At 37.5% G+C, this 72,089-nt stretch overlaps 1 protein-coding gene, 1 long non-coding RNA gene and 3 other non-coding genes across 5 annotated transcripts; 4 read left to right on the top strand and 1 right to left on the bottom strand.

Annotated features, from left to right (window-relative positions):
• Positions 1-34,378: 34,378 nt before the first annotated feature.
• Positions 34,379-40,229, top strand: LOC110916345 (TATA-box-binding protein). The gene is made up of 10 exons (XM_022161090.2): positions 34,379-34,644; positions 35,599-35,687; positions 36,608-36,695; positions 36,808-36,879; positions 37,708-37,758; positions 38,057-38,101; positions 38,558-38,650; positions 39,096-39,197; positions 39,288-39,361; positions 39,963-40,229. Coding segments are annotated over exons 2-10 (603 nt in total). The 5' UTR covers positions 34,379-34,644; positions 35,599-35,610; the 3' UTR covers positions 39,964-40,229.
• A 3,664-nt stretch (positions 40,230-43,893) lies between these two features.
• LOC118488618 lies at positions 43,894-44,014 on the top strand. Its single transcript, XR_004885162.1, has one exon. It is a non-coding gene; the product is annotated as a U5 spliceosomal RNA (small nuclear RNA).
• A 508-nt stretch (positions 44,015-44,522) lies between these two features.
• On the bottom strand, positions 44,523-44,625 carry LOC118488629. The gene has a single exon (XR_004885173.1). It is a non-coding gene; the product is annotated as a U6 spliceosomal RNA (small nuclear RNA).
• Positions 44,626-50,438: 5,813 nt separating this feature from the next.
• TRNAE-UUC lies at positions 50,439-50,510 on the top strand. Its single transcript has one exon. It is a non-coding gene; the product is annotated as a tRNA-Glu (tRNA).
• A 3,230-nt stretch (positions 50,511-53,740) lies between these two features.
• On the top strand, positions 53,741-54,678 carry LOC110916567. The gene is made up of 3 exons (XR_002579848.2): positions 53,741-53,898; positions 54,024-54,079; positions 54,183-54,678. It is a non-coding gene; the product is annotated as an uncharacterized LOC110916567 (long non-coding RNA).
• Positions 54,679-72,089: the final 17,411 nt, after the last annotated feature.

Genomic DNA, 72,089 nt, shown 5'->3' with positions numbered 1-72,089 from the left:
TTAAAGCTAAACATTTACATTATTTACGTTGAACAAAACTAGTGAACTCGCCAACTTTATATTGACACTCTTCTGCATGCTTTGCAGGTCGTTAGGTACATCAGTGCATAGGAACTTGCAGTCTGAGGAGCTTGAAGTGTCATGCGGCGTGGTGTTTGATGAGAACAATTAATATTATGTATTTTTAAACACTATGGTTTTGCTTGTTCTGAAACAGTTACTTTTGCTTTCGCTGAATACATACTTTTGTTTGAAACGTTTATTTTGGAATACACTATTCATGTTGGACATGATGATTTTGTTTAATATCGTTTACTATTAGTTCGACATGATTAGTGGCTAGATCCTGGTACGTCACACACCTCGCGATAAAACCCGCATGTGGTAATTTGGGGGTGTGACATACAGTGTGAGCAAGTGTTGATAAAGTGACCATAATGCCCATGGAAAGAACAAATATGACACTGAGAGTTTACTGGGTGATGTTTTTGACATGTGGGATACTGTGGAAAATGTCCACGGTAAGAGTTTTGAATGGTTAAGGATTAAGGGGCGACTTAGTTTAGTGGGATAGCCGGTATGGCATAGTTTTCATCGACTTCACAGCTTTCGTGGTTGTCCTTGTGGGAAGATGATTCAGCTTCGGCCTCTTCAAACCGATTTGTGGAGACGTTGGTGTTGAGCGTCGGTTGAACTTGAATGACTATATTAGGAATGATCGCGACCATTTGTTCAGCTATTAAGGCTACCATTCGGCAACCAGAGATTCTTGAGTAACGGCGACGACGACGATAAGGAGGCATCTGCGAAAGACAAATGTAAATGAGTTGTACGGCTCATAACGAGAATAGATGGACAGATGAATGAAGTTCATGGATTTGTAAAATCATGGAACTTAGGGAATTCTCATAATCCAAGAATACAAATCACATGTAGAATATTATAAAACATCAAAGGGTAGCAGGAATCTAACTCGTTGACAAAATACAAGAAGATATGGTGATTTATATAAAAATCATTAGAACCTCGTGGAAAATTTAAAGATTTATTTCATTGGTAAAAACACGAAACGATATCGTAACCACATGGAATATGATTAATAAAACTTATGGTAAAATAATATTTCATCATAAAATATTGAAAATCATAGGTTTGGCACATCATAGGGTTTAGTAAGACTTCCATGCATCACTTTCGGAATTACGTGTGCACCCATAATTACCGAGCTTTCGCGTAGACCTCATATGGGTTTGCCCATTGACATACATCTTAACCTGAAGAAAATCATGAATTAATAAATGACTCGAGTTTTGAGGTATTGTAAAATGATGTTTGGGATAGTATCCCTTAATTAACATGGACACCTTTGACGTATCAAAGTGTTGTTAGTTCACGTGACATTTGGTGTGACATGCTTTGGCCTAATAGGTTAGTGTACCCTCATCGTTTGTCCCCCAGGTATGCAAACTGATCCATTAGTTAGATTTATATGAATGCCAGCCTAGACAAGACATCCCGACTACCGGTACGTAACCCTTCCAGTTACTACATGCCGTCACAGGAACTCACTTTGACGAGAATGAAATATTCATTGAAATTCGAAACCCAAAAACAAATCAAATCCAATAATAATTGAAATGCATTAAAAGAAAATAACTTGATTCAAGGCTTTAGATACATAGGAATAGGAATTAGAATATTGAATATTCGTATATAATATAAGGTGTGTGCATACGTGACAAAGAAAAAGAAATAATAAATTATGGTTTATTAATAAAGCATATAATACTTAGCATATAACAATTAAAAGTGCTCACATGCGTATGTGTGTGACATTAGAAAAATTTAAATCCTGTGTACTTAAAAAAATTAAGCTGAGACAATTAAACAATTAAGCACATAAGGTACCTAAGATACCTAGTCAACTATAATCTAAGTCAAAGGGTCTAATAACCTAAACCTGGTTCCCTATAGTCATTGGCCCTGATACAAATTTGTCACACCCCGACCCGCAACGGATATAGTACGGGGCATGATGATTGTCCATAGATCATGACACTGATAATCGTTTCATTATTTAAGACACAACCATTTTAAAATGTCAACATATCATAAAAGTATTCAAACAGTTCATACATGATTGAAAATACAAAACACAGGACAAAGTTTCTGTTTATTTTTCTAAGGCCCATTCTAAGTTTTATATTTACTTTAGGAAAAAATCTTTTAACATGTTTGTCATGGTTAGTATAAAAATTATCACATAGCAACAACACAACCAACAAAGCCGTATATACCAAACGAGAACACACAAACAAGTAACTAAAAGAAACAAACCAAATATAAGACTCAAAGACTGTAGCGTGCATTAGTCTAAAGCCCCGGAGAGCGAGTCTAATATGGTGGTGATACTAGGCTACAACACATGGCCGTGGGGAATCTAGTCAGCTGTAGATCCACATGATAAGATAGCATGTAATAGACTGACATGACATAGCAATTAAAGACACATATAAACATCCATCTATTAACACGTTGAAACATAGCGTGCTAATGATAAAATAAATGAAGTGTTTGCATAACATGATGCCCCCCAAAATCTATAAAAATGAGAAGAGGAAAAACAAAAGAAATCACTCACTGGTTACGAAGAATTGTTCCACGAGATTTACCGCACGAAAAGGAATGGATCAATCTAAAACAATAATGACAATAATAACCCTAAAATATAATAAATGAAATCCTAAACGAGCGGGTAATGTATTAATTTTAGGAAATTGGGTTCTCCTATTTGGGAACTTAAATTATATAAAGTAATTATTCAACTAAATAACCAAAATCAATATATATATATATATATATAGAAAGAGAGAGAGAGAGAGAGTGAGAGAGATAGAGAAAGTGTATTGTACAATCTGGGTTTACGTACGCTGCATACGCTGGGAAAATATAATGTGCATGATTAGTTGTATAACATGCGTGATTAGGGTTAAGTTCAATTAGCCTGGGATTGATAAATTGTTTGATCAATTTCGTCCAATTCGTTTCAATTTTCTTTTCGTTTCAGTTCAACTTGGTCATTGTTCGGTCAATTTCATTGAATTGTGTTCAAATTCATCTTTGATTTTGAAAATTTTCATCAAAATGATGACTCGAGATCAGACCATAGAACAGAGGATGCAGGAACATGACAGAGGATGCAGGAACATGACCAACATGCATGATTATAGGTTCAACAAGCGTGATTATGGTTTTCAACATGCGTGATTAGGGTTTTTGAGTTTTATAACGCGCGTGATTTCTCAACGTACACATTGTACGTTAACCAAACCCTATGTTTCTAGAATTATTAAAGAGGATTAATTCTTATAAATACCAATGGGTTATAACATCTTGTAAATACCAAAAGTTAGTCAAATTCATTAAATTCATCTACTAACTTTATAAATTCATCTACACATCCAATTTACTTTGTTGAAGTGATGTAGTGAATGCAGGTAGGGCAATGGACACCACAACCCCGCCCCCAACCACACCAGCAACCTTACCACCATTGAACCAATAGGTAGATGAAGACACCCCAAGTAACCCAATAAAACAGTATAAAAATTCACCACAAAACCCATTAAATACCTTATTCACTTAGCCACTTACAGGAGAAGGCACTAACATGACAACCGCATCCCAAACCACACTGACAACTTCAACCACAACGAAACGCCAATTATAGTTTGATGGCCCATGTAATAATATAAAACTTAAAAAGCATCATAAAACATATACGCAACTATACTAACATCAATGCTTTCCAAAACATAAATCAACAAAGACAAGCGAAGCTACACCAAGGACTAGATGATTGAAACCAAAATCTTTTGCTACTACAATGGATAGACAAGGATGCAATGAAACTTTTTGAACATAAAACGATGCATCCGACAACCATGACTCAATACATGTGTCGAAATCTTTTGTTATGTATGTAGTAGGTAAATAAAATAGATCATGTAACTATGTAACTATCCATGAATTGTGTTAATGTTAGCTACGTTGCAAGTCATGCAACCATGTTTATGTTAACTATCAACAAATGCGAAACTACAACCCTACTTCCCCGCATGAAGTGCGGGGTCAAACACTAGTTATATTTAAAAAAACAAATGAAATTAGATAATAATACTATAAAAACAATTAGGGCTGTAAACGAACCGAACGTTCAGCGAACAGTTCGTGAACCGTTCGGCGGGAAGTTCGTTTATGTTCGTTCGTTTAATAAACGAACGAACATGAACAAGAAATTCCGTTCGATTTTATTAAATGAACGAACATGAACAGAGGTCGCGTCCGTTCGATTGTGTTCGTGAACGTTCAGTAAGGTGTTCGTGAACATTCGTTGATTTGCGTTCGTTTATGTTCGTATGTTTGTGTTTTAATTGAAGATCTTTGTACTTTCTTATATTTTATTTGTACTTTTTATATTATTAATTTTTTTTTATTTTATTACCCTAACAATTAAACTAGGAAACCCACTTTCACCTTGTTTATGCATCATTTCCCTTTCATTTCTCATTATTTACATTGGCGAATACGATCGACCTCCGTTCCACAATAAGGGATTCAAGTTCGAGTGCTACTCTCTAGGCCATCTATCTTTATCCTTCATCACGTTCGCCAAATTTATTTGTGTTCGTTTGTGTTCGTGAACCATTTGCGAACACGCTTATTTCCTTAATGAATGAACACAGACATAAAATCTCGTTCGGTAAGTGTTCATGAACCGTTCGTGAACACATTTATTTCTTTAACAAACGAACACGAACAAGGCCTTGTTCGTGTTCATTCGGTTCGTTTACAGCCCTAAAAACAATAGTTAAAGTTTAAGATTAAGAAAATAATGACAAGATATAAATAATACAATTAAACGTAAAAAAAAGCACTAAAGTTTAAGATTAAGAAAATAATGACAAGTTATAAATAATATAATTAAAAGCATAAAAAGAAAACAAAACAGTAATAAAATATTTAGTGTACTTTAAAACTCGGATGCTTACCACAAACAAATATAAAACATATTGGTTAAATGTAAAAAAGAAAAAGAAATTAAAAGAAGTTATCGCTGCCATGTTGACCAATAAAAGAGAAGAACTGTAGACGACTAGACGCTATTTGTAATTGTAGAGATGAGTTATTGATACGGATTCGTATTAGTAGAAGCTAGAAACCCTAGCTTAGATAATCCTCCTTCGGTCGACCGAATGGAGTAGTCGAACAAAACTTGTTCAAAGCGTATATTTTTTATTAAAAATTCTCTGCCCTCTAACCTTTGATTATAATACTTAAATAGGAAAAGTAAAGAGATAAACATAGGGTATAATCCCGACAACTAAGGAAAAGATAAACGTTCAGAAATAAAAAAAAACAATACTTAAAATAAAAAGATTGTTGGATGGGTTCTTGACAGCTAGCCAGCGGCCCAATACTAGCCACGAGTTCTTGATGGGCCGGTGCTACTGTGAACGAGCCCAGGTGGTTCTTCTAACGTACTAGGATCCGTATCATCCTCCCCCTTTAAAAATGGACTCGTCCGCGAGTCATCTTCCTCGTCCACCACATAAGAAGAAATATTAGCAACGTTAAAAGTGGTAGATACCTTGTAATGCCCGGGAAAATCAATCTTGTAAGCATTGTCATTGATGCGCTTAAGAACGCGAAAACGACCGGTAGCTCGCGGATGTAACTTGCCAAACCATCCTTGGGGAAACCTTTCACGGCGCAAATATACCCAAACTAAATCAGCTTCGTGGAAACCCACCTTCTTGCGATGCTGATTAACACGTGACTGGTATTGTAAGTTATGCTTCACAATCTGTTCCTGAACCTGTTCATGTAGTAACTTGATCTGATTTGCCTGCTCATCGTCCTCGGCACTAAAATACTCGAGCTCTGGAAATGGTGCTAAGTCAAGCGGGGTAAAAGGGTTTCGCCCGTAAACAAAAAAAACGGGTTGCGACCAGTGGAACTATGATTGGATCGATTATAAGCAAACTTAGCCCGGGGTAACACAAGATCCCACTGTTTCAGATTATCACCGACAAGGCTTCGAAGTAAATTACCCAAGCTGCGATTAGTTACCTAGGTTTGACCATCAGTTTGAGGATGGTGTGAACTACTGAACTGTAACTTGGCGCCCAAACGCTTCCACAAAGTGCGCCAAAAATGGCTAACAAATTTCACGCCCGGTCAGAAGTAATGGTTTTTGGGACCCCATGCAAATGAACAATCTCCGAAAAATAAAGTCGGGCTACTTGCGAGGCACCATACGCCTTAACGCACGGAATAAAAAGTGCCATCTTTGAAAATCGATCCACCACAACCATAATGGAATCCATTTTGCGTTGAGTTAACGGAAGACCCAACACAAAATCAAGACTCACATCCTCCAACGGATGAACGGGCGTGGGTAGGGGAGTGTACAACCCGTGGTTAGTATGACGAGTTTTCGCAATATGACACACACGACAACGCCTCAAAACTTTCGAAACTTCCCTCGAGAACTTCGGCCAATAAAACCGGTTTTGGACAAGCGCAACAGTTTTCTCATGACCAAATGTCCGGCCAAGGCTCCTTGGTGACATTCCAACATAATAGCCGTTGGAAAAGACAAAAAGGAACACACAACCGATTCCCTATGTATAACAATCCATCTTTCTGAACAAAGCATTTATAAGGGGCATCTTTCGTTTTTTTCCATACCTCCTGAAATTCAGGATCATCTTGATAAAGGTTAGAAAAGGAGCTAAAACCTACCACTTCAAAAGCTACGGCCGTAGCTAGAGCCGGGCGGCGGCTCAAGGCGTCGACCACGGAGTTGGCGGAACCTGCCTTGTAGCGAATGACGAACGTAAAATCCTGCAAAGTCTCGACCCACTTAGCATGTCTTGGGTTTAATTTTGATTGACCTTGAATAAATTTGAGCGCCTGATGATCCGAATAAAGAATAAATGAAGTAAATAATCTTGCCAATATTCAAGGCTCCGAACTATGGCATAAAATTCTTTGTCATATGTACTATACCGTCACCTTGTGTCACTTAGTTTTCACTAAAAATAGCAATTGGGCGATGTTCTTGACTCAAAACACGTCCAATTCCCAAACCGGATGCATCAGATTCAACTTGAAAAACACATGGTTAAAATTGGGTAGGGTGAGGATGGGGGCCTGAGTAACCGCTGATTTCAAGGCTTCAAAAGAGGACTGAGCTTGAGGCGACCAGTTGAACTTACTACTTTTCAAACATTCCGTAATTGCTGCGACGATAGTACTAAATTTTTTTATGAACCGACGGTAGAAGGACGCGAGTCCATGAAAACTTCGAATATCATGTAGTGACTTTGGTGCGGGCCAAGTGGTTATGGCGGAAACTTTGGACTCGTCCATCCGGATACCATGACCCAAAACAAGATAACCCAAAAATATGACCTTCGATGTCAAAATATAACACCTCTAGCCATTTGCATAAAGCTTTTGATCTCGTAGAACCGTGAAAATATCCCGAAGATTTATTAAATGTTGCGCCACATCAGAGCTATAAACCAAAATGTCGTCGAAATAAACGACGACACAACATCCAATAAAAGGTTTGAATATATGATTCATCAACTGCATAAATGTGCTCAAGGCGTTTGATAAGCCAAATGGCATGACCATCCACTCGTATAGACCATCCCGAGTTTTAAAAGCCGTCTTCCACTCATCACCGGGACGCATTCGTATCTGGTGATAACCACTACGCAAATCAATCTTAAAAAATATTTTTGCGCCATGTAAATGATCTAATAAATCATCAAACCTGGGAATAGGAAACCTGTATTTGATTGTGATTTTGTTAACCGCCTGACTATCGACACACATATGAAAAGTGTCGTTCGGTTTGGGCACCAAAAGTGCGGGAACCGCGCATGGACTCATGCTTTCCCGAATAAGACCTTTTTCTAGAAGTTCGGTAACTTGTCGTTGTAACTCGCCAAACTCCTTCGGGTTCATTTGATAGGCCGGTTTGTTAGGTATGCTCGCACCCTGCAGGAAATCGATGCAATGTTGAATATCCCGAACAAGAGGGAGGCCTGTAGGAATATCATCAAGAAAGACATCATGGAATTCAAACAACAGTGGTTGTACCTCCGGAGGCACATTCGGGACTTTGGGATTCTCTTCGGCAATTAATAAACCGAATATAATTTGCGTCAGTTGGGATTTGGTAAGTCCCGAGAATTCTGACTTGGTGACGAGCATGGATTTTGGATCCTCCTGCCTAGGATCGCATGGTGCTTGTGTAATATTGACTCCATCTTTTTTGAATGTATACGTGTTCCAAAAGCCAACATGTTTTGCATGCCGATCATATTGCCACGGGCAACCCAACAAAATGTGACAAACATCCATAGGGAGGACCTCACACCAAATCTCATCTGAATATTTGTTCTCAATTGAGAATTGCACTAAACAACGGTGAGTAACTTTAATTATATTCCCTTTTTTTAACTAAGTGAGTTGGTATGGTTCGGGGTAATCGTGGATTGGCAACTTAAGCTTCTTAACCATGGAGTTAGAAACGATAGTCTCGCAACTTCCTCCGTCGATGATAACCGTATGAACTCTTCCTTTTGACGTACACTTTGTGCAAAAAATGTTTTTATGAAGCCATGCAGTGTCATCACGCGTATCCACCACAGTGGTGTTTAAAATTCGTCGAATAACAAAAGCCTCGTTGTGATCCGAATAAAGAATTTCTGAAGGTGCGTCCTTGTTATCTTCGGCCCCGGTATCATAGGTTGGCACCGTATCTTCTACTAGAGCAACTACCTGTTTATTTTGGCAGTCTCGCTTTAAGTGTCTGAGGCCTTGACATTTGAAGCAACGAAGAGCATTACCCCTGGAGCCGGACGGAATAACTGGCGGTGTATGTTGGTCGGTTTTGAGGGGGTCAACCCGAGACTGAGAACTCGTTGTTGCTGGTGCACGGTAGGAACTAACCCGAGGGGGCGGTTTCGTTTTTGCCGCTAGTTGTTTCTCTACCCGTTGAGCCAACCTGTAAACGTCAGAAAAAGACCAATACTGGAGCAACATAACGACATCTGCGATGTCCGATCTGAGTGCCCCCAAAAAACGGGCGATAATCTGTTCACATAAAGTTTAAACACCACGCGCTCAAATGAAATTAGAAATTCCTCCACCGAAAGTGAAGCTTGTTTGAAATTATGGTACTCCAAAAATGAATCTTGCTTATGAGTTACCGGTAAAAATTTTGAACGCGTCAAGCGTTTCATCTTGTCCCACGTTTCAACTTTATGTTTACCCTCCCAATGTCGTTAATTCTGAACATGTTCTCACCATAAGACGCATATTTACGTAAACGAATAGCAACGAGTTTTACCTATAGGTTTTCTGGAACTTGGCGGAGATCAAATATTCGTTCGACTGTTTGAAGCCAGTTGACAAAATCGTCTGGTTGCATGCGACCTTCAAACTTAGGAATTTCGGTGAAAATACCCAAGGCTCTGATTGGATCAACATGAGGTGGTGTTGGTGGTTCTTGGTGACGAACTCGACGAGCAAAAACATTCTTGAATTTGTCGTGGCTGATGGGTCGTCCCTTTCATGCGGATCATACCTGTCATACCCATGATACTGATTGAATTTGAGCTCACGAATTCGTTGTTGTAGACGTTCAATCTCGGCGTCACGAGGATTACGCAGTTCAGTACCACTGCCTCTGGCGGCATATCTGCGGTGTTGCTGATGACAATCTCTCCTATATTCGGACATCCTGACGAACCTGAAGCTGCTGATACCAATTGATATGGATTTGTATTAGTAGAAGCTAGAACCCTAACTTAGATAATCCTCCTTCGATCGACCGAATGGAGTAGTTGAACAAAACATGTTCGAAGAAAGCAATATGTATATTTTTTATTCAAAATTCTCTGCCCTCCAACCTTTGATTACAATACTTAAATAGTAAAAGTAAAGAGATAAACATAGGGTATAATCTTGACAATTAAGGAAAAGATAAACGTTCAGAAATAAAAAACAATACTTAAAATAAAAAGATGGTTGGATGGGTTCTTGACAGCTAGCCGGCAGCACAATACTAGCCACGGGTTCTTGATGGGCCGGTGCTACTATGAACGAGCCCGGGTGGTTCTTCTAACGTACTAGGATCCGTATCAGTTATATTTACGTATAGACCGATATGGAAACAAACTAAATCCATTTTTGTAATTGTAGAGATGAGTTATATTTGTTGGAAATTTAATGAAAATAACATTTTTCATGTGGGGGATTGTTGGAAAAATTGGTGAAAATAGCATTTTTCACAAATATAGGAAAATGATTTTTTCCTATTTTGGACTAGAAATAAATATAAGAAAATGAGCGGGTTTTATATACTTATTTATGGGTTGGTGTTCTATGTCGGAAGAGCTTCGCAACGAACTAAACCACATCCAAAACGGAGCTAAGATGAATGTGATATCGATGCTCAAAGTTGGGGGTTTGAACATTGAATGCTGAAACAAAAGGGAAAGTAGCACCTTGTCCCACATCGGAGGAAAGATGGAACTTAAATGGGTATTTAAGTGGGAACTCTCCATCCTTATTGTTTCATGGAAGCACACACTAAGTGTCCTCGCGAAGGGTCCGCACCCTAACTCGCACTCGCACACGCGCGCGTGGCTTGGGTGATGAGGCGCAATGTGGCGCTTTGATGGCGCACTTTGCACTTCGCATCGCCGAGAGCCGCTTGAGAGCCTCCTTTGTATTTTTGACCACGTGCGCGTGGTGGATCACAGAGGCTGCAAGTACCAAGTGGTGAAGTGGCGTGCAGGTTCGACGCGCGTGACGTGGCGCACGCGCGCATGAGCGTGCTGACCTACGCGCGCAAGGACGCGCGCGCACCAGTGTGTCTTGCGAGCGCACGCGCAGAAGCTTCCAGCATTTAATGACGAAACAGTTTCACTTCTGTATTCGAAACTGACGAGTCAGATGGTTTTAACAGCGAATTAAATGACGTATTAAATTGCATTGAAGACGTTAAATGCAATTTAAACCTCTCCTTAATTCCTTTTGACTGTTTTGACTTAGGAGCTGTATAAATACAGCTCCATACCCAGCTGCAAAAGACACCAGCTACACAACAGCATCACATACTTTCTCTCCACAGCTTTCAGATCTTCTACTTGCTCTCTCTTCAAGGTAGCCTTCGGGTTGTAGGCCAGCACCGGCAGTACGCTGCTTCGGCTGTTGTACCCTGGGAAACAAAACGAGTACTCCTGGGAGACTCGGAATTTGTTTTAAGGGAAGCGTGTGTACACGTGACTCAGCCTTTCTATTTCTACTCTTTCTTGTATTTTGGTTTATTTCAGTTGTAATTGTAATTGTCATTAGTTTTCTTTATTTCTGAATTGTAATCGTATAATAAAATTTGTTTATTTTATTTATTTACGCGAACGGTTCCTACAATCTTAAAACAAATTTTTAAAACACCGTTCGTGTAATCAAAACCTTTCTGTTTGTGATTCAAACCAGTTTTGTTTCACTCAGTTTGTGTTTTAAAAACAGATTTTTTGTGTTTTCCTCTTCAAAGGAACGACTTTGGTTGAAAACATTTTTGGTTACCTTCAAAACTGTCCTAAAAATTGTTAAAACTTTCTACCTTGGTCATCAAAGTTGGACTTAGAAGCCAAACAGTAAGTTCTAAAAATTATAAAATTTCTGTTTTTGGTATTCAAAGTTGGACTTAGAAGCCGAAACAGTAATTTTGTGGTAAAATTAAAATTTACTAGTTTACTTCTGGTTTTTGCGTAAATCAGACCTTTTGACTAAAACTTTAAATTTTAATTTTTCAGAATGTCGACCGATAATGTCAATGTTATCAACAATACGAATGTTGTGACGGGAACCCCCTTGAACGCCACCACTGTGGGAGCGTCCACAGTGGCTAATCACGCTGAACGACCCGAGAAGTTCTCGGGTCTACACTTCAAGAGGTGGCAGCAGAAGATATTCTTCTACCTGACCACCATGAACCTTGCGAGGTTCTTAACTGAAACCGCTCCCCAACCTGCGAAAGGGGAGACCAACGCTCAGGCACTGAGGGCGGTAGAGGCTTAGAAGCACTCGGATTTCATTTGTCGAGGCTATGTGTTAAACGAGCTTTCGGATGTATTGTATAATGTGTACTATAATATCAAGACTTCCAAAGATTTATGGGATGCCTTGGACAAGAAGTACACAACGGAGGATGCTGGCACAAAGAAATTTATGGTAGCTCGTTTCTTGGATTTCAAAATGGTTGATTCTAAAACTGTTATGAATCAAGTCCAAGAAATGCAAATTATACTACATGACATCCTTGTGGAAGGCATGACACTTAGCGAGACATTCCAAGTGGCAGCGATGATTGAGAAGTTACCTCTTGGTTGGGTGGATTTTAAGAATTATCTTAAACACAAACGAAAGGAGATGACTATGGAGGATCTTATTGTTCGTCTTCGAATTGAAGAGGACAATAGAATTGCCCTAAAAGGCAGCCATGCGCAAATTTCTGCTAGCGCAAATTTGGTTGAGCATGGGCAATCCTCTAAGGGCAATAAGGGCAAGGGGAAAAAGGACAAAGAGAAAGCAAAGGCTAGCAAACTTGGACCGAAGAAAAGGGTTGTGAAAAAGAAACCTCAAACGTTCCAAGGGACTTGTTACAACTGTGACGAGCTGGGGCATCGGGCTAACCAATGCAAGAAACCAAAGCGTGAGCGTGCGCACATGGTGGATGAAGATGGAATGCCTTTGGTGGCAACGATTTCTGACAAAACCGCGATGTTGGATGAGGACAATGTTGTGACCAACACTCCAAAAGGATGGTGGGTTGATACGGGAGCGACCCGTCATGTGTGCTCAGACAGGAGCCTCTTTACCACCTTCAAGGAGCTTGCGGGAGATGAGAAGTTGTACATGGGAAATGCAGCCACCGCGGACATCAAGGGTGAAGGAACGGTGATTTTGAAGTGGGCTTCAGGGAAGGAGCTCACTTTAAGCAACGTATTATATGTCCCAGACTTGCGCAAGAGCCTAGTCTCGGGATGGTTGCTTAATAAGTTTGGATTTCGTTTAGTTTTTGAGAGCGATCAATTTGTACTTACTAAACGAGGAATGTATGTTGGCAAGGGCTATGCCCAAAATGGTATGTTCAAATTGAATGTAATGGCTATCAAAAAGAACATGAATAAAATTGCTACTACTTCTACTTATATGCTTGAGTTTTCTGATTCGAATAAATGGCATGGTAGATTAGGTAACGTAAATTTTAATTCAATACGCCGTTTAATCAATTTAAATTGTATACCAACATTCCATATTGATTCACATTATAAATGTGAAACTTGCGTAGAATCCAAACTTACAAGATCATCATCGAAATCGGTTGAACGAATAACCGAACCCCTTAATTTAATTCACACCAATATTTGTGACTTAAAAGCGGTACCCACAAGAGGTGGAAATAAGTACTTCATCACATTTACTGATGATAGTACTAAATATTGCTATGTATATTTACTAAAAAGTAAAGATGAAGCAATAAGTAAATTTATCTTGTATAAAAATGAAGTTGAGAATCAACTTCAAAAGAAGATAAAAGCTTTGAGAAGCGATCGAGGAGGCGAATATGTTGCACCTTTTGCCGATTTATGCGCAAAAAGTGGCATTGTACATGAGTGTACACCTCCTAATTCTCCACAATCAAATGGCGTGGCGGAACGAAAGAACCGCACATTGAAAGAAATTATGAACGCCATGTTAATAAGTTCTAGGGTGAGCCAGGAAATGTGGGGGGAAGCCATTCTCTCGGCTAATTATCTTTTGAACAAGATACCACTCAAAAAAAGAGATGAAACTCCATATGAGTTATGGAAAAGGAAGAAGCCTTCATACAAATACTTGAAAGTGTGGAGGTGCCTAGCAAAGGTGATTGTACCACCTCCTAAGGCTCTTAGGATAGGACCCAAAACTGTTGATTGCATATTTATTGGGTATGCGCATCAAAGTAGTGCACATCGATTTCTTGTACATGAGTCCAAGAATCCTGATGTACACGTCAAAACTATCATGGAGGTGAATCCTAACATTGTGTCTTACTTTGAAAATATGTTTCCTTTGAGAAGACAAACACATGCAACGTCATCAACACCTTATTTTGAAGTAGGTGAAAGCTCATCTACACCAGTTGATGAGGTAGTTCATGATAAGACACATGAACGACCTGAGGTTGAAGAAAGTGATCGTAGGCGAAGTAAAAGGCCAAGGGTTGAAAAATCCTTCGGTCCAGACTTCGTTAGCTATATAGTTGAGGGCGAGCCCAATACATATCGCGAAGCGGTTTCCTCTTCAGAAGGACCTCAATGGAAAGAAGCAATAAGGAATGAAATTGATTCTATATTGCAAAATAATACTTGGGAGTTAGTAGATCTTCCACCTGGTTGCAAACCACTTGGATATCGTTGGATATTCAAAAGGAAGATGAAAACTGATGGAAGTATTGATAAATACAAGGCTAGGTTGGTGATTAAAGGATTTAGACAAAAGGAAGGTCTAGATTACTTTGATACCTACTCGCCTGTGACGCGCATAACCTCGATTAGATTGGTTCTTGCTATAGCGGCTTTAAGAAATTTGGAAGTTCACCAAATGGACGTTAAAACCGCATTTTTAAATGGCGATTTAGAAGAAGAGATTTACATGGAGCAACCTGAAGGTTTCTCCGCCCCAGGTCAAGAGGGTAAAGTATGTAAACTCATCAAGTCTTTGTATGGCTTAAAGTAAGCACCAAAACAATGGCACCAAAAGTTTGATCATGTCATGATTGGAAATGGTTTCAAAATAAATGAGTGCGACAAATGTGTTTATTTCAAAGACACAAATGAAGGTTATGTGATCTTATGCCTTTATGTAGACGATATGCTTATCATTGGGAGTAATGATAAAATTATCAAAGCTACTAAAAGCATGTTGAATGCGAGATTTGACATGAAAGACATGGGTTTAGCAGATGTGATTCTTGGAGTAAAGATCATAAGAACCCAAGATGGTCGTGTGTTAAGTCAATCTCACTATATGGATAAAATTCTTGAAAGATTCAACTCGGGAGATACGAGTGTAGCTCGAACTCCAGTTGATACCTCCCAACATCTCAAGAAAAATAAAGGAGATGGAGTTGCTCAGTTAGAGTATTCAAGAATTATTGGCAGTCTAATGTATCTAATAACATGTACTAGACCCGACTTGGCTTACGCGGTGAGTAGGCTAAGTAGATACACCAGTAATCCGTGCGCGGATCATTGGAAAGCTATCACGAGGGTGCTTAGATACATAAGATACACAAGAGATCATGGACTGCATTATACCCGACAACTAGCAGTGATCGAAGGATACACTGATGCAAACTGGATATCAGATAATAAAGATTCCAAATCAACAAGTGGTTATGTGTTTACACTTGGAGGAGCTGCTATTGCTTGGAAGTCTTCTAAGTAAACGGTCATAGCAAGATCCACAATGGAATCCGAATTTATCGCCTTGGATAAGTCAGGCGAGGAGGCGGAATGGCTACGTCAATTCATGGAATGTATTCCAAGATGGCCAAAGCCTTTGCCAGCCATATGTGTACATTGTGATAGCCAATCAGCGATTGGTAGAGCTCAAAGCTTGATGTACAATGGCAGATCAAGGCATATGCGACATAGACATAACACGGTACGACAGCTACTCTCAACGGGTGTTATCACAATTGATTATGTGAGATCAAAGGATAACATTGCAGACCCGTTTACAAAAGGCTTAAGCAGAGAGTTAGTAGAAACGTCGTCAAGAGGAATGGGACTAAAGCCCATGGAAAAGGGACATGAGGGAAACCTAACCTAGTTGACTGGAGATCCCAAGATCTAGGTTCAATAGGACAACTTAATCATGAACCAAAGGGTAGTCACTATGGGGGCATAGCTAATATATATGTTTATATATAAGCTAGTGTATATGTTTATATATCCCCCTAAAACTATAAAAGGGTGTTTAAATACGTCCTAGTCCATTCCTATAATATTCAGTGACATTGTTGTGAGGCTAAGCATAATATATGGCTAATTGATTTGTGAAAATCATAGTAAGCCATAATGCTTTTAATGATTCAAAGGAATCACCTATGTGAGAGAGAAGTAGGGTCGCTTCGAATGGATTTGTGGGGTGCGCAAATCCTAGAGCTCTCACAGAACTAGGCTAATGTTCCAGGACCATAATAGGACACGACAATGAGGGGTTGGCCAGACCAGGGAGAGTATTGTGTGAAGTGTATTGTCATTTACACAAATGAGGGTATGTTCAAGGACATCGCGTCTAAAACCTCTAGTAAGCTAAGTATGCTTCACAAAAGAAGGTTCAAAGGCAACAACCTACTTATCTTGCAATACTCAACTGTCGAAGTTTATCGTTGAAAAGTGTAAGGAAAAGATCGATTTCCATACATGTGGGGGATTGTTGGAAATTTGATGAAAATAGCATTTTTCATGTGGGGGATTGTTGGAAAAATTGGTGAAAATAACATTTTTCACAAATATAGGAAATTGATTTTTCCCTCTTTTGGACTAGAAATAAATATAAGAAAATGAGCGGGTTTTATATATTAATTTATGGGTTGGTGTTCTATGTCGGAAGAGCTTCGCAACAAACTAAACCACGTCCAAAACGGAGCTAAGATGAATGAGATATCGATGCTCAAAGTTGGGTGTTTGAAACATTGAATGCTGAAACAAAAGGGAAAGTAGCACCTTTTCCCACATCGGAGGAGAGATGGAACTTAAATGGGTATTTAAGTGGGAACTCTCCATCCTTATTGTTTCATGGAAGCACACACTAAGTGTCCTCGCGAAGGGTGGTCCCTAACTCGCACTCGCACGCGCGCGCGCCCGTGGCGTGGGCGATGAGGCGCAATGTGGCGCTTTGATGGCGCACTTTGCACTTTGCGTGGTTGCGCATGGTGCATGGGGCCTGATGTGACGTGCGCGGCGCACCAGAGTGAGCCAATACGGCGCGTCTGTGTGGCGTGCTCGTATAGGTCCACAGGTGACGTGGCGCACGCGCGCATGGTCCTGAGTCAGTGTGGCGCACGCGCGCATGGCGGTGAGCCAAAAGGACGCAGCGCGCATGAGCGTGCTGACCTGCACGCGCAAGGACGCGCACGCACCAGTGTGTCTTGCGAGCGCGCGCGCAAAAGCTTCCAGCATTTAATGACGAAGCAGTTTCAGTTCTGCATTCGAAACTGACGAGTCAAACGGTTTTAATAGCGAATTAAATGACGTATTAAATTGCATTGAAGACGTTTAATGCAATTTAAACCTCTCCTTAATTCCTTTTGACTGTTTCGACTTAGAAGTTGTATAAATACAGCTCCATACCCAGTTGCAAAGGACTCCAGCTACACAACAGCATCACATACTTTCTCTCCACAACTTTCAGATCTTCTACTTGTTCTCTCTTCAAGGTAGCCTTCGGGTAGTAGGGCAGCACCGGCAGTACGCTGCTTCGGCTATTGTATACTGGGAAACAAAACGAGTACTCCTGGGAGACTCAGAATTTGTTTTAAGGGAAGCATGTGTACACGTGACTCAGCCTTTCTGGATCTACTCCTTCTTGTATTTTGGTTTATTTCAGTTTTAATTGTAATTGTCATTAGTTTTCTTTATTTCTGAATTGTAATCGTATAATAAAATTTGTTTATTTTATTTATTTACGCGAACGGTTCCTACAATATTTATGTATAGACAGAAACAAACTAAATCTATTTATTATATTCATAATTAATTAAAGATGATATGAAATGATTACTCGCATAGAATACGACTCTACCTTCACAAAAGTAGCAAATAACATGTCGTATCCACTATCCACATATCCTTTCCTACCTTTTGGGCGGTTAGTCAAACTAAAAGTTTATCCTGCATGTGCGAAGGTACTTATGTTACGACGTTACGTGCCATTATCTCTTGGTGACCCATGTAGTTCATCTTTTGGTTCCCACCCACGTAGCTATTTCCATGCATGCATTATGTCTTTAATTCTTTTATTTCTTTTCTTCCATAGGTTAATGATTAGTGTTTTAGTGATAGTTGTTTATTTCAAGTAGTTCTCTTTTGTTTTGCTACTTATGAAGTCGAAAGTGTCTAGTAGAAGATATGGATGAAAACGAATTGAGTCTATTATCCACCGATAGAAGCAATTCTAGCTTATTTATTTTCATTTTTATTAACACGATTATAAGAGAATGCTCAACCAGACAAAATATTTGTAGTTATTTCTATTTAAAACATAGATGATATGATACTTGCTATTTACAAGATTTTAAATGTATGGCAATATTAAATTTGTCGGCTTGATGTATTTAAATTGTCGATTATTAGAAAAAAAATTATATCTATGAATTTAAACCTTTGAAAAATATATAAATAGTAAATTTAAATCTTTCATGAATAGTAGTAAACTTATTTTTAAAAGTTAAATGTTACTTTAGTCCATGTGGTTTGGTCTATTTTGTTTCAAAGGTTTTATTTTTTGTCTATGAGTCTGATGACGGGGGTAGCCCAAGATTAAATAAAGTGACTAGATATGCAAATGCTTAAAAGGTTAAATGGTTCACCGGTTGAAAAGCTGTAAAGTGGGAAAAGCGAGGAGTCAACAGTAATCAATCACATCTGAAAGCTCGCTTCACCAACCCACGCCCGCAAAAGCAGAGCAGGTCTGCACAATACATGCTATTACCCAGGGGTCCAAAGCCTTCAACCCCAAAAGGGGAAACCCTCCATTGCAAACAGGTTCCACTAGTCTTGTACATACCATTTGAGGAGATGTCTTCCCCTATAAGAAGACAACTCATTCACTCCAAAAAGACATTCCGAGGTGGAGAGATTCATTCATCTCTGGTCATTCATAGAGTACTTGCTCATTTCCAAGTTACTCCTCGTCACATACACCACACACATTCTGTTTGCTCTCATTTCTGGATTCGAGCTCATCTCGGAGAAAGAACTTTAAAGCAAACAACAAGTACATACTAGTGAACCTCCTTCCACGTTTTGCAAACGTGGGGGGACCCCGCGACCTGCGTTAGGCAAGGCTGAACCCTTCAGCCTTTTTGCCTAACCAACTCAGCTACCATCCTTGGTCTCGTGTTTGTTGCATCAACAAGTTGGCGCCCACCGTGGGGCCACGCCGCTATTTCTCCTCAAAAAGACCTAGTAGTGTAGCTCTCTTCACTCAAAGTCACCATGTCAGAAAGTGGATCTCCGGGAGAAGTGAACTAGATCCCTAACACTTCTACCCCGGGTGGTGGCCAAGCTCATACGACTATAACAACACCGTTTTCGACTCCGGGGAGTACACCCGAGTTCCTTACCTTCAACACACCGACCCATCCAGATCCGGGGCTCCATCTCCCAATGTCGGTGTATCTGACGCCCCGACGCGTATTGAACTTACCCCTGAGGGGGTCGCTAATAATTTCCTCGAATTAAGGTAACTTCTTAACCAACATGTGAGTAAAGAAAGGGAAAAGGGTATAAGGATTCGTTTAGACTATGATGAACCTGAGCTAACGCTGTCTCCCGGACCACCCCTACCACCTTTTGCCACAAGAGGTGAGGCTGGTCCCAGCAACCCTTCAAACCCTCATCCTTATCTATCCACTATGACAAATCCAACGGTACATCCTATCCTCTCTTCCCAACCGATTACTAGTGGTGCTCCTCTGGGACATGAGCTAACACTTGACCAGCTCCTACAGTCCCCAGTAACAAGCTATCCAGCTTCTTTAACAACCACGTGGGAGCAGGCTCTGTCTGTGCTTCCTTTAGCACGAAGTGCTGTTACTAGCACCCCTCTTGCAATAAACTGCTCGGTTGGTCCAGGAAGCCTTCAAGGCTTCCAACTCATGCCCAATATGATGACCCAGATGATGGCCAACTTCCCATGGCAACACTTCATTAATCAAGTGTTAGCCACTCAGGGGAATCATGGCAATAGTCACAATGTGGATACAAGGCCTGAAGAAGACCTGGCTAAACCCTATAAGCCAAGCAACCTTTCATGCTTCTCAAGGCAGATAGCCGATTATGATTTTCAATCAAAAATCAAGATGCCAACCCACATCAGAACGTATGATGGGACTGAAGATCCCGAGAACCACCTCCAGATCTTCACTGGTGCCACTCGAATAGAAAAATGGTCAAATGCTGAATGTTGCCTAATGTTCATGCAGACTCTTGTTGGATCCGCCAGAATCTGGTTCAACAACCTACCTGCTCAAAGCATTCGAAGCTTTGACGATCTCAGCAGGGGTTTTCTGGCAAACTTCTCCCAACAAAGGCGGTACGTCAAGGACGCAACAGTAATCTTCCAGATAAAACAACGTGATGATGAAAGTCTTCGAGCATTCATTGAAAGATACAAGAAAGAAGGACTAACCTATGTAGGGGCTGACGAGAAAATGAGAGTGGCCGGCTTTTTGAATGCCATAACCTCTAAATACCTCACACGAGATTTCAACAAATCTCTGCCCAAAACCTTGGAAGAAGCCCTTGAAAGGGCCGAAGCTCACATTCGGGGAGAGGAAGCTGTAGATATCAAGGAACAAAGGAAAAGAGGGTCTGGCTGGCGAAGCAGTAGTCCAGCCAGAAAAAGAGAAAACTTCAACTCCTACGACAGGCGCCCAAAGGGTTCAGACTCTCGAAGGGCTGAAGGTCGGAACCCTTCAAGCAGAGACAAAGGCATGAGTTTCACTCCCCTCACCAAAACTCCACAAGAAATCCTGGCAACAGAAGAAGTCAAACAAAACTTTAGACCTCCCAGGCCTCTCCCCAAAAGCAGAAAAAATGAGAACTCCACGCAATTCTGTGAGTTTCATGAAGAAAAGGGACATCACACCAACGATTGCTTCCAACTAAAAAATAGAATTGAAGAGGCTGTTAAGTCAGGAGAACTCGCCCATTTGGTAAAAGGAGTTCGAGACAAGATGGCTGAAAGCAAGGGGAAGGAAGTCAATATGGTGTATTCTGATAAAGAGGTTCCTCACAAGAAGCAGCGGTTGGAAGCCTGGGAGCTTCAGTGTGTCTGCTTTCCCCCAACGAGGAAGGACCCACTTCCCAGTCCCCTGGTGGTAGAAGCCACCGTGGGAACACTACAAACATGTAAAGCATACATAGACACGGGAGCAGCCACTGAAATCAAGTTCGAGAAATTCTTCAACCGTTTAAGCAATGAAGAACTTCAAGGCTTCAACCTTCCGGAACCTCCATAAAAGGTATCGCCGATATAACCCTGAAGCCTATGGGGCAGCTAACCCTTGATGTTCGTTTCAGCGAGGGATCGAAAGAAAGAACCCGATCTTTAACCTTTGTGGTTATCAACATCCCTTCAAGTTATGACGTAATCATAGGAAGGCCCGGACAATGTGCATTTTACATGGCAGTGTCTGTCGGCCATGGCACAGTCAAATTCCCTACTGAAAGAGGGATAGCAACCCTTCAACCCTCTCAGGAAGCTTACATGATTGAGGGTGAAAGTTCAAACAGTGAAAAAGACAGGCAAGGGTTGGTCATAAACCCTAAATACCCTGAGCAACGAATAAGGGTCAACCCCAACCTTTCCCAGGAGACTCTTTCATACCTTGAAAAGATGCTGAAACATCACAGTGAAGTGTTCGCTTGGTGTCCTGAAGATATGACTAGGATCCCCCGAAACATTGCCGAGCACGAGTTAAGAATACCACCAGGTGTCAAACCGGTGGTCCAAAAGAAAAGAAGCCTGGCACCAGAGAGAAGCCTGGCAGCTTGCCAAGAGGTTGAAAAGCTTGTGTCGGCCGGCATTCTCCGAGAAGTCAAGTACCAATCATGGGTTGCAAACCCTGTTATGGTCAAGAAACCCGACAACTCTTGGAGAATGTGCACTGATTTTAAAGATCTTAACAAGGCTTGTCCCAAAGATTGTTACCCACTGCCGGAAATTGATCTCAAGGACGATTCCCTCACGGGATATTCGTTTAAATGCTTTCTTGATGCATACAAAGGTTATCACCAAATCCTCATGAAGAAGGAGGATGAAGAAAAGACAGCTTTTCACACGGACAAAGGTATCTTTTGTTATCAAAAGATGCCTTTTGGCCTCAAAAATGCAGGTGCCACCTATCAGCGACTCGTCGATAAGGCCTTCGAGAACCAAATTGGCAAAAACATGGAGGCATACGTTGATGACTTAGTGATTAAGAGCAAGACGGAACACCAAATGCTTGATGATATCCAAGAAACTTTCAAGAACCTCAGAAAGGTCAACATGAAACTCAATCCGGAGAAATGCTCGTTCGGATTCGAGGAAGGAAAATTCTTGGGTCACATCGTCGGAAAGCAAAGTATCAAGGCCAACCCTAACAAAGTAAAAGCTGTCCTCGAAGCTAAACCACCAAGAACCAAGAAGGAGGTTGAAAGCTTAAACGGGAAGCTTGCAGCCTTGAAGCGTTTTACCTCAAAATTGGCCGAAAGGTCTCTACCCTTCTACAAAACGCTTAAGAACTGCTCAGACAAAAAGGATTTCAAATGGACTGATGAAGCTGAAGAAGCTTTCAATCAAATGAAGCAGCACTTAGCTTCCCTACCAGATATTGCAGCACCAGAAACTGGGGAGGTAATATCGGTGTACCTTTCAATTGCCGACGAAGCCATCAGTGCAGTTCTCACCATTGAAAGAGACAAGGCTCAGGTACCCGTTTACTTTTTCAGCAAAACTCTAAAACTAGCTGAAACCAAATACCCTCCCCTCGAAAAACTTGCCCTAGCCCTGGTTCAAACAGCCAGAAGGCTTAGGAGATACTTCCAAGCACACCCTATACAGGTGGTCACTGATCAACCTGTCAAGAATGTGCTTGAAAAACCTGAGAACTCGGGGAGGCTAGCGAAATGGGCAGTGGAACTAGGTGAACATAACATCACCTATGTTCCACGAAAAGCCATTAAAGCTCAGGTCCTGGCCGACTTCCTGGTTGAAGTCCCAAACCAAACAATTGACGAAGTAAACACCACAACCGCTGAACCTTCCAACCCTGAAGCCTGGAAATTATTCACTGATGGGGCTTCAAGCGTTGAAGGGTCAGGAGCTGGTTTAGTTCTAATCAACCCTGAAGGGCTAGAATTCACATATGCTCTCCGTTTAAATTTTCAGACCACCAATAACGAGGCTGAATACGAAGCATTGATCGCTGGTCTAAGACTGGCCAAAGAAATGAAAGTCCAGAAGCTTGAAGTGTTCACAGATTCATTACTGGTATCAAGCCAAGTTAATGACAGCTATGTCGCCAAAGAGCCCAACATGAGAAGGTACAAAGAGAAGTCCAAGGAGTTAATGAACACCTTCCAAACATGCAGCATTAAACAAATTCCAAGGTCTCAAAACAAAAAGGCCGATGCCTTGAGCAAATTGGCATCCCTCACATTCGCCCACCTCACAAAAAAGGTGTTGGTTGAAGTGTTGAAGGCCCCGTCGATTGATGAACTGGAAGTACAAGATGTAGTCACCGAGGAAGATCCAAATTGGATGACTCCCATTAAAAAATTCCTCCAAGATAATGAACTACCCAATGATCAAATAGAAGCCGAAAGGGTTAAAATCAAAGCAAGACAATATGTGTTGCAAGGAGAAACCCTCTACAAAAAAGGTTACCTTGCACCCTTGCTAAGGTGTGTGGGTCCTGAACAAAGCAAGTATTTGATTAAGGAAGTGTATGAAGGAATATGTGGAGCTCATTTTGGAGCTAGGTCGGTGGTTGCAAAGCTCATGAACCTTGGATACTTCTGGCCGTCGATGCATCGTGACACCGTCGAACAATTGAAGAAATGTGATGCCTGTCAAATTCATGCCCCAATTCCAAGAAGCCCCAAACATGACCTGGTTCCAATAACCTCGGCATGGCCATTCCATAAATGGGGAATGGACATTGTTGGGCCATTCCCTCCAAGCAAAGGGGGAGTGAAGTTCTTATTGATAGCAATCGACTACTTCAGCAAGTGGCCGGAGGTTAAACCCCTTGCCAAGATCACAGGAAAACAAGTCATAGACTTCGTTTGGGAAAATATCATCTGCTGCTATGGGTTGCCGGGGGTAATTGTCACCGATAATGGAAAACAATTTGCCGAGAAACCTTTCAGCCTTTGGTGCAAGGAATACAGGATCAACCAGATCTTTAGCTCAGTGGCTTACCCGCAGTCAAACGGCCAGGTCGAAAGAACCAACAGAAGCATTGTGGAAGGCATCAAAACAAGATTGGGAAGGTATAAAAGCAATTGGCTTGAAGAATTGCCTAGCGTTTTATGGGCAATTAGAACAACAGAAAAAGCAAGTCACAAGAAAACACCTTACAGCTTGGTATTTGGATCCGAAGCCGTAATCCCTGCTGAAATAGGAGTTGTAACCCAACGAATTGTCAACATGGATCCCGAAGTAAATCAACAAGAGACCATGTTGAATTTACAACTCCTAGAGGAAGCCCGAGTTCAAGCGGCAATACAAGAAGCCAAATATAAACAAAAGATGGAAGCCTACTACAACAAGAAGGTTAAGAATGATTGATTCAAGCCAGGGGATCTAGTCCTCAGAAACAACGAAGCTAGCAAAAAAGAAAATCAAGGGAAGCTGGGCCCAAAATGGGAAGGTCCATATACCATCCTCGAAGCACACAAGGGCGGATCCTACAAGCTAGCAGACTCAGAAGGCAAAAGGCTTCCAAGACATTGGAACGGAAAAACCTTGAGAAAATTCTATGTTTAGACAAAAAGTTTGGTTTGTATCAAAACGAAAATCTTTTGTAAAAAAGCAGGTACTGCTTGAATGAATGAAGTTGACTTATCAAACTTGTCTTTCTATCCTAATATCAGGTTGAGAACCTAGCAAAAAACTCCATGGCAAGGGCCATGTAAGGGGATGAGCTCCCAGGCCATATCGCTCAATAGGTTCAAGGGTTGAATGAACCTATATAAGGGGTGAGTTCCTAAATCAATACAACTCCATGAGACCTATTAAGCAAAAGCAATAATGTCTCATAGACAGGTTTTGAACAGCCTACACTAATCGTTCCTTAAGCCTTAGAAATATAACCAACAAACAGGCTTACGAAATCAAGTAAATTACAAAGAAATAATGAAAAGGATAGATACTACGTCTTATTGTTAATAAACACTAAGGCAAAGTGTTTGCAGCACTGAACCCTTTAAAGTGTAAAAAACATAAAGACAAAGTAAACCCAACAAAGACAAGGCTAAAGAAGAATGACAATTGATAAAGGAAAAATAAGCAAACCCATCAATAAAACATGCAAACCAAACTAAAAACTATCAAGGTTTCAAGCCAACAAAAAACAAGCTCGAAAGGTTGACGGCTTCAACCCAAAAAGAGTTAACCAACAGGCTTGAAGGGTTGAGAGCCCACCAAACAAACCAAGCAAAACAAGTAAACAAACATAACACAAGTAACAACCATCATATCATAACTAGGAAGGCCATAAAAGACCTTCAGGCAAGAGTTAAAGCAAGTTCTAGTAACTTGCAAGAGAAACTGTTGTTCAAATGGCCATATAGGCCTAACAAACCACCAACAGGAACCTTAAGGGTTCCTGGAAACCTAATATTGTTTAAAATATTACAGACATAAAGTGTTTGCTAAGAAAGCTACGAATAAACATCAGGTGGCAGAAGGCTTGGAACCTTCAGTTTTGGACTTCTTGGCTTTCTTAGACTTCTTGGCCTTAGCACCATCATCACCACCAACCGCGGAGGCCTCCAAACCAACATCTTTTGAAGCATCAGGCAGACTCGAGAGGGTATCATCACTATCCCCAGAGTAAGATCTCTTCTTTGAAAGGGAGCCCAAAACCTCAGCACACACCTTTTCATTCAGTCCCTCAGGTTTCAAATCCTGTAAAACAGATAAAGGCTTACCAAAGCAAGAAGAAACCTCCTGAACATAAGGATAGGTTAGCCTCTCCATCTGCTCAACGGAGCCTTTGAAAATATCAGAAGCCTCGGGACGAAACAAAGGTGATTTCTCCAAGGGATGTCCAGATTCATGAAGCTTATAACCAGCGATAAGACCTTGATGTTTCCCCAGGTTAAGAAGCTTAGTATAAACATCACCAAGGGCAGAATTGAACTCCTTGGAATGCAAAAGATAAGTCACAACCTGCTGAATACCATGCTCAATTAACCACTGATTGTCAGCAGTAACACAGCCAACCGAAGCTTTCAACCCTTCTTTCTCCTCACGAAAGGCTTGTTGCTGAACAGCCAAGGCCTCCCGGTCAGCTTTTAACTTCAGCAAGTTAGCTTCAAAACTCTTCTTCAAATCACCCATCTCAATATCATGCATTTTCTTCAAATCACTAACCTCCTTCCGCCACGCTGCTTCCTTCTCAGCAAAACCAGCTATCTCCTTTTTCATCGATGCTAGGGAGGATTTCATCTTATCCTTCTTCCTGGAGAAATCCTCATATTCTTGCATCCTTTGACGAAAACGAGTAATACCTTGAGGAAGCATAGCAGCAAGGTTGCAAGTGCTTAAAACCATCCGAGACAACATTAAGTCATCATCCATCTCAGCAATGGTCTTGTGCACAGAAGGAGGAGCGAGATGACTAAGAGCATTCTCACAAACAGCAGCATCCTTGAAGGTGTCGTCATTTTTTACTAACCAAGCAGGCACATAAGTGCCTTCAGGATTCAACCCTTCAACGTCCCTGCTTGAAGACTCCTGAACAAGGGTAGAAACAACCTTCTTGCTTTGAACCTTTTTACCACGAACAACCAACTCCTTGTCCTTCTCAACACCTGCTTCAACTTGATCTTCCGAAACTTCAATGTCATCACTCAAATCCACTGGTTCAGTAGAAGTGGATTGAGGACCAGCTTTCAACAAACGACGAGAAGATCGTCGAGTTGAAGACTTGGGAGCATTGGACTTAGAAAATCCCTTGACATTGGAAACACTAGCATAACCCGTGCCCTCAAACCTTTGCTCGGCAGTCCGAACCACAACATTCTCACCCGGAACAGACGGGGCATCCTCAAACACAACATCAGAAGTGTCGTCACTCTTGATAAAATCCAAAGCAGACATGACTGACAAAAACAAAACAAAACAAAAACAAATAAGTCATAAGCAAAACGAAATGAGTAAAAGGCAAAAGGGGAAAATGCATACCAATGCTCATTAGCACCGGATCCCGATCGGCTTTCCCCCAAATATTACTAACCCCTAAAAGCACTAACAAATGTTCGGGGAAAGGACGAACCCTCGAAGGGCACCCCCGAATGGCTGTAAGAAAGGCATCATTCAACTCAGATTCAGAAGGCTCCGGATCATTAAGAACAGCATCCGGATGCCTCCATACCATTTTAAAAGGAACAATAGACTCGGAAACGCAGAAAAAGCGATCCTTCCAGGACCCAAGTGTTGTAACCATGGATGAAATAAGGCAAGTATCAACCTTTGATGTCTCAAAAGTGAACCAGTCACCATTCTTAGCCAAACGAAAAAATCGCCGGAAAAGCAACAAAGAAGGGTCATATCCAAGAGCACGGCATAAAACCTCGAAATGCAAAACCCTAGCCATCCCCTTCGGATGAACTTGCCCAAAAGAAACCCGATAATACTCCAGCAAGTTCAAAACGAAAAAAGAAAAGGGATAACGAAGATTTGACCATTAAAAATGACGACAGTACAAAGCAATTGAACCAGGGATTGGTTTATCAACAGAAACATCGCAAGCAGGGGCAGTTGGGTTAAATTTTTTATCAATGCCATATTCCAAACAAAATAAATCTACCTCCTCTTGTGTTACGCGAGAAAATGACTTTGCTAAGTCCTTAAGAGCACCCATTTTTGAAGAAACAAAAAACGAAGAATGAAAGATATAGAGAAAACTAACCTTAGAGAAGGAAGAAACTTGGAGAAATGATGAGTAAAATGGAAAGGATTCACAAAGTATAAAATAAATATGAACCTATGATAGGGGTAATAAAGGCAAATAATAACTTCTGCAAAACCGCCACCCTATCAACTGACACACACCAATCAAATCAACTGTCAATCATTTAAAATTCAAATTCAAATATTAACTGCCTTCAGCTTCTCAAACCTTCAAGCAACGAACCCTTGAAACATTCAAGCAATAAAACACATGCATAAAAGTCAGAAGTCTTTGAGCATACTACCCAAAAAACCTCTGACTTGGGGGGGCTGATGACGGGGGTAGCCCAAGATTAAATAAAGTGACTAGATATGCAAATGCTTAAAAGGTTAAATGGTTCACCGGTTGAAAAGCTGTAAAGTGGGAAAAGCGAGGAGTCAACAGTAATCAGTCACATCTGAAAGCTCGCTTCACCAACCCACGCCCGCAAAAGCAGAGCAGGTCTGCACAATACATGCTATTACCCAGGGGTCCAAAGCCTTCAACCCCAAAAGGGGAAACCCTCCATTGCAAACAGGTTCCACTAGTCTTGTACATACCATTTGAGGAGATGTCTTCCCCTATAAGAAGACAGCTCATTCACTCCAAAAAGACATTCCGAGGTGGAGAGATTCCTTCATCTCTGGTCATTCATAGAGTACTTGCTCATTTCCAAGTTACTCCTCGTCACATACACCACACACATTCTGTTTGCTCTCATTTCTGGATTCGAGCTCATCTCGGAGAAAGAACTTTAAAGCAAACAACAAGTACATACTAGTGAACCTCCTTCCACGTTTTGCAAACGTGGGGGGACCCCGCGACCTGCGTTAGGCAAGGCTGAACCCTTCAGCCTTTTTGCCTAACCAACTCAGCTACCATCCTTGGTCTCGTGTTTGTTGCATCAACAGAGTCCAAAAAGGTTTCACAGTTGCCATTTTAGTCCACTGAATTAACTTCATTCATTTTTTATGTTAATGAGAAGAGCAATTCAGTCATTTTATATGGTCGAATTGCCTTTATAGTTAACCGAATTATATATAAAATGAAATCACCTCCGGGCATTTAACTCTTATATTTATTATAATCTTCTTATTATTCTTATATTCTAAAGTTAACATATAACGAAAACAACTACAAATACCATTACAATATATATGTATTGATTAAAAATCCACCATAATTTTATAAACTATAGTCTATATATCACCAAAAACATAATCTCTATGATTGAAAGACAAATCTACCGTACTCAATCAACAATATACAACTTGTTTGTTGGTGGGAAAGTTGGGTGGTGGGTGTCCTTTATTTTTTTTCCTCTTGACATTATGCTTTCGACATGATTAAACATTGAACTATATGACAAGATAATGAGTCGCCAATTGTCTGAGAAGAAATGTAAACACTTATATATAGATATTTGTATCAATTTACTTAACGTGCTAAATGAGGGAAATAGTTACAATTAAATGAGTGAAATACTTATATTTAGTTCCAAAGCAGAAAATATTTAAATCGCATTTATTTAAAGATTAAGATTATCATTGATTAGATACGAGAATTATCACTTATTTACTCATGAATGAATCAAATTAAATGGTATGTTTATCTTAAAGGCTAACAAATTAGATATAGAGGAATAATGGGTTCAATGCGGTCTATGGGTTCAATATTTGGTTCATTACTATTTTTTTTTTGAAAGGTGAGAGTCTACTAATAGGTTGTGAGAGCAGCTCCCACACCCCCCAAGTCAGGGGGCCCTAGCCAAGTCTGCCCAGACTACGTTGTCTTAACCGGGTCCGCACTGGTTATCAGACTTGGTTCCGGCTTTCCCCCGGAAACCGTTCTGCCTCCACACGAGAAGCCTCGCTGGAGTAACAGTCGGATGAAAACCGGGGACGGGCTCAGGCTCAGGCTCGCGGTCCTTTGTGTCCACGGGACTCCTTGCCCTCATTGCCCTTACCCCCAAATGTAGCAGGTGGGGATCGAACCCGGGTCTCCAAGGAAACCCAAGGTTCTTTCCACCACTCCACTACAAGTGGGGGATTTTGGTTCATTACTATGATAACAACCTTTTGTAATTACAAATAATGTATTAATTACTTTATATTACTACTATGATAATAACCTTTTGTAATTACAAATAATGTATTAATTACTTTAAAATAGAATATCAGACCAAAAAGGTGTTCGAGGCTTAGAACCGCCCGACCAAGCAAACTTCTACCCGAATGCCATTTTTGAACCCAAGCTTGTTTTAATTCGTTAAACTGTGAAGCGTGTATTTCTTTTGCATTCTAACTATTTTCCCAAAGTTAAGAGAATCAAGACGATTTTCCCTTTCTCTTGCCCTAATTCCCAGTCATACGTGTGGAGCCTTTTCGTAGCTAGTAGGCCTCTTCTTTTTCGATAACTTGGGAGGGAAATTATTTCTCATAGTTAGGAGTCAAGTGGATGACATCCCATTCTACAAGTTTACTTACGGCTGGAGTAGACAAACAGTCAAAAAAGTCAAGGGAAGCTTTTCAAGTAGGATTCGAACCTACGCCCAACTAGTCGGTTACCAACCGACTGTTCAACCACTGAGCTTGAAATAAAAAAAAAGGTTTTTTTTCCGGTGAATAAAGTAAGATATTGGATAAAAAGTAGGTATAAAGATATGCATATTTGAAAAAAAAAATGTAACTAAGCCATTATATATAAAACAACTATTCCAAAGAATTGGTTTTAATAATTTGAATAAAGTCATTATTTGTCCATAGATATGAAAGCCCCAATACAAGTTACTCGATCATGATTAAACACATAAACTTTCCAACAAGACTTAGTCCATTCAATAACTCCTCCCATTTGGGTACATGAAATTCCTTATAAAAGATATAATGTAAATATTTTTAATGAAAAATAACAAAATAATTAGATGTGTTTAATTTATTGTTTTCTTAAAAGCATAGATAGATCATGGATAAATCAAGAATGTGGCACAGGATAAAATTAGAGAAAATAAACCGATAATTTTAATGTAGGGATGTGTCACATGATAAAATTAGAGAAAAATTAGCGAATTTTGCATTTAAATAATCAAAGAGTATTTACTAGAGAAAGTCATGATATCAATCAGATTTCTTCTATTGGTGATATGCATGTTAAGTTAACTTATAATTATGTGATTATGTGTAACACGTTGAAAAGTTCACATATTTATATCACTTATCTCGTTAGTGATGTCTTGAAACTTACAAATCTGACCCACTTTAGGTTGGAAGAAGTGGGTTTGGGGAAGCCTTCGGTGAGTGGCTTTTACCGCGCGGCAGGGGATACCACCCCTTCTTCGGTGAGCGGTGAGAGGAAAAAACGGTGAATAGTCACCGATGCGAGAAGAGAGGAGAGAGAGGAGACAGAGGGTGTTAATGGTGGGTATCAACCCCTTTCAATCAATCACACATTTCTTTTTTTATTTAAAAAAATTTATTTACAACTCTCCATGTGTTTGAGCACCCCTAGTGATTTAGTGTAAAATAGGGAGTGAAGTGAAGAGTTGACATGGTATGAAATTATTGGCTAAAGAAAAAGTTTACCACTCCCCATTTAAGAAGTACTCCTTCCACCCTTATATAAAAATAAAAGCCGATAAAATATAGATATTTTAAAAACAGTTAAAATATAAATAAATATTATAAAAACTTAATCAATCTAATCTAATCTAACTACTATAATACAAGAAACCAACTTTTAGACACATGTCATTCATTGAAGGTATCTTCAAAACTATATTTATCTTATATTAACTAAATAAATAATAAATTAATATTAAATCTTATCATACTTTAATAAAATATTATCCTCAAATCTAAATTGTTAATTTAATATATTTTTAAAACAAATACCTCTTTTATCTACTTATCTTATATTAAATATATATAAATAATAAATTAATATTAAATGTTATCCTAATTTATTAAAAATATAGCTTTTTTATTATTTGGTATACAAAATTATATTTATTCAACTCGTGTAAAACGCGGGGTTCTTAAGGATATATATATTTTTTTGTTATTTGTTAGATTTTTCAACCCGACTATACACGGGTTTTTTTTTTAAAGATACGACGTTTTTAGTATTTAATATACAAAACTACATTTATTTAGGATATAATTTGGTAGATTTTTCAACCCGACTATACACGGTTTTTTTTAAAGATACGACGTTTTTAATATTTAATATACAAAATTACATTTATTTAATCTGTGTAATACACATGGTTTTTAAAGATATAACTCTTTTTTAGATCTATTCAACACGTGTAATATACGAGGTTTTTAAGGATGCAATTTTTTATTATTTGGTAGATTTATTCAACCCGATTATACACGGGTTTTTTAAAGATACGACGTTTTTAGTATTTAGTATACAAAATTACATTTATTTAATCTATGTAATACACGTGGTTTTTAAAGATATAACGTTTTTATTATTTGATATATAAAATTACATTTATTTAACTCATACAATATACAGGGTTCATAAAGATATAACTTTTTATTATTTAATATATAAAATTATATTTATTCAACCCGTGTAATACACGGGGTTCTAACCTAGTTATATATATATTCTAAAGCATTTACGATAATAGAAAATTATTTAACTTCACCTATTTTAACCCCTATAAATATCCAACAAAAATATAGTATTTTGGTGGTTTTCTTCCTATGTAATTGGAAAAAGGTGACAAAGTTGATGAAATCACTTGTCATGCTTTTTTCTTGTTTTTTTATTGATTGTGGGAACATCATGTGGCCAGCTATGCTAGTTTGGAACTATGAATGGTTCACATGAAGTCCTGGTGAAGGTGTCTTTTTCATGGTTTTGTTTAGTGGGTGGGTGCTTGCTTATCAATTGTGTTTAAATTGTAATATTAGGTAATTAAAGTTGTCCTAATTAAAGTGATTACCTAAATAGTTAACTGTCAACGTCATGGCATGACAAGATATTCGAAAGTAACAATCTTTATTTCTATTTCCATGTCACACAACTTTATAAATATTCACATAATTTACATGGCAACTAGCTCTTGTATTCACTTATATATACTCTCATCATATCCTTTAATATGATAAGACAATTAAGTGTTTATAGATATGTCCTTACTAGGATTCAAACTATTGTTTTAAAACAAAGAGGTACGATGTGTGGCCAAACGATTAGAGTAGATTTGCACATATAATGTACATGAGAAGGAATTTTTCCTTGGGGTTACTCTTTTTTAAGTCTGTATCAAACTATTTTGGTGATGAATGAGATTATCTTTTACCATTAAAAAAGACTCTTTTTTGAGAGTAAATAACTAAGTATATATGGAGGTGAAAAGTATGACAATATATAGAATAGAGTTGAAGGTAAGATATAATAACATTGTTCTATAAAGAAGATTGGTATTTATAATCGTCCAAGGTTTGGACCGTTGTGCCATGTTGCACGCTCACCCGTTTATGCGGAACAAACGGTTTGCCGTAACCTACTGTTGCCTCCTAGCCCACGGTCATAGATCGGGTGGGGCACACCAGTTTAAGTGGGTTACCAGATGTCGTGGTATAGGCTGTCAACACTAGGGTACTATGTGCTCGCAACACTACATGTTTGCATTTTAGTCGTGGTTATACAACTATGGAGCTTGTGCTCAAGAGGAGAGCCTGAATTAATAAATAACTATTTGATGGAAGTAATTATGCTTAAGTATCATAAAATAAGGTTTCCCCTTGAATGTATATAAAGAGTATTAGAGAGAGATAAGACACCAATAACCCACAATTCTCTATATAATTCGTCCACCTCTCTCTCTAAATTCATGAGTCCCAACTCACATTAGCCATCGCAACCATACACCCTAAACAGAAACTTAATCATCCACAAGAACATGTTGTCTTCCCTCACCGCGATTTCTGGATTATCAAATACCATTCACCTTCTTGGGCTTAGCCTCCATCCCTGGGGTTGCAATCTGCATCCACCTACAAACAAAATCCAACTCCAAAGTGAAGACTAAAGAGCATGAACCGGCCCAATTCAATCTTATTTACAAAAGCCCAAGTTCTATAAGCCCAATACGTTACACATACAAGCCCAAATCCAACTCAAATACCAAACATGCTCTGTATAAGCCCAAAACAACACCACTATTTAGGTCATCAAATTACATTTATACCCTCACCCCAACACGGACCAACAAATCCCCAAAAGGGCATTTTGGAGAGTCTATAAATAATCAGAAACCTCAAATACCAACAACATAATCCACCCACAAAAGTCTTCTTTCACCGCCTCAAGATCTCTCCTCTTTCTTTGTTCTCCAATCTCTCTCTCTCTCTCTCTCTCTCTCTACAAAAACCTATAAATCATCATCTCTTCATATAAAAAGATCACCCTTTTCAAATCTTTACCGCTTTTTCTTCAACCCCTTTTCATATTGCACCGATTTTGATCCTATTTCAGTCTCAAAACCCTAAAAGACCACCTTTTTGTTGCTAATTTGGAGCAAACCCTAGACCCCGAAACCCTAAAAGGTCGATCATACGGCTGTTGTTTAGATTTTTGGCTTTATTTTGTGGGTTAATTGTAGTGATTTGTGTTGACATGAGTGATCAGTTGGTGTTAATCTTTTTTGAAAAAGATTAAAACTTTATGTAAAAAAAAGTGGAAAAGAATGCAAAGAATCTTTTATTTTGGAAAACCCTGATGTTTAAAATAAGTTTTATGAATCTTTTGTTAGAAAGTTTGTGAATTTATGTAAAAAAGATTTAAAAGAATGTAGAGAAATGGTTTACTTTGGAAAACCCTGATTTTTAAAGTCAGTTTTAAGAATCTTTTGTAAGAAAGTTTGTAAATTTATGCTAAGCAGTCAATAGCGGTGCTATAGCGGTTAGCGGACCTCAGGGTGTGTAGCGGTCCAAATAACGGTGGCCTATAGCGGTTCCGCTATTAGCGGCGCTAAATACCGCTATAGCGGTACTATAGCGGTGTACTATAGCGGTGGCCTATAGCGGTTATAGCAGTAACGGTGTTTGATTGTGTTAATTCTTAAATTAAATACTTCAAAGTTGCTATTAGTATTTGATTTGCAACACGTTTTTTTTATAATGGAATGATATTACTATGAATTTTGATATTACTTTTAATATTTTTCGAAGATATATTTTTATATATATAAAAATACATAAATTATGCATGGTATAAAAATTACCGCTATACCACAGCTATATCATATAGCGGACCTTGACCGCTATTCGATTTTGGACTGCTATAACTGCATAGAATTTATGTAAAAAAAGGTGGAAAAAATGTAGGAGAATGGTTGATTTTGGAAAACACTAATTGTTAAAAATCAGTTTTATGAATCTTTTGTAAGAAAGTTTGTGAATTTATGTAAGAAAGGTGGAAAAGAATGTGGAAGAATAAACTGGTTGATTATTGATGTGTTGGTAAATTTGATTTATTGAAGTTTAGTTTTTGTAAAACAGTAAAAGGGATTTATGGCAAATCAAGTGTTGGAGGGTAGCCAACCAGTTGATCTCCAAAAGCACCCATCTGGAATCGTTCCCACTCTTCAGTAAGTGGCTTTGTCGTACATTTTGATACCATCGTTATAGAAGAACCTATTTTTCTAAGCAGTTTCATATATGTTTATATTGTTGGTTTAGGATGTTTGGGTATAGAATTGTAAATTGGTCGTTTTTGCGGGTGAATAGGTTCTGATATGTTCTATATATGCGATGGTTGTTGAATCGGAGTTTTTGGGTTATGTGATTCATCTGAATGTACAGAAGTTTATACGGTGAATTTGTTACTTTTTGTTATTTTCGGGCAAGGTTTAAAAGAGCGGAAACGAGTTTCGAGGCGTTTTCCCTTCGCCTCACGAGGCGTAAGCATCGAGGCGAAATGAGGCGTAAGGCCGAGGCGGTATTAATAAATAAATATAAAAGTTATATATATTATAAAAATAATAATACTAACTAATTTCATCATCAGATTCATCAAAATCATCAAAAACACACTTAAAAAAGACATGAAATGCTTGAACATGACCCAAAAAGTCAAAAACATCAAAAACAACTATCAAAATCCCCTGAGGCGCAGCTTTCTTAGCGCCTCATCCCCTCTGAGGCGCATATACATTAAAAACACCATGAGGCGCGCCTCAGACTCGTTTTTTGGCCATTTCGCCTCGAGGCGCACGCCTCAAACGGTTTTTTAAAACCATGTTTTCGGGGATTTATTTGTAGAAGTTATCAACGAAATATGTCATGTAGCTACAGTGGATGGTCAACGGGGGCATGGGAATGTGATTTTGATTAATATTTTCATACGGATTTGTTACAATATTGAAGTTATACTATTCGATCAATTTGCCGCACGCAGCTCAATTTGTAAAATTTCTGTACAGATTCTTGTTTAGCTTCATTAGTTGATAGCTATCCTTGAACTTTGATTCTCTTATATTGATATATTTTGTTTTGTTAATATTTTTAGGAATATTGTATCTACCGTGAATCTTGATTGTAAGCTAGACCTTAAGGCGATTGCCCTACAAGCTCGTAATGCGGAATATAACCCCAAGGTATAAATTTCGCAGCGATACGCAAAACAGTCTTCCTTTATAAATTGTTAACGTTGTTTCTCGATCATGGAAATCTTGGTTGTTGATGATACATTTATTTATTGTTATACAGCGTTTTGCTGCCGTAATCATGAGGATAAGAGAACCAAAAACAACTGCCTTGATTTTCGCCTCTGGGAAAATGGCAAGTCCAGCTTTCACCCTTTAGTTTGTATGAATATTATTATTTTTCTTTTTTTCCATCTTGTACGCAAAAGAACGGTTTCTTTACGTTCTATGTGAAATAGGGATGAGCTTGTTGTACTGAACCAAAAGTACTGATCCCGAAGAAAAGTGGGTACTAGTACCGGTACAAAAAGTGGCCAGGGTACCGAACCGAAAGTACTGATCCTGAAAAACACAAAAAGTGGGATAGTGGCCGGTACGGTACCGCTATTCGAAGTACCGATCTCGAAAAACACAAAAAGTGGGTAATGAATTGGTACCGAAAATGGCTCGGTAGGTACGGTACCGGTACTCGGTACCAAATGCTCATCCCTAAATTGTGAAATCAATCTAGTTAAATTGGTCGTAGTCTTTTTTACCAAGTAACTATGCCGTTTTTTTTTCGTAATCATAATTTTTTTTTTTTAATAATTTTAATTTGAGTCAAATCATCTTTCAATATGTAAAGTTGATTTGATAGTTCAAAGACTTGAGAAATTTCACTATTTGTAGTTGTATGTTCGGTCGTATAAGTTTACAAGATCAGCTATAAACGAATTTGTAAAATTAAATTTTCGAGCCAAATGAAATAAATGCTTATAAGCCTTTTAATTACTTCATAAATAAAAGTAGATTAACATATTCATAGTAACCTTTTTTTGTCATGTTTAATGCACTAATAGCTAGTGATAAAATCGAAAGAAAAAAGGGAATACATTTTTTGCTGGGTCAACCACGCAACCGACCTGACCCGACCCGTTACCTAACACACCTATTTCCACTTCTAATTTTTACATTGCTTCTACAGGTATGTACAGGAGCCAAGAGTGAACAGCAATCCAAACTGGCAGCACGCAAGGTCTTTCAAGAGCATAAATTTTTATGACATACTAAAATTTCGTCGTATATTATTTTTACTTAAATAAACTTGAACGTTACGTAATTTCATGAAATTGTTCACCCGGTTATTCTCTTGGTCAAATGCACTTGTTCACCAAATCAGCATCATTTCTTTTGTACAAATAAGAATGGGCATATTGGTCAGTCTAGCTCTAAATTTTTTATTTCATCAATTTAACATATATTTTTTATACGACATCGTCAATTTCTTTTTGAATTTTGCGCTTACCGTCTTCTGCATAATGTTGGGTCTTCAGTATGCCAGAATTATTCAGAAACTTGGATTCCCTGCTAGATTTAAGGTATATATCTTATCTCTCGTTAGTTTTATATAAACTACACGGATGGTCCCTGTAGTTTACTAAAATTTTGGATTTGGTCCCTTGCATTCCAAAAATACATGGATGGTCCCTGTGATTTGCACTTTGTAACGCACTTAGTCCCCAACTTTTGCCATAAGTACATACATGGTCCCTGTGGTTTGCACTTTGTAACGCATTTAGTCCCTAACTTGGACCTCCTGAAACCTATAGACTTGTTAGCTGGGGGCTAAATACGTTGCAAAGTGCAAACCACAGGGACCATCTGTGTACTTTTGAAAAGCTAGGGACCAAATCTAAAATTTAAGTTAACCACAAGGACCATCCGTGTACCTTACTTTATATTTTATATTTGGTAAGTTTTATCATCTTTTTTGATATATATTACAATTTTTCGGCCGTTTTAACATCAACAATCTTTTCTATGGTGCTTTGTAGGATTTCAAGATTCAGAATATCGTTGGATCGTGTGATGTAAAATTTCCCATTCGACTTGAAGGCCTTGCGTATTCTCATGGTGCCTTTTCAAGTGTGAGTTTAAGGTTTTCTGTCGCGGGGGGTTAGGTTTTTGGGTGGTGGTGGGTGTCTAGGTTTTTTTTTTTTTTTTTTTTTTTTTTTTTTGTGTGTAGTGGGTTTTTTTAGAAGCCTTTGTACCCTTCTTACAATAAGGAGCCTTTGTATTTGATCCTAATCCCTAGAAGGATATATGTGGAATTAACCCAAAGAACAACATCAATATATTTATATCTGAATCTTATGATAAAACAATTTAGGATGTTTTATACTATGATAATAGATGCTGGTTGACTTTCAACCTGTTTGACCCGTTCCTCTTTTTGTACTATTTTGATTTGACTATTTTGAGATAAAACACCGCCTGAATCGACCCATTCCCAAGTAAACGGGTCGAAATGCCATCTATATCCTCTTATAATTTTGATTTATTATTCACACTTATTTCTGTTTTTCCATGCAGTATGAACCAGAACTATTTCCGGGACTTATATATCGAATGAAACAACCAAAAATCGTTCTCCTAATATTTGTTTCCGGGAAGATCGTTCTTACAGGAGCCAAGGTGTGTGGACCTTTTCACCTCTTATAATTCCAAATTTTAATTTTAGTTTTAAAATTTTGACTTTAACCCTCATCTATTTTGACTTTTCAGGTCCGAGATGAGACGTATACCGCCTTTGAGAACATATATCCAGTCCTTACTGAATTCAGAAAGAATCAACAGTGGTATGTCTCCAATCATGCGGGTCGGGTCGGTTGGGTAACGGGTGGATCATATCGCGTAAATTTTTTTGTGCTATGTCTAATCGGGTTTGGTAGGTGGATTTGACCCACCATCATTGTTTAGTGTTGGGTTGGGTTAAATAATATTTGGGCTAAAGTTGTAACTTGTAACTAGGGATGAGCTTGGTACCGAAAGTACTGATCCAGAAAATCGCCAAAAATGGATACTGGTATCGAAAGTGCTCGGTACGGTCCTCGTAGGTAAAAGTTGGGTAAAATACGTACCGTATCAAATGGGTATCGAACCGAAAGTACCGATCCTTAAAACCCCCAAAAATGGGTGCCGAATTGTTACTGAAATTCGATTGGCACGCTACGGTTCGGTACTGGTATTTTTTGGTACCCAATACCGATTTTTCATCGCTACTTGTAACTAGATTGAACCGAAAACCCAATTTGGTTTCTACTGAACCAAACCGAATTTGTAATCTACTTTGGTTTTTTATGGTTTTCATTTGGTTTGGTTTTCGGTTTAACCGGATAATGACAACCCCTAAACAAGAGTGGTATGAATCTCTAAATAATTGACATATCTTTGATGCAGATTCTTTAAGATGGATGAATTTGGTGTTTCATGGTGGTGAAAGTTGACTTTAGGGTCTGACTTGGTTGTGGAGGGCAAAAGTGTAAATATGGTGATGGGCATGGAAGTGAAGGCTAATGGGCCCACTTTACCTTTTTTTTGTAATCCAGTTTTTAATCACATAAACAGAAACCATATTTTTTTTTTAATGGCGTACGATTAGGATGTCGTTAACTGGGATAAACAGAAACCATTTCTGCTTGCCACTGGAAGGCCTTTTTAAACACATAAGCATCTTTTTTTTACTAAAATTACTTTTTGCTTCCTTAGACTGCGGGGTATGGTGGGGCTTGGGTTGGGGCGGGTGATGACACGTGGAATGGGAGCCCCCCCCCCCTGCCTGGTACGTGTCCGCGGGGTATGGTGGGGCTTGGGTTGGGTGCACCGCGTGGCAGGGTAGTTTATAAAAAAAAATATACAAAATTTAAAAAAATCACACAAACATTTATAAAAAAAAACATATTTCATTATTTGTAAAATTACATAAACCTAAAAATTACAAAATAAGAAACCTAAAGCGTTAAATAAATTTCAAAAAGGTCGATCTTGTCGAACGCCCTTTTTTCCTTGCCGCGAAACTCTATGTTCGCCACCGCCACCCGGTCCTCGTGGCTTAACTCGCCCCCGGGAACGGCTTCGTAGTAAGCCTTGAAACGGTCGAGCTTGGGACGTAGCTCGCGCCATTTATGTTGGCACGCGTTCATGTTGTGGCGGTCGTTACCGACGTTTAGTCGGTAGGCCGCGAAAGCTTCCGGCCAATATTTGGTTTGGCCCGGTGGCCGCCCCTTCATAGCGTCAACGACGCTTGTGACTAGGGCAAGTTCTTCGTGGTGGGTCCAGGAGGCCATAGCGGGTTCGTGGGATGTTGGGTTTGTGGTGACCGGCTGGGGCAGCGGGTGGGTTTTGTCGAATTTTTGGGACCACGGTGGGGGTTGGGATGGACCACCCGGTTGGGGTTTGGGGGTATTTATAGAGGATGTTGGGGTTTGGGTGACCGGTTGGGGTGACCGCTTGGCCAAGCCAACGGTTTGAACTTAAAAATTCAAAACTTTTGGGATGGCCCGCTATGACGTGGCGGGTGAGCCAATGATATTCAGCCAACTAGGATGGCCAATCCGCCTCACGCCCGGCTTGAAACTCATGCCCCAAGGGCCACGCCAAAACCCATGCCCACCCGGGGTGGTGGCTTGGGCGTTTTCCCGCTACCCACGCCCAAACTCCCGCCCCATACCCCGCAGTCTTAGAGATCTATATAACTATGTTACCATAATAGTTAAAAAGATAAGTTTTAGAGGTTACAACTCACAAAAACCTTGCATTTGGAGGTTACACATAAACATAATCACACCCTCATATAATGTGGGTCTTATGATCAGTTGTATGTATGCTAGGAGCGTATGATGTGTCGATGTCGAATTATACGTGTATTATGGTTGTAATATTTATCTTGTGTTTATTATAGTCCTAATGTTATGATTCTTTGTGTCACAAGTAGCGTGACGTTTATATTCCAGTTGAGAGAATCACAAATTGTGTTGCCCGAAAGTTATAGACCGACAACATGGTATATTTTTGAGACCCTCGTGAGCTGTTGGAAAGTCGTTCTAGCGTATTTATGCACAAGTCTTTTCCATGTCAAGCTAACCCAATTATTCATAAATCTATTTACTCGATCATAGACATTTCTTAGAACGCGAGGGACAAATAGTAATATTTGAAAGAACTTATTACCAGCCTTTTTCGATATGATCAAACATAGCGGAAATACGAAAAATAAAAGAGAACTCTTGAGAAAGATTGATATATATTATCAAATGAGAAAAATACTATATCAAAATTCCTATCAAATAAAACTTGTAGCAATTGTCAACTAACAAATTGCATGAGTTGGTGACACCTCAAGGTTTCTGTATTATAAAATTCAAGTAAATTTTCTACATTCAATTTAAATCCAGAAAGGTGAAAAGTGAAAGGTATGTCCTTTTCTTCGCTCTCCTTCCACATATCCACCGATCCACATATGACTCGGACACTCGAGTCATTAACCTCTTATCACATGAATCTATTTAATTTAGAAGGGAAGAACTTGAATGAGGGTCTTAACTTTTGTTCAAACATGGGTTTGCTACTTTGCTTCACACTTTGTTATCGGGGGAATATTTACAATCTGCAAAGAGGGGAAGCCGAGTCTCTGTCTAAAGAATTGTGTTTGCGAACAATTCAACGAGATAGTGCTTATTCAACTCGCTCAAAATGGAATCTATTCCACACATGTATGTCATGGTCCCTTACTTCCTTACTTAGACATGATTTTATAAGAACTTACTCATGTTCAGTGTGTAGCCTAAAGCTACATAAGCAAGAAAGAGTAAATGCATATTAATTGCATGTACCAAACGAATACGGACGAGGCCATGTTCGTGTTCGTTCATTAAGGAAATACAGATGTTCGTTAACTGTTCGCAAACACATGTCAAACAAAAGTTCATAATCGTGTTCGTTTGTTAAGAAATTTCAGTTGTTCGCGAACAGTTCGTGAATACTAGTCACGAATACAAACGAACACAAATATACACAAACAAACATTAAACTTGAAACTAAAAAAACACCATTAACCTTAAACATCCGACATGAGTAGTCAAATACAAACATTAAATGATAAATCAAGAATTCAAGACACAAGAATCTACTACAAGCACCATACGATAAATCGAGTTTAGCTTAAAACATATATATCAAAGTTACTTAAACATATCTCATATAAAATGTCTTTAGTGTCCAACTTTTCTATATGTTTAGATAAGAAATTACACCTTACTGGTTTTTAATATAATTATTAACTAATGTTTAGTGGGGAAGATAAAACTTAAAAGGGAAGGTTAAATATTAAAAAACATTAAAAACTTTTTACAAATTAACATAATCAAGTGAAGTAGTGAACAGAAACGAATGTAAACAAACATATTACCAAACGTTCACGAACAAAAACGAACTTCCTGCTGAACGGTTCACGAACTGTTCGCTAAACGTTCGGTTCGTTTACACTCCTAATAACATTTTCTTGTTCGCCTTAGGTCGTACGCCTCGCATCAAGGATTACTAATCAGAAGTTTCACCAACAATTATTCCTTTAACACAATAAAACCATAGCTAAATCATACAACATGATAATATCAGAACTAACACATAGCTAAATCATACAACATGATAATATTAGAAATATATCACGAATAGTTTTCACAATTTTTATTTGATATTCATAAAATATAGAATTTGTGATTTCCTTTTTTTATCATTCTGTTGTAAACATGTATTTCCTTTTTTTATCATTATTGTATATTACATATATTTAACAGGATTTTTTTACATAATTTCTTTTTACATTTTAACATATTTTTCTTTAGATGTTGTTAATACCTTTAAACCAACCAAAATGCTAAGTAAACCTACACATTGATAAATCAAAAATAAATCAGAAAATGAGATATTGAATAAACAAAAAATATTATTGAAATCTGCTACGGTCCGGGCTGCTAAACACCGGTTCAAATGAGAATAGTTTAAAGTGACATAAACAGTAAGATATTGTCAACATTTAAGTAACATTAAGGGTTGATCAAGAATTCATGTTCATGTGCGCATTCTGCTAAGGTGTTTTGAATCCAGATGACTCAGTTGCCGGTCGCGTCAACCTCCAACAAAAGTGGCAGTTATTGAGTAGAAAAGATTTTAAGAACAACAATTAGGAGAGGGCAATGATATGAAACCAGTAAAGAGGCTTGAAAACTGGGAAAATTAGTATTTATTGTTTGTCCCACATCGGTTGGTTAGAGGAAGAACAGGGGTGAAAACCACTATTTAAAGCAAGCAGGTGCAACGACTTAAAAGCACGCAGCCATGCAGTGAATACAAAGTGAACTATTCTTTCGTCTTTTACTAAAGAATACCGTGTATTCGCTGTATTAAAGTGGCATACGCCTATTTTTGGAGAGACTCTTCAACAATTGAAGGGCTCCAACCAATGTTTTGAGTTCAACTTTAGCTAGACAAAGCATTTAAGAAATGCTAACCTTTAACACCACTAAAATTAATGTGTAAAAGCTATTTAATATTTATTTCTGCTAAGAAATATTATCTACAAATTAAGAAATAGTATAACAATCGTTAAAATGTTGGAGAGACATCTTTATGGCTATGTTGAACAAAATGACCAAGTACCAGTGAAGCAACCATGATCTTATTTTAAGGAGGTATTCATCAAAACTTTAATCTTCTAAAGCTATATATAGTATAAATAAATTAAGGGTGTTCAGTCTGGAATTCAACCAGTTATCATAGCAATCACTGAGATTCATCATTGTGTTACACATTCTTTTTATGATCTATAAGCATCATAATATCATCAATGCTACTAATGTCTTAGTTACCAACATCATGACTTTCACAAGGTAGAGAGACTTAAGTATAAAATCATCAATTTAAGGCTAATTCATAAGGATAGCTTCACAGACACAGTTTAAATAAAATTTGGACCATTTCTCGATTTGTGCGTGTCATCCTTGCGCAGGGGCCATGCTAATCTTCTCTGTATCGTTCCAATTTTATCAGATGTCCCCGAAGGGACGAGAGACATCACCCACCTAAGCCATATAAACCAGCCACACTTCAGCTCTGTGGCGATGTGGGACTAACTCAATCCACATGAAACAAAAACCCTTTCTATTTTTTTTTTTTTTAAATTTCGTTCTACTTAATCTTTTTCTATTTGAACGATTGTTATACACTTATACACCTGCCTTCAGGTGAAACACTAGTAGCAACACATAGAGGTGCACATATCGGTTCGTAGCCCCAAACCGGTTCGGTGATCAACAGAAAGTCAAAACTGGTTTCGGGTTCAAACCGGTTTCAAGGAGAGGAACCCAAACCTACATGTTCAACCGGTTCGTGTGCCCATCGGTTTGAAACCGGTTTCGGTACAAGTCGGTTCGCCGTTTCGGTTCTCAAACCATGGGTAATACATGCTCATATAATCACATAAATTTCAGCTTTTAGGGAAAAAAAAAAAGCAAAACAGCCCTTTGTTTCTTGGGTATATATATATATTATCTTAAATGAGTGAGACACATTTTAAGATACTTAAAAAATAAGAAGTTTTTTCCTTTTAATTTATAAATACATCCCTAAAATGAGGGTAAATTTTTCTTTTAAACAATAATTATATTTTAACCCATCATCTTATTACACTTAAATCCCTGAGTTTTAACATAATTATAGGTTGGTTGTTAGTTACACTTTTCCCTCTTCACAACAAACTTATAATTCTTTTACGTATTCTTGGCATATCTTATAAACGATAATGTTTAAAAAAAATACAAAAGTATCGCGACGACCTACTCATTTTTTTCGACGTTTCGATAGTCGTCTTGGTCAGTATTGGCGTGTGGATTAAAAGGTACAGGTAGATGATGCATTAGTGTACAAGTGATTAAAGCCAACATACTTTGTTATTATCTCAGAATGTTTAATAGCTAGAGAATGTCAAACGATTAAATACCGTCAATTTAATTCTCTCATCTATATTACACTTAATCCCCTTATAAAAAACTAACTCCTCCACGATTTTTAAATGGTCATAACTTTTGGATACGTTAATATATATATATTTTTTTTAAATTACATCATATAAACGAGTATTTTATTCTCTTTAATTTAAGTATAGTATTGCTATAGTTTTTTTTTTTTAACTAAAATTGATATGTTACGTGATTAAGAGTGTTTAAGAGTGAGTAATAACTGAATCGTTAACCGGAAACTGAACCGAAACAACCAAAACCTGATTAACCGAAACCTCAATTAACCAAAAACGGTTATCGATTTTTTGTACCCTCATTTAACCAAAATTAACTTACCCGAACCATTCATATTTTCGTATCTTTCTTGCTTTTATACCTTCAGTTCATGTATTTCATATGTATACACCCATTTTATGTATTTATGCCTCAAATCTGTGTACTTATACATCTATTTCATGTAGTTATACCTAAAGTTCATGTATTTCTAATAAAAAGTTTTAGCCTAAGTTTGGTTTTGACTATTAACCGAAATTAAATGAATCAAACCAATAACCGTCAATCTAACTGAATAAACCAAACCGATTAACTGAAAACGGATTGGTTAATAAAACTGACTAATCGATGACCACGATTTCGGTTGAGGAAGATAATCTAACCAACCGAACAATGCACAATGTGGCAATGCCTATGTTTCCCACCACATCGCGCGCACCTATCGATTATTAACCAAAATCGGTTATCGCTGAGCAATAACTAAATCGTTAACCTAATCCAAACCGAAAACAGACGAAACCGAACCCAAATTAACCAAAATCTGAGTTAACTGAAAACCGAATTAACCACCGGTTATCAATTTTTTTGTACTCTCGCTTAACCAAAATTAGCTTAATCGAACTGAATAATTCATATTTTTGTATATTTCTAACTTTTATACCTCCCGTTCATATATTTCATATTTTATATCTCCATTTCATATATTTATACTTTCATTTCATTATTTATGCCTCAATTTCATATATTTCTAAGCAAAAGTTTTAGCTCAAGTTTAGTTTTTGCTATTAACTAAAATCAAATAAACCAAACCAAAAATCCTCAATCTAACCGAATAAACCGAAGTGATTAACCAAAAACCAATTGATTAATAAAAAAACTAACCGATGACTTTGGTTTCGGCTTCGGTTGAGGATAATAACCGAACCGACCGAACCATTCACAACAAAATGAAATGGATTACCTAATTACTTCGATTTTGATATATATATATATATATATAGGGGCCGCTAGAATGAGAACCACCTCGAGTTGTAAGAACCGCGAGAACCACACCATCCGGGTCGCCGTTGACCAAGATTTTTTTTTACAACTAGATATGTGTATTATAAACACATTCGTAAAAAAAAATTTAAACGCCGCGGCCGAGGGGGTAGTTTTTTACACCACAAGTTTGGTGTAAAAAAAACAAAAAAAAAAATAAAAACACCAAACTTGTGGTGTAAAAAACTACCCCCTCGGCCGCGGCGTTTAAAATTTTTTTTACGAATGTGTTTATAATACACACATCTAGTTGTAAAAAAAAATCTTGGTCAACGGCGACCCGGATGGTGTGGTTCTCGCGGTTCTTACAACTCGAGGTGGTTTTCATTCTAGCGGTCCTCTATATATATATATATATATATATATATATATATATATATATATATATATATAGGATAATGCTAGATAAAAAACCCTAAAATTCTTAGAAAACTCTGGAAACCCAAATGGGAAGCCATTTTTACCCAACCTCCCGACATTTTTTTTTTTTTGAAAAAAATTACACATGTAATATACATGTTTTAGAGTGTTTTGGGCCAAAAAAAACAAAAAAGCGCCGAAGGGATTTTTTTAAAAAAAATAAACAAATTTCAGCTCCTAACACGTGTTAAGCAAAAAAGACATAATTTCGCTGAAAATTGCTGAAACTTGTTTTTTTTTTTTTTTAAATATCCCTTCGGCGCTTTTTTGATTTTTTTGGCCCAAAAGTCTTAAAAACATGTATATTACATGTGTTATTTTTTTCAAAAAAAAAAATGTCGGGAGCTTGGGTTTTCTCGGGTTTTTTATATATATAGGGTTTTCTATCTAGCCCTACCCTATATATATATATATATATATATATATATATATATATATATATAGGGTAGGGATCCTGTACATTAATCCAGAAGTGTGAGAAGTGTATTATAACACTATATATAACACTATATAAACACCGTATAACAATACGTAACACCATATAACACTATGTAACACTATATGACACTATATAACAATATATAACACTATACATCTATCATAGACATGCTATCAGACAAACTATAGTGTTATATTTGTTATATGGTGTTACATATTGTTATACGGCGTTTATATGATGCTATATAGTGTTATATATAGTGTTATAATACACTTCTCACACTTCTGGATTAATTTACAGGATCCTATATATATATATATATATATATATATATATATAGGAGAAGGATCCGTTAGGAACCACTCTTTATTGCGAGAACCGCGAGAACCAATGTGAACACAACCAAAAATACCTAAAAATAGCTAAAAACACACACAAAAAAAAATTAACATTTTTTATAAAAAAATCGCTACTTTTAGTAGCCAATTTTAATGTAAAAAATAGTAAAAAAAAAAAATTTGTGTGTTTTTTTTTTTTTTGATTTTTTAGGTTTTTTAGGGGTTTAGTTTTTAGCATTTTAGCTTGGGGGAGGGGGGGGGGGGGGTTAGCTCCCACCGCATCGCTCGGGCATCCTGCTAGTATATACATGAGAAGAAATAAAAGAACTAAAAATGGACCCTGTTACCTGTGGTTTAGGCAGATTTGTCGCTGAGCCTAGACGCTGTGAACCTGTGAAAGCTGATAAACTACAGACCCGCGAGAAAAAAACATACACTGGAATAGATATAAGAAAACAGGGTTAGCTGCACCAAAACTTTCAATTTTATGTACAAAAGATAATCTATATACGTCTTCAATTTGATGTTGCAATGATTATATAGTAGGGCTTTTATAAGTTTAGGGACTTATTTGTTTAGAAAACGAGAACATATTTGTTTAAAAAAAGTACGTGGACTTTTATTTTTTGTAATGAGAAATGGAAAAGTTTTTTTGAACAGTATACTTGTTAATGTTATTATATCATATACACATAGAATCTAATGGTTGTAAATACTCATGTAACGAATAAAGTCTTATGAATAACTTATATCATCTCAATAATACCCTAATCTCATTAATAAAATAATTAGAGGTGGAAGAATGGCAAGTCACGCAACAGCGCAAGTTGGTTACCAAGACAGCGGGTTTAGGACAAAACATGTAATTTTACGGGTCGGGTTGACCTGAAACACTTTTTGTCTAAGATATCTGTGATAAAAATAAGTGTAAATAGGGTTACAACATTTATGTTATGATAATAGTACCCTAATCTGTTATATAGCATAACTAGAAGATTTTACCACTTTGAAACTAAACCATTTCCCTCCAAGTGTATTTAAATTTTAAATACAGTCCGTCATGAAAGTACATATCTACTGTTGAAGTGGCAAGTCATATGGATTATGCTAAAGGAATCAAGTAAAATAATTGGGTCGAATAGATTGAAAGGCCATACGAAGTGGACTCAAATTCATAAAAAAATAACAAAATAACTAGATTATTTTGTGACAATAATTTTATATTCGAAGAAGAAACGGATAAAAGAGTGATTGTAGACTGGCCAAAACAGGTCCAACAAAAAAATGCAAACAAAATTGATATTAATAGTATTAAAGGTGTTCTAGTAAGGGTATTTCAAGTTATCACATTTGGGTCCAGCACTGTATGCCTTTTCTTGGAGAGACAAGTTCGTTGCTCGGTACTAAGGGGATAGGGAGAAGTAATAATAGAGGTGGAAATAGAGAAAGGTCAAAGTCAAAACGAAGAAGCAAATCAAGACCAGCAAAACCAAGAAAAGACATACAGTGCTGGACCTATGGCCAGTCTACAATCACTCTTTTATCCGTATGTAAAGTACAGGACTAAGTGGAAATAACGTGGAAGATGGAATATTGAAGCTGTAATTGTGAATGATATAGATATACGGATGTCCTCTCTCTCTTCGGTTAGTTCAAAATGTCTCACCATATGTTTTTCTAACGGCTAATTGTATTCATCATCACCAAATTTACAAACAGTCATTAATGGTACATTAAACCCTAATCTAATTTTTTAACAACATTTGCATTTTCATAACGCGTGCGGATCGCATCAATGGATAGTTGCAACTCCGTTTATTGCTGCCGAATGGTAGCAACCCTTTCTGTCAGCCCGTTAAGCTTCATGGTGATACGACGATCATATTCCACAACATCTTCCGGTTTCTTTTGGAGGCTTGCTATAAATCAATACAGGGGCGGATCTACTTCATTACAAGGGGGAACACCCGCTACCGCTTGGCGCTCCGGCGGTAGTGTAAAATTAGTGTACATTTTGGAAAAATTTGACGTTTTTTTGATTTCGTTACCGCTTTTTTTATAAAACGTTACCGCTTGGCGGATTTTCTAGATCCGTCACTGAATCAATATGGGCTGCTGTAAGTTGATATGTATAAATTAGTGACTGAATGTATATGCAATATTGATAGGATAAAAAGTTTGACTTCAGATTTTGTTTTAAAAACTGATTACTAATTACTGAACAAAAGCATTTTATTTGGCCCATTTATGTGATAATGGGCTGCTTCAGTAAGCCGGTCCAGTTAGATCTGACCAACAGTTGATCACCCATAAGGTTTGTATAGAAACAAAGGTAAATTTAACACAACCATCCATTGTCGTCCAGCGGTTAGGATATCTGGCTTTCACCCAGGAGACCCGGGTTCGATTCCCGGCAATGGAACCTTTTTTATATTTATTTTTGCCTCTACAAACAGGAATAATCACTTCCTTTAAGTAAATGGCTTCAACTTAACTATTGTTCTAACTGAAGAAACAGCAAAAAACGATATCAACCTCGGAAACAACCAATCGTAACGCCTAGCTGTCCGAGACTCAGAGAATAATAATCGTAACGCCTAGCTGTCCGAGACTCAGAGAACAAATGCAAAAACACCATCAACCTTGGCTTATATTTTATTGTTGATACACTATGTATAAACCCGCAAATTAATATAGTTGGGAGGGTTTGGTGACGGATTAATATGGGTTCGGGTCTGTGTGAGCAAAAGTAATTTTAGGTCAAAACGGTCCATTTATAAGAATCAATGACTCGGGTCAAACCAAGTTTTGTCCAAAATGGAGTCGGGCTAAAATGAGCACTTTTAAAAAAGGTAACAAAATAGGTTCACCCGCTGTATCTTTTAAATGATGGTTAGTGACAAAGGTGGAGATGGTTGCGGTGGCGGCAATGATGGGGTGACAAAAAATGGTGTAAGTCACCACTAGGCATCCCTACTGACTGGTCTCACGGCCAACATGAGGGGAGGTAAATCACGTGTTAGGGGATGACGGTGGTGGGCGCGTTGATGGTGGCAGTCGTGGAGTGGCAATGGCGGCAACGCCAAAGGTGTTAGTCACAACGACTAGGTTGTGGAAACAAACAATGATCGTAGGTGGTGCTCATTCATTTGGACCCTTTTTAAGTTGATAATGTATTGACCAATGACTAATTTGAGTAGATCCAATTCGATCCATTAAATAACTTAAGGTCAGTCAAATGTACACTATACATACACATACACATACCCATACCCATACACATAGTGTTCGATATTCATTATGATTATAACATTAAAACAATATGCAGATGAATATCTTGTTTTGAGATTATCTAGTATTGAGGTTTATACCAATTACTATAAAGTTGAATATCTTACTAAACCATTCTTTAACCCAATTTAAAAATTCACACTAATTTGTCACACAATATCTCTTACATTCTTAAAAAAGATTTGGTCAATATATTTTGAGGTGTGGAGCTGTCTTAAAACTGCTTTAATATAATAAAGAAAAGATGATAAAAAGAATGAGGTGAGTGGCATCTTTATTGTCTATCACTATCCTTTCAATGGTATTTGGTAGCAAGTCTTTGTCCATATGTATAATTGAATTGAAAGCACTAACTATCTAAAAATTAAACCCTTTTAAAAACCCAAAAATCATTTTTAATCTTTTTAGAACCATGGCTAATGGACAAAACAAAAACCCTAATTTTTTGAAAGTGGTTTCTAGTTGCTTTTAAGATTTGCAGTCAGAAATATTACACTAGAATCTAATGAATCCATTAGAGAACTTTCATTAGAACCCAGCTGCAAAGACTCAACTAAACTAGCTAGAAGTTAAAGGTTATTTAGTTTTTAAAAAAAAAAAATTGGACGACGAGCGAGATTTTAGTAAAAACCCGAACTAGTAAGAAGCTAGAACGAAAACTTACAAGTTGAGTTCAAGTGAGCGTTATTGTTTCACTTGAAAGAAGGGAACTTAGGATCAACCCAATGTGTATTTTCATTTATCTTATGAGTCGGAATCTTAAATCATACGTATGGTCTACTCGCAACTACATAATTAAACACGTTTCAAAGTGTTTGTTTTGTACCGCTGTACGTTAATCCAAAAAATCTCATTTCGTTATAATTATAAAGATAATCAAAACAAATGCAATTATGCTCGACTCAAATGCAAAGAAAAAACGTTGATCCAAACAATCCTCCGTTTTTCTAATGGTGTTGATTATGTAACATTTTGACATGCTTAAACAAATGACAGGGCTCGGTTTGTATTAAGGGAACTAGTTCCATTATGAAGAAACTAATAGAACATCCGGTTGTCATCGTGTTTTATAGGTTTTCACTTACAAGCTAGGTTATATAATTAGTGTAAGAATCAAATACAAATGAGTCTTAACATAAAAAATGATATTAATATGAGAAGTAAAGAAAGTTTTTTTTAATTTCTTTTCCATCTACTTAAGTATGATGTTTAATTGAAAAAAAAAATTAATTTACTCTAGCAGAGTAATTATGTAATTACACTACTAATATAAAAATACGGTTTATTTTTAGATTATGGGACTAAAATACGTGCTTAACAAGATGGAAAAAAATTAAAAAGAAAATTTTCTCCTTCACTTCTCACGTTAAACTCATATTGTATGTTAAAACTTATTTGTATCAGAACCTAGCTCTATATAACTATGTGCCTAAATAAACTCTCCGGAAATAACTCCGACATATTTACAAGTTATATTAAATAAATTATTCGGGCTCTATTATCATGTTGAAGTATTAGCTCCTCTATATATTGTACAATAGAGATCGTATGATATGTGAAATTTACTATTTTAAGGGGAAAGGCACAAAACGCCTTAAACAAACTTTCATAAAAAATCTTCGGATTTCTAAAAAAGGAGGGTCAATAACGTTTTTGACATGTTCAAATAAGTGGTATGGCTCAGTTTGTAGTAAGGGAACAGATTAACCGAATTCTGTTATCAAGAAACTAGTTTTTTTCTCGAACCACGACTATTTTATTAGGTGTCTCAACTCGACAGACTTTTCGGAATATAGCCCGGATGAGTCTCTCATTATATTAAGTAATTTAATTGGGTTATGCGTGCATCGTCTATATATATTGTACAATAGAGATAGTATGATACATGAAATGAGTTCTTAAGGGGAAAATAAGTAAATAACACAAATAGCCTATGGAGTACTTACCTTTATTTAGAGATCCAATGTAGTGAGATCAATCAATCTAGAAAGAAACTCTTACCAACATATGTGACTACTTTATCCTTCAAGTCCACGCATTTTAGGTTCCAAGTCTCACCTCTTTAACCGATAAAAATAAAGACAAAAAAAGGATAATATTAAATTAGGGGTCCATTACCCATTAACACATTAAATTAATCATTTTAAGATTCAAATTTCCACTAACCCTATAGACTTAGTGCCCCAACAACAGCAAAGTGGTTTCCTCTCACCTTTTAGGTCTTATTTTTAATCTAAAAGTTAAGCATAATAAATCTTTCCATTAAATTATTATTTCTTGATTAGGTCTTATCCCCAACACCACTAATATTATTAATTAATTAATTAATTAACTAACTTCATTTGTAACTTGCCACCCCATCCTGTATACAACATATACAACCTTTGCATCATTTCTTGAATCCTTTAATCCAAAAAGAAGCTCTCAAGAAAGAGTAACAAGCAAGCTAATGATGGTTTTGAAGACTTGTTTCCTAAGTTATCTCATTGTCACCTCACTTGTATCATCATCCTTTGCAGGTTAATAACTCATTAATTTCTTAACTTTTTTTCTTAAAAGTAATCTTTATGAAGACATATGAAAACCCTTTTGAGTTGTCGATATCGTTGTTACTGATCGTTCATATTTATTTGAATTGAAACAGCCCGTTGCGGATCGTCCATTCCTTTGATGAAGCTTGATGCAAGTGATCAAAATCAGGTTAAGTCCCTTATTTATTGAGCATATAAACTGTTTTTTTCATAGGTTTTTGGTTATATAAAGTTACATATGTGTGTGTGTGTGTATATATACTATTATACAGGAATCTTTATATTCAGAAGATGATGATACAAGTTTAAAGAGGGATGATATGATTCATGAGAGGCTGCTAAGGGCAAATACAAGAGATTATGGACGATCGGATCCTGCACCGACATTCCACAAGCCCCCGTTTAAACTCATACCAAACTAGCATCCATTTAGAGCTCCGTGTGTTCGTGTTCGAGGCACGTTTATGGATGAAACTAGAAAGAAACTATCGGCGAAGCGATTCCGGTCTTGGAGTATTACATATATATGTGTTACCCTATAAGTTTTCGAGATAATACTCAGCTCTATATGTATAATTATATACATAAGTATATGTGACTGCATGTGTTGTAGCTAGGGTTATGCTGCTCAGCAATCATGCAACATGCATGTAATATATTTTGAAATTAGGGATGTGTGTTTGGTATTATATATTTAAGTCTTTGAAGCATGCATCATCATGCATGTAAAGTATTTTGAAATTAAGGATGTGTGGTTATCTTTTTTAAGTAACCTGTCATAAAGAAGCTATAAGGACACTGCAAAATTAAGTTGTCGGTAATTTAGTGCCAATATTTTAGTTGGTAATTAGGGGCGGGTCTAGCCCATATTTGTGGGTTCCCAAGAACCCATTAGGTTTGAAAAAAAAATAGAAAAAATTAGTAAGAACCTTGTATGATTTGGAAAAATTAGTGAAAATTTACCAAAAGGAACCCAGTGAAAAAAATTTCTGAATTCGCCATGTCGTCGACTGATTTCTGACGGAGTATCATTGTCGGATTACTGTCGGTAACCACTTTAACCTATGGATTGAGGAATCTTTTGCATAATGGGGAAATACACCCTTTGATCACAAGGGTGAGTTTATATAGTTATATTGGTATTTACAGTGGTGGTCATTGTCATTATGAATGGTGATCACTACCCAAGCTTTTAGACCATGGGGTATGGGGTCGTCCCCTTCCCGTCCCGATCCGTCCCTGGCGTCGCACACCCCCCCCCCCCCGGCTCCGTCGCGGCTCTCACGTCCTCTGCAAGACGTTGGAGACGAGCAAAACTTGTGGGGCCCCCTCTGACTTCTCTCTCTCACACCTTTATTATATATTATATTATATTAGTTTTTTATAATAGGTTGGGTAGTCCTCCACACCCTTGGGTAGTCCCTAAGGGAATGGTCCTCCACCCTTGGTGAGGTGGCGCCTACATGGCGGGTAGTCTCTTTGGGGACTAACCAAACCATACCCCATGGTCTTAGCACCATCAAAGATGTCGGTACTAGGTTGTCAGTCCTATAAAAGATGTAAGCTCATCGTCATTCGCAGTGGTGATTTTTAAACTAAACTCCAATTCAAAAAAATTAGAGCATACGCTTGAGGTCTGAAATCAGACTCGCCACCTCAGCACCTCACATCATTCCACACCTCTACCTTAAGAACTCTACATTTTTCCTTTAACGTCAAACCAATCCAGACCTCCACCTCACACTTCACTTTTATATAAAAATAATATTAAAAGACAAATTGTTTGTGTATGTGATCTCCCACTAGGTCCGGACGGGTCCGGTGTGGCAGACTAGACCTTGCATCATCATCTCCTCCAACGCATGCCAAGTCCGGTTTGTGAGTTTGGAATTTTGGATTTGGTCCGCAAGTGTCCGTTGGAGATGCTCTTAATTAGTAGTGACCTCCATTGTATTAGATAAAAAAAAAAAAAAAAAAAAAGTCAGCCCCTGGTGATCTAAGCTCTATATACAACCCTATTCATTTCTTCTAAGGATTGAGGTGTTGGTGAAAGTCATTAGTTTAATTTGTAGTGTTAGAGATGACATCTATGTGTGTAGTTAGGGTTTGCAATGCATGCATGCTTGTGTAAGTTTGCATATAAGCATGTCGTATTTGGCCGATTTCTGTAGTATTGCATGATTTGAATTTTTGAATTCAAAAAATTTGATATTTTAAAATCGAAATATGAATCCAGTTTTGGATTACATGGAATAATCTCTTTGAAAGAACACGAGAAATCAAATTCAGACATTTATATATACATAAGATTTTGGACTTTCTTATATGAATACAAGTTTTTTAAGAAATAATGAGTTACATCTTTTGATTGTAGCATGTAAACAAGAAAACTTTATGGTAACATAAGAAAAATAAGCTTGCATCTTGCATGATTTAAACTCATTACCTTTTAGATAGACATTAGGCGTCTTACCAGTTAATTAGGTATCACCACAGTGGCAGATCTAGAAAATCTTTATAGAGTAACGTTAAATGTTTCATATAAAAAAGGGTAACGAAATCGAAAAAACGTCAATTTATTCTAAAATTTACACTACCATCGGAGCGTCAAGGGATAGCGGGAGCTACGCCTAGTAACATGCTAGGTCCGCCCCTGTACCACCACACCATATCCCTTATGATTGTCGCTAGTTGTATATACATACATACTTTTACTCACATTATGCTCTTAGGTAAAAAATGATATTTTATGATAACCTTGTTACCCTTCTAAATTGCATTTTTTTCAAAACAGCATATCTACTCTTCTGTTTTATGCTTATATATACACCCCGAATACAAAAATAAACTTCAATAAGATAACACTTGGTACAAAATCATTTGCAAACTTCTGATGATATTTCCACTTGGGAATCACATAGAAATTACTTATATCATTTTCTATTAAATCAAATTTTTGGAAATAGTTTCTATTTTTAATTATATAAACTTTTTATGCCATTGGTCATCTTCATTCTCATTGGTATGTCACTTGATCAACTACTTGAGGTTATATGGAGATGCAATTAATCAGTGGTGTCCCTCCTTATAAGGTTGAGTACGAAAAGTATAGTATACATTTGTGTAGAAGTGTAGAACTAATGGTGGAATTAGAGGGTGTGTTACCAGTTCTAAAAAATAGATTTGTGTAATAACTTAAGAGGGGTTTGTAAATTCTTTCCAATTTAATGGTCACTTTTATAACTTTTTGTTTGTAATTTTTTTAGTTTTAACGATTCAAACTTTTAACAAGTCAATATCAAATAGCGCACGAGAGGTTTGACCCATTTACGCCCCAGGTTATCAATAAATGCAATGTTTGATACTCTAACTTCGATAATGTTATCCCCTCTTCTAATCAATCATATCAATTAGAAGGAAGTAATATATTTTGTCAATGATATACTAGGTGGTGATCTATACACCAATAAAAATGATTTGTACAATTTTGCATCACTAACTTATTTTAATTGTATAATATTTACCCTTTTTATTTCGTTCTTTTAGTGTGTAAAATTTAAAAAAACATTGTGAATAGTTGCTAATTACTTGCTGACAAATAACTGAATAAGTCGCCTTAAATAAAATACTGGCAGTGTTGGCACATGGCAAGTGAAAGAAAACCGGAAGAAAGATCATTGTTAGACTATCTCCATTGGTGATCAAACCTAACCCAACCTTTTATTAAAAAGTTAATATCTCTTTCTTTCACATACACAACCCAACCTTACTCAATTTTTAACACACATTCACAACCCATTCCAACCTAAAAAATATGTTTTTTAACGAACTCGGTTTCTAATAAAATTTATATCAAGATGTTCACAAAAAGAAAATAAGAAATACCATGTATTTAGTTTTTTTTTTAATGTTTGAATATTATAAGTTATTTGAGTAATTAAACTAATAGTGGAATTAGTTTGGGTTGCAACCAAGGTTGCTCCACCAACTTGGTTGCCAATTTTAATTTCATTTTTGATTTTATTAATTACTCAAAGTTTTGTCTTATTGGTGACCAACCCAACTTTAGTCACCAATGGACATAGCCTTAGGTGTTCTAGAGCCAAGTTCCATTGGTTTATCAGGCCCAAGTTCAATAATATAAGATAACCTTTAATAACTTTGGGCTGTAGATTAGTGAGCGTATAAAATGGGTATATTAGAAGTTGAATAACAAAGTAAACCAGTCTGGTCCAACCCAGCACCCAGGTTGTATGAAAGGCTCAAGTTGTAAACAGACCAAGTGCTTGGCTATGTTTGTTGAATCACCCACACTCCATATGCCCACTTAAACCAAACACTCCATATTTTATACATGTTGTGATAACTAGTTATGGGGTTGTGAGAGGGGGGAGACGAGGATGTATAATTTGTTACATGATATATCGATAGGTTTATATACAATGCAGACTTTAATATAAATGACAGTAAAGATAAGCAATCAACATGGTTAATTAAGTAAACATATCTAGAGTTAAAGTTAGCTTTAACTATAGTAGGATAAATAAAAAAACAATTAAATTTGTTAAATGGTATATTGAAGGTTTAATGTGGACCATGTAGACTTTAATCTAAACGACAATAAAAATAAGCAAACAACACGATTAAGTACGTAAACCGTGTCAAGTAGCACCAATGCTACACCACTGACAGCGATCACGAACATCGGAAAAACTAATAAAAACAAAATAAATAAATAGGTAAAAATAATATTGAACGAAAAGCTGGCGTAAAATCATTGAACCATGCACGTCTGTTGTGACATTTTAATGCGAAGAAACTAGACTGCAACGTAAAGCATAGAAAAAAAGGACCCACACGTTGCAACAAACCTGTCAAGCAAGGAAAATAAACGCGTTGCGACGGGTCTGTCAAACGGGAAAAAACAAACGAAAAAACGTTGAATCCCACACGCACGTTGCAGCGTGTTAACTCGCAAAATTTAGTACGAAACGTAAAATGAAAAAATTGCAAAAGATGAAAAGTATTGGGGATCAAAGTGAAAATAAAAAAGTTCTGAGGTTAAATTGAAAAAGATAAAAAAAAAAAAAAAAAAAAAAAAACCTTTAGGTTAAAAGTAAAAAAATCAAAAGGGTTAAAATATAAAGGATGAAAGTCTTTGGGTTAGAAATGAAAAATCTAACTTTTTTTAGAAAAGTACAACTCCATAAAACACCAAAATTTTGCTTATTTACAGAGTTTGACAATTATAATAAGTAGAATACAAAAAATAAACCTATAAGAAAGATAAAAGAACAAATGTTTGTTAAAAAGAAAAAATAGTAACTTGATTAAACTTTAAGAGTCGAATGATAACTTTATTAAAGTTCAGGGGTCGAAACGTAAAACGTTTGTCGAAAAAGGATTAATATTAAACTTCCAAAGGATGAATTTAGAGAAAAAAATACTTTTTGAGTCTATGTGTTTTAAGGGTTTTAACCACCTGAATCCAAAATCAAAATGCATAACACCTTGAGTCCCTAAACGCTTATTTTGTAACCCGTTGAGTCCAAATTTTTAACACCATTAGAATGTTTTTATCAACTGTTGTTAAATGACTAAATTACCCCTAGTTAAAAAAAACTAATTTATTAATTAAATTTCTCTCTTATATGTCTTTTACTCCCTTATCTCTCTGTCTCAAAAAAAAAAAAAAAAAACCTGCAACTTTTTCATCTCCTTTTTTTTTCTCTCTAAACCACAAAACTTTCTCAATCTCCTTCTTTCTCTCTAAACCACATCCATCCCCCCACCACCATCAACACCACACCACCTCCACCGTCACCACCACATCACCAACCACTGTTGCACCTCCATCGTCACCACCACACCACCTACAACCACTGCACCACCACTACACTTCCACTGTCACCACCACTACACCTCCACGCACAACTGTAACAACCCTTGAAAAGGCCATAATGAATCTTAACCGAGACTCCAAACGGGTACGATGGAAACCAGCACGAAAAACGAAAGAATTCTGATTTAGACCACGTCGCGCTATGCGACGGTGGAAACATTATGCAGTCGCGCGACGTGATCGCTCTTTGACCACCAATGGACACATGGCAGCCACGTTGCATGCCTACGTGGTGACTCATGACACTTATGCCCTACCCTAGACCCTTCGCGCTACGTGAAGGCTTACCATGTGTTCGGTCGCGCGACGCGACGCGACGAGGACCAAGATCAGCTATAAATTGGACGTGCACTGGGCATTCAAACTTGCTCAAAATTTCTTTTCTTTCTCCCCCGTTATACTGCTATTATAGCCGAAGTTCTAAACCTCTGCCCCGTAATCAGCGTGCTAACTCAAATCACTGGTACGGTACCCTGTCCAATCAATCTGAAACCAAATCAACAGATGTTTAAGTGCTGCCTGAATAAGGCTATACTTTGTCATCACGTTGTGGTTTTGATCTTGTGATTATCGTTAAAGTTGAATTGAGTTAATACACTAATACGTGTTGCATTGTGTACTTAATTAGGAAACCAAGACTTAGACTAGAAGGCTATTACTGAAACCCTAAATCTGCAATGTGAGTCATTATCTTTTATCAAAATGTTTTCAAAATCCTAAATGTTTTCTAGTTGTATTTACAGTGATTAAGTTTTTGTATTCTGAAATTACAGCAGGTATGTGGGGTATTGTATACATTACTTGATAAGTTTTACTATTGGACAAATTGTTAGCCAATAGTAATATGACCACAGTCACCGAAATGGGCGAGTGACAAGTACTGTGGGTAATTGAAAAATATAAACAAATGTAAAAACTCTTAATATTGTAATTTATAATATTGTGTCTTTTACAAGAATTGAATGAACTAATCAGTATTTCCACAGATCAAATATTTTAAAACGCGTTTTAGGTGATTTATTGTGAAGAGAAGAAAAAGTGCTATGAAGCACTCAAGCTTAAATAAGTGGTTATGTAAACCTGAATAAAACGTGTTTTGTAATCATGGGTTTATCCCATGGACAATCCTTTATGTAAATACGGGTTTTATCCCACAACTTATGAAATGAAAATTTCGGTGTTTTGAAAACTCTGATATTTTTTTCTTGACACCCGGTCCTAATAAGTTTTCCGCTACGATAATTTTAATAAACACCGGTACCACTTGTATCTGCTCACGGCTCCCGCCCAGGGTAGGGTCGGGGTTGTGACAGAAGGTGGTATCAGAGCCACTAGTTTAAGCTAATTAAGTATTGTGACGATACTTAAAATTAGTAGTCAGGAATTAAATGAAATAACTTCTGTGAATACTGTGATACTAATCAAATATTATATATTCAATTTTCGGAGTTCGTTGTATTTTTTTTTACGAACAGTATGAGCGCTAGAGAGCTATCCAACGTTTTTCAGAACATATTTGTTAACCATACAGATATGGATACTACCGAAAATCAGACCGGTATACAGAGCGGGCATAAAGCGGATAGAGACAAACCAATAGTATTTCAGGCCCAGCCGTTACAAAAAGCACCTCCTAAAAAGAGAAAGAGGGTATTTGATTGGAAGGTAAAAAGAAACAAGAAAATTCCAACAGCAACAAAAACCATACGAATTGAAGAAACAAGTGGAAAAACAATTGTAGGTGAAAGTTCAAACCCAACCACCATGCCATTATCATGGGAGGAATTAGACCAAAGACTGGCAAATTGCAAGCTGCTCAGGCTAATACCTGAAGAAATCAATCTAAATATGCCCCCTTACCCTTCTATGCCAATAAACTCATAACCTATAAATCCTGCACAAGTAATACCACAACAACCACTCCCAAATCCGGTGGAAGAATGGTGGACTAACGATTGGGAATTTCAAAATCTAATGAATAATCCTTATCCATTCTATCCAAACTACCAACCTGAACCCCCTGCACTTCCCCTGATGAACCCAGAAAATGTGGTAGAGCTTCGCCACTACGGAGAGGAACTGATAGATGCAGGAATTCGAATCCGGAATGTAGGAGTAAATCTCATCTGGAAATACGACGAGAGGGAGCATCACTTTCGAATAGGAAACTAAACCTATAATATATGCATGTATAATGTATTTTCTGTATTTTGTAAAAAAAACTAATATATGTATATATATATATGTGTGTGTGTGTGTGTGATAGTATATGTAAAATATATGAAGCATATTATATAAGAAAAATATAAGTAGCAATGATCGACGGTTTTTGAAAATATGCTCTGATTTATTTATGTTTACGATATTTTGATTATTTTGTTACTTATTCTGTGATATTAATATTTGGAATATTTTGCAATTCAGATGTCAAACGAAGTTAATCAATCGATCCAGAACAAACTCCTTGGATAAAAGTGTCATAGAAAATATAATAGCCCAGGGAATAGCTGATGCTATACCTTTAATTATCGAAGATGTTAGAAACGCTGTAGAAAACACTAAAGCTATGAGTAGCAAACGTAATTGTAGTAACGATTTTTGCCACAGTGTCAATCGAGGTATTGATGATATTATCAAAGCCCCATTTCCTAAGAAAATGAAGGCGGTGACTTTCGGGTGTACTTACAAAGATTTTCTAGCTTGTAAGTCAACTGAGTTCGCAGGCAGTGAAGGAGCTATGGCTGATGTGCGATGGTTGGCAAAGACGGATGTAACGCCCTGCTTCTTCCTACTTTCCATAATTAGAAAGCGTTGTTGGTATTTCTATTTTTAGAAGTCTTGTATTCTCGTATCCGTCTTTTTGTTGTAATCGTTGTAAAATCCGAGACTTGGATCATAAATAAAATTCGTATTTCTTTAAATTCAAGTTCTATACATTTTATACATGTTCATACGTTTGGGATAATTATACATATGATACATTATTCGTAATTCTTGAAAATATGTGTTATACTTGCAAACTCGTGAAATACGTGAACATACGTCTTTTTGATACATACGATGCTTATTTACGACACACATATACTAAACCATACTTCCTCATACTTGTTTTTATGTTATAAATACTTAACAGCCCTTATACTATGATTATATTTCGCAAAATACCCTTAAAACACATTAAACATTCAATAATAAACATAAGGGACCTAAACTGCCAACATTTAAAACTTGTTTCCCCAGCCCCACTCGCTCACCGGCCGCGACTCGCCCCCCCTGGTGACTCACGCCCCGCTAGGCTATCGATCCAGCAGACTCTCGTTTCCAGCTACGAGATTGGGCAATCTTGTGCTTGTTTCTTGTGCTTTCTCCATTAAATGCTCACCTAATCAACCCTAAATCACTCCCTACAAAACCCAACACTTCTCCACACATTTTCCACTTTGCAAACACATCTCTTTCACTCTCAAACACTCAAAAACTCAGCTGAAAATCAGTAGCAAGATATATTCGTTTCAAGTTACAAAAGTGAGCATAACTTCACTATTCTTCCATCTTTTTCATTGATTCTTTCTTCTTAGCACTTGGAACAACCTTAGGTATGTTTCCACAGGTTTTCCATGGAAAACCAAGGATGGAACATCAACCAAATAGGGTTAAAAGTGTAAGAAAGTTTCTGTTTTCTACAAAAACTTTGATTAACATACTTAAACTTATGTTTAAACCATGCATTCCTATGTCCTTATACCACTAATCAAGACCATGATTATGTGTGTCACACCCCAACCGATGGCGGAATCATCGGGGCGCGGCACTAAGCGACCAGATTGCTCAAGAGAATCCATAACGACTAATTTAATGACAATATTTAACAAGTTCAATGTCCCATACTATTAAACAAATATTTCAACAATAGTCATCACGGAATTCAAATCTCTCAAACAAAACCAATCCGACAACTTAGATTTTTATGTGGGTTTCTAGCAATCCTATCCATTTGCAGCAAACAATCCATCAACCTATCACATACGTTAAATACAATCAATACAATAATGTAAAGGTGAGTACACAAATTTAGCATAAATATAATATAAAAAGTGTTTACGCGTAACCAACATGTAACACGTAACGGGCGAATCAAGTAAGCTATCAACAATGATACAAGTTAACCACATGAATGCGATAGAGTATGCGCAACACGTATTCACCGAAGCGAACACGTGAAGTAAAGTATGTGATCCAACAACCCCTGAGTAAACAGGTGCTGAGTACAAACTATAGTACTATCGTTGCTAAGGGCGGTAGGGCAAGTCATCACTGTATAACATATCAACAAGTATTTAACTAATCAAGTATATCATGCGAGTGTGGTTAGTGTTTATAAAGCGTTTAAGTGTTGTGTGTTTTTTATAGAGAACGTATGTAACACCCAAAAGTGCGTTAAGCGAAAAAGGGTTCGAGTATACTCACAGTGCGTGTCTAGTATGTAAACACGACCTGAAATGGATTCAAGGGAGCGTCGGATCAGCCTGCGTACAGGAACAGAAGCGTAAGTCCTCCAAGGTGCTGAAACAGTCGAAATCGAAGTGTTGAGTGGGAAACAGAGGCTTTTCTTCGTACGAAGGCGTGGCGTGCCTTCGTACGAAGGGGACTTCGTACAGGTGGGGCTTCAGTTGTCCAAAATCGAGTGTGCTTCGCGTCTGTCTTCGGGAAATCGAGTGTTCATCCCTCTAACCTTAAGCTACTGATTAAACTTAGAGTCGGAGAGGTCTTTGTTTAAGTCACGGGTGAGAGTTGGGCTGTGATGTGCGAAGTCAGTGCCTTCGTACGAAGCCGGGCTTCGCACAGAATCAGTCCAGCTCGCATTCGTGGCTGTTCTTGGTGCTCAGAGCTGTGTTTTCGCCTAAATCGGATGTATTTTCGAGTCCTGTTCATGAGGGTTTCGACACCACTTCGTCCCACTATCCAGTGAACAAAATATGTGTCGGTTTCGGTCCGTTTTTTTGTAAAAATCGAGTTTAAAAGGGTTTTAAAGGGTTTTTTTTTACATAGATCTAACACTTGGTGAGTGTGAAATCTGTAGATTTCTAACTTGGGAAGCCGAAGCTAGGCCCAATACACTCGGTTAAGTGTAGACCCGTGGTAAAATAAGAAGATTTTATGAAAAAGATGAAGTTTAGATGAAAAAGATGAAGATTTACATAAAAGATGAAAGTTTTTTTGAAAAGAAAGAAGTTTGGATGAAATCGAAGTGAGTCTTGTGGAAAATCGTAGTGGAAAACGTTGTGTAATATGTAAAAATGATAAACCTTACTTGAAAATCGAAGGTCAGCAGTTTGGGAGCGAAATGGCAGCAATGAATGAAATGGAGAAGTGAGGTGAGTATTTATAGAGGAGGGCTGGCACCTTTGTTCGAAGCTAGCTGCCTTCATACGAAGGCAGTGCCTTCGCACGAAGCCGTTGGCTTCGTTCGAAGGGGCCAGTCTGGTGTAAATGTTCTCCGTTTCGCATATAGGATGCTTGTTAGGTGCGTTTTGTTGCGTTAGTTAGTACAAGTACTTAAAGTATCATAGCGAAATAGTAAGTATTGCAATGTGTCGCATTTTAGTGTGATAAATCGAGTTGCGAGAGTGAGCGTTTGAGCGTTTTAAGCGAATGTTTCATACATACAACATACTAAACAAGTAACACACAATGGTACAAATAATATAAATAAATCCGCGTTTCGAGTTTGCGTTAAGTTTGCGTTTGCGATAGGCGTTCAAATAATAAGTATCTAATGTGATAATTGCGATAAGTAAGCGACATAAAATGTGATATAAAACGCATTTAAAATGTAGTTCAACCCATTGGCATTAATCGAATCTCGGAGTACAAGCGTCTACGAATGAAATGACGGTAACAAGGAACAACCAAAGTGTGGGTTGTTACAATGTGTGCTTAAAAAAAGTTGCAACATGTAAATCCAGAGGTCTTAAGCCTCAAAACTTTCTGTTTTAAAAGGTTTTTTAACCCACAAGTGATGAACATGTCTTGAACTTGTGAAAGTGTGATTATTTGGATAGCTTGGGCTATCCTACTTACAAATCCACACATCACTTGATGTTTTCCTTGTTAGCTAGTGTTTATTTCATTTCCTTATTGTACATTCATGACCATCCTTGTTGTCTATGACAACTTGTGCATTGGTGAATACAAAAGAGGTTACAAAATGGAAGATTTATCTTCCTACCTCATGCATGACTTCTATGATAATACTTGTAACATTATTAGACTAAACTTATGATATGTATACTATATGAAATAAATAATACTTATAGTAACCGAACCTTTGATGATAATCATATGGTTATTTGTCAAAGTATTAAGTTACATCATCTAAGGACTTGGTACTCGTTACGATTCTAATGGGTACTTTAACCCATGAAAACATTCAAACCCCTATGGGTTTCATAGTGTCAAAAACGAGTATTAGGTGCTAGATGGTTACTTTCTCATATGATACTTTCCATGTACTTTTCATTCCAAATTTCTAAATCTCCCGTTATCATCCAAATACTCATACACCTTGCTTCCTCGTGTAGAAGGACTTGGTGTTTCCTCCACCAATAATCAACAACTTCTCGCGGATTAACAAGTGGAAGCTTGCAAAACCGTGAGTATACTTGAAACCCCCTTTTCGTTTACCACCTTTTTGGGTGTAACATGTTAAACTCTGAAAACTACACTTATACTTATTTCTAAACTGCACAAACATTCCTTATACATGCATGCATACTTGTTACTTGATACTTTAAACTTGGGGTTATACGTTTTGTGTTAGACTTATCATTAACTTCGTACAAGCCTATCCTTGACATATATAGTGCTATAGGATTAACGCATCGCCTGTGAACATTGGGTTATATTAAGAGCTTATTGCGTTTCATCTTGGTTTGATTAGCTAAACACATGCTGATTTTATTGTTTATCTTGTTTCAATAGCTTGCCATGTGGAATTGTTTAAACTTATTTTTATGCTATGTATAAAAACCTGTATACTCGCCTTTGCTTTTGCATTGAACTTTATTTTAAACATGTTACAGGTTGAAGATGATGATCGTATGAAATCTAGTAGGGATGACTAGAAACACGCCCAAGAAATCACTAGATTGGAATATTTATGTTAAGTTGAACTTGCCATTTTTGTCTTTTATTTGTCGTTATTTGAATTCCATGTATTGTAATGACAATTTGAATTATGAAATGAAAACGGTTTTGGTTTAATTATTGTCCCAATTAGCGTTATGTGTGATGAGCAATCTTTCTTCGTCCCACTCCGATGATTCCGCCATTGGTTGGGGTGTGACAACAGAAGCTCTTCTTAATATCAGTAAATGTGCCGAAGAAGATAAAGTAACGTATGCTTCTAATCTCTTTAAAGAAGAAGCATTAGAATGGTGGAATACGATTCTTTAGGCAAAAGGAAGTAACAGGGCCTATGCCATGAACTAGGGAGAATTTAAGGAAATTACAGAAAGGAAATTATGTCCCCCTCATGAAAAGGAACAAATGGCTAATAAGTTCCTATTTCACAAAATGGTTGATGTGAATTGTCGTGAGTATATGACAAAATTCTTCGAATATGCAAGAATAGAACCAACTCTGGCCTCGCCAGAATCTGTACTAATTTCTCGTTATATTTGGGGATTCATTAGTGAAATCTGTGATATAGTCAAGGCTGCTAGACCTTAGACTATTGAGGAAACAGTCGAACTGGCCAATACTTTGACTGACGGATTAATCCACACAAGAGAAGTAAACAAGAAGAATGAATTAGCCCAGAAAATTACCCAAGAATTTCGCTCGGGTAATACCTACAAAAAGAGAGGGGTCGGGCAGTCTTCTGCATCACCTTTTTTGTAGAATCTGCAAAAAGAAGCATTATGGGAAATGTGCTTGGTACTACAACTTTAACAAGACAACTGGACATAAAGAAGAACATTGTAGAAGAAAATCAGACATATGCTTAAATTGTGCAGAAACTGGTCACATCCGACCAGATTGCCCAAAGTTAGGAAAGCATCTGACAACAAGACAAACGCAGCAGGCGGAATAAAAAAGAACGCACGAGCTTTCGTATTTACTGCGCAGGAGGCAGTAATGATTCCAGATGTAATAACCGGTACATTTCTTGTCCATGACATCTACGCTAAAGTATTATTTGACTCTGGTGCAAACCAAAGTTTTATAAATATTGCATTATGTCAAGCACTTAATCAACAATTAACTAAGTTTAGTCAAGCTTTTATGGTAGAAACGGCAGAAGGAAACTCCACCAACATACGTGAAATACTTTAAGGAGGGAAGATAGAATTATTAGGACATAAGTTTAAGGCAAATCTGCTACCGATGAATCTAGTTGGATTCGATGTAGTATTGGGAATGGATTGGTTAGTGGCCAATCATGCTCGCCTATATGATCAAAATTTTGTTGAGATTCGTACGCCAACAGAAGAGATGATCATGATACGAGGAGACAAGCCGACCAAGTCAACAAAATTCATCTCGGTGATGAAAACTGAAGGTTATGCACGGAAGCAAGGCATAGTGTATATGGTCTCGGTGATCATTAACACTAGAGGCAAGGAACTGAAGGAAATCCCAGTAATATCAGAATACCCTGATGTTTTCCCAGAAGACCTACCTGGACTACCGCCTGACCGAGAAGTAGAATTCAGAATTCATCTGATACCTAAAACTGCACCAATTGCTAAAGCATCTTATCGATTAGTACCTACGGAGATGCCGGAATTAAAGAAATAATAAGATGAATTGCTAGAAAAAGGTTTCATATAACCAAGCTCATCCCCTTGGGGAGCACCATTGTTGTTTGTTAAGAAGAAAGATGGGTCAATGCGTATGTGTATCGATTATATGGAATTGAATAAGGTCACAATTAAAAATCGATACCCATTACCTAGGATTGATGATCTATTTGATCAACTTCAAGGAGCTCGATATTTTTCTAAGATTGATTTACGCTCAGGATATCGCCAACTGAAAGTATAGGAAGAGAACATTCTTAAAACTGCTTTCAGAACTAGATATGGTCATTACGAGTTTACAGTCATGCCGGTTTAACAAATGCTCCGATAGCATTTATGGACATGATAAATAGGATATGTAAACCGTACCTGGATAAATTTATAATTGTCTTCGTAGACGATATACTTATTTATTCCAAGATCAAGGAAGAGCACACTAAGTATATACATGTACTTTAAACATTGTTGAGAAAAGAGAAGCTTTATGCTAAATTTTCTAAATGTGAATTCTGGTTGCAAGAAGTGCAATTCTTAGGACATTTGATTAACCATGAAGGAATTTATGTAGATCCTTCAAAGATCGAGGCAATTACCATTTGGAAAGTCCCTAAGTCGTCTACAGAAGTTAGAAGTTTCCTAGGGTTAGCAGGATACTATCGACTCTTTATTCAAGACTTCTCAAGGATAGCCGATCTGTTAACCAAGTTAACGTGTAAGTCGGTTAAGTTTGAATGGGGACCCAAGCAGGAAGAAGCCTTTACAACCTTGAAGCAAAAGTTAACAAATGCAGCGATACTTGAATTACCAGAAGGAATTGAGGATTTTGTAGTCTTTTGTGATGCCTCTAGATTAGGATTAGGATGCGTTTTGATACAACGTGAGAAGGTGATTGCTTATGCGTCTAGGCAACTTAAAAAGCACGAAGAAAATTATACAACTCATGATTTAGAATTAGGAGCGGTAATTTTTGCCCTTAAAATTTGAAGACATTATTTGTATGGTAGTAAGTTTACCATCTTTACAGATCATAAAAGCTTAAGATATATTTTTGGGCAAAAAAATTGAACATGAGGCAAAGACGATGGATGGAGATTTTAAGTGACTATGATTGTGATATCCAATATCACGAAGGTAAAGCTAATGTAGTAGTCGATGCTTTAAGTCATAAATATCATGAGAAACCGAAACGAGTACGTGCTCTAAGAATAAATCTGCAGATAGATTTAAGGGAACAATTAAAAGTACCTAAGAAACAACAATTAAGGATGATGTTGAAGGATTAAAAGGGCTAATGAAGGAATTAGAAAAAGGAATTGATGGAATTTGGAGATTTCATAAGTAAAGAATTTGGGTACCTATCCAAGGAAACCTACGAGAAAGAATTTTAGGGGAAGCTCATAAGTCTAGGTATACGATGCATCCCGATAGTGACAAGATGTATCAAGATCTGAGGAATAATTTTTGATGGACAGGAATGAAAAAGGATGTAGCTAGTTACATTTCTAAGTGTCTAACTCGTTCACAAGTTAAAACAGGACATCAGAAACCTTCAGGTTTGCTTCAACAATTAGGAACGCCAATATTGAAATGACAATTGATAACAATGTATTTTGTTACTAAATTACCCAAAACAAGGAAAGGTAACGACACAATCTGGGTGATTGTGGATCGACTAACCAAGTCAGCTCATTTCTACCCATGAAGGAAACCTTTAGTATGGAAAGATTAGCTAAGCTATATGTAAATGAGGTAGTTTCATTACATGGAATTCCGTTATCCATTGTGTCTGATAGAGGTAGTCGTTTCACTTCTCACTTTTGGAAAAGTTTCTAAAAAGCTATGGGAACACGACTAAATTTAAGTACACCTTATCACCCTCAAACAGATGGACAGGTTGAAAGGACAATCCAAACATTAGAAGACATGCTAAGGGCATGTGTAATAGATTTTGGAAGAAGTTAGAACGATCACTTACCATTAATAGAATTCTCCTATAACAATAGTTATCATACAAGCATTAATGCTGCTCCATTTGAAGCACTTTATGGACGAAAGTGCTAAACTCTAGTATGTTGGGCAGAAATAGGAGAAAAGAAATCATCAGGTCCCGAAATTGTGCAAGAAACAACCGACAAGATAATTCAAATCAAGGAAAGATTGAAAACAACACGAGATCGTCAAAAGAGTTATGCCGATAATAGACGTAAACCATTAGAATTTCAAGTTGGAGACAAAGTGCTATTAAAAGTTTCTCCTTGGAAAGAAGTAGTCCGATTCGGTAAGAAAGGAAAGTTAAGCCCGAGGTATGTGGAACCATTTAAGGTTACCAAGCGAAATGGACCAGTAGCCTATCAGTTACAGTTACCAGAAGAAATGGCTGGTATACATGATGGATTTCATGTATGTAATCTAACAAAATGTTTAGCTGATGAATCTTTAATGGTACCCCTTCAAAATATAGAGATGAATGAAAAACTAAAATTTGTTGAGAAGCCTCTACAAATTGAAGATAGGAAGATTAAGAACCTCAAGCATAAGAGATTAATTCTGGTCAAAGTAAAATGGGATTCGAAAAGAGGACCAGAATATATACTTGGGAACTAGAATCGGAAATGAAGCGAAAATATCCTTACTTGTTCCAATAAATCTCAAGGACGAGATTTAAAACAAGGTGAGGAGGATGTAACAACCCTCAAAAAGGCCATAACGAATCTTAACCGAGACTCCTAACGGGTACGATGGAAACCAGCACGAAAACCGAAGGAATTCTGATTTAGACCACGCCGCGCTACGCGACGGTGGAAACATTATGCAGTTGCGCGACGCGACCGCTCTTTAACCGGAAATGGACACATGGCACCATGTGGCAGCCATGTGGGATGCCTACATGGCAGCCACGTGGGATGCCTACGTGGTAACTCATGACACCTATGCCCTAGCCTAGACCCTTCGCGCTACACGAAGGCTTATCATGTATTCGGTCGTGCAACGCGACGCGGACCAAGATCAGCTATAAATTGGACGTGCACTAGGCATTCAAACTTGCTTAAAATTTCTTTTCTTTCTCCCTCGTTATACTACTATTATACCCGAAGTTCTAAACCTCTGCCCCGTAATCAGCATGCTAACTCAAGTCACTGGTACGTACCCTGTCTGATCGATCTGAAACAAAATCAACGGATGTTTAAGTGCTGCCTGAATAAGGCTATACTTTGTCATCACGTTGTGGTTTTGATCTCGTGATTATCATTAAAGTTGAATTGAGTTAATACACTAATACGTGTTGCATTGTGTACTTAATTAGGAAACCAAGACTTAGACTAGAAAGCTATTACTGAAACCCTAAATCTGCAATGTGTGTCATTCTCTTTTATCAAAATGCTTTCAAAATCCTAAATGTTTTCTAGTTGTATTTACAGTGTTTAAGTTTTTGTATTCTGAAATTACAGCCGGTATGTAAGGTATTGTATACA

Source organism: Helianthus annuus, chromosome 16 (assembly GCF_002127325.2).
Source record: "Helianthus annuus cultivar XRQ/B chromosome 16, HanXRQr2.0-SUNRISE, whole genome shotgun sequence".
In the NCBI taxonomy this organism is placed as follows: domain Eukaryota; kingdom Viridiplantae; phylum Streptophyta; class Magnoliopsida; order Asterales; family Asteraceae; genus Helianthus; species Helianthus annuus.
This window is presented reverse-complemented; position numbering and strand designations above follow the sequence as displayed.

Excerpts from the sequence above, each read along its gene's own strand:
- LOC110916345 (XM_022161090.2), top strand. The coding sequence starts at position 35,611 with ATGGCAAATCAAGTGTTGGAGGGTAGCCAACCAGTTGATCTCCAAAAG. Across the intron at positions 36,880-37,707 it reads TTTTCGCCTCTGGGAAAATG|GTATGTACAGGAGCCAAGAG; the intron begins GCAAGTCCAGCT and ends TTGCTTCTACAG. Across the intron at positions 37,759-38,056 it reads CCAAACTGGCAGCACGCAAG|TATGCCAGAATTATTCAGAA; the intron begins GTCTTTCAAGAG and ends TTGGGTCTTCAG.